A 52,479-nucleotide genomic window follows, 5' to 3' on the forward strand; every position below is an offset into this window, starting at 1 on the left:
AGATAGTATTCTTTTGTAGTACATACTGGTATAGGGGTTAATTTGTTGTATGCGCTTAAGATCTGTGCAAAGATTAACCCAAGTCATATTTGTATGAAATTTCTGAAATTATCATGTAATCTATAAAAGTACCCACATAAATGATCTTTTAGATTTTATCCATACTAGTGCCCCTCTATTAGTATGGTGTGCTGTCAAAGAACCCTTTCTCAACACATGGTGGAAGTTTTATAAGAAATTAGCTTGTTTTCTCGTATAATTGCGTGGGAGCAATTATTACTTCGTTAAGTTGCAACTGTATTTGCTACATAAGTATCCTGTTTATCTCTGGAAAGGCAACCCCATTTCTTATATAGTTGTAGGGGTGCTCCAATTTATATTGGATTGATCTAATTTCCATATATGCTTTACGGTGAATATCTATTTGTCTAACTCCATACATTTCCTTTTCTGCTAACTGATTGACCCCACCTATTGCAGCTACTTTATCTGTTCTAGAAGCTTCAGGAGCTGAAGCTCAAGTAAATGATATCAGGAAAGTATCACTAAAGTTAAGCAAAGTACTGAACCTGGAAGGTATTAGATCATTGGTGGAAAGATTGGCACAAAAGAGCAACATTGAACGGTCTGTATCTTCTCTGCTATTTCTTTCTGTCTTAAGGATTTTCTTGCACATTTTTTATGACAGATGCACACATTATTTTAACCTTGAATCTCTGGAGTTATATATTTTTCGTTATTGACAAAACAGGGGTGCCAAAAATATTGGATCAACAGCTAAGGAGTCAATGCAAGAGATGGTGAAAAGCAATAATGATACTGGGATTACTGAGAATGTGGATAACTCTGAGCTGCAAAAAAACGTCTCAACTAATGTCAGTATTTTCTCCTGTTTTGTTCCTGAAATGATCATATGGATATCTTCTGTCAAATTTTTAGGATGATCACTGTGTTTGATTAATGATAATTTGGTTATGTCTATTGCAAAATTAGAGCTAAAAATCTTAGTCATGAGTTCACTTGATCTTCTTTGAACTATCAATGGCTAACTGTAACTACAAGCATATAGCTGAACTTGCATTATACTATTACTACAGTTTATTCTTCAGGAAAAAAAACTATCTGAAATAAGTGTCATTTACAGTAGGCATGCTAATCTTGGTGTTGTGGTCTTGAACTATTGTTATTTGAGTTATGTCTATAATTAATCCAAGGGATATATTGTTCAGTACGATGGTTAAATACTTTGTTTGTGGGGGCAGTGCAATGTGATGCCACAGTAGTTTAGCAAGGAAACTACATTAGTTTTATTTGCTAATGCTATGCTGCTGAATTTCAGGAAAAGGAAATTCAGAAAGCACAGAAACAAATTGAAAAGGAGCTAAAACAGAAGGAGAAAGAAGATGCTCAAATGAGAAAACTACAAAAGAAACAGCTGAGAGAACAGAAGCGGCGTGAAAAGGAAGAAGCTGAAAGGAAGAAGCAGCATAAAAGGCAGGAAGATGAAGCACTGAAAGAACAGAAGCGGCGTGAAAAGGAGGAAGCTGAAAGTAGAAAGCAACAAAAGAAGTCGCAAGAGGAAGTTGAGAAAGAACAGAAGCGCCGTGAGAAGGAAGCTGTACAACTCAAGAAGCAACTGGCCATCCAGAAGCAAGCTTCTATGATGGAGCGTTTTTTCAAAAATAAGAAAGACACTGAAAAACTTGATAAATCTGGAGGAAAGGACTTAGCTGTTCAAACCATTGATCCATGCACCACCAATAAAGAGGTAGTATCATTGGTTACATCAAGAATTGATTCTTCCTTCTCTCAAAAAGAAAACTGGTCTTTGGAGGACCTTCGCAGGTTAGCTATGTTTCCTTCTAATGTCAATATGTTTCTTACATGTGCCATCTTGTTACCACATACATCAGGCCTTACCAGAAAAACATAGCATTCAAGAACTTTATTCATGTTTTGTTTTTTTTTCTTATTGTTAAGATGTGCCAATGCTGTAACATTCCATGGAAATATGTCACAGGCTGCAGATTGGTGGTTGGCAGAAGTTATCTAACCATAACAGGTCCTCCAGGTGGGGGATCAGAAACAAGCCTAAGAAAGAGGCATTTAAAGAGCTAAAACTTCAGAAATCCTCTGATGATATGCTTGAGGATGTTCTTTCTACTCCTAATGAAGATACCAGCCACAACTTAAGTCAGGAAAATGAATCAGATAAGCTTGCAAATGATGTTGATATGCTACCTGTGGCTGAGCTACATTGTCATGGCACCAATCATGCTAATCCTATGCCAATCAGATCAATAAAGAGAAAGCTTTTGCAATTTGACAAAAGCAACAGACCTGCATATTATGGGACTTGGAGGAAGAAAAGGTGAGCACTTAATTTAAATACCATGCTTCTTAATATTTTCCAATCTATATTGTTGCATGCATGTTTCTTAGTGCTTTTGGTTCTACAATATTTCCAGTGCTGTTGTTGGCCCAAGATGTCCACTTAAGATGGATCCTGATCTTGATTATGAGGTTGATAGTGATGATGAGTGGGAAGAGGTAATTTGTGATTTCGCTCCTTTATTCTCTTTCTTTCTAGCGAGGGTTACTCATGTTGTTTGATCCAGGAGGACCCTGGTGAGAGCCTTTCTGACTGTGAGAAGGACAACGATGAAGTTATGGAGGAGGATTCCAAAATCACAGATGAAGAGGAAGATAGCTTTGTTGTACCTGATGGTTACCTCTCAGATAACGAGGTAATTTATTCATAATTGATTTCTTTACAGGTTTAATATAGAATTGAACCTCTAATTGTTTTTGTGAAAGTATAAGTTCACATCCAAGAAATCACCTGCCAACTTGCATTAGTTAAAGGATATTATGTTGTGCAAGCTAATTCTATCATTCAGACATGTATATAATTCATCAATTATGACAGCTCCAAGCTCACTGTAGCCTCTAAGAGGCATTCATTCAGTTAATGTAACCTACAAGGCATTCTGTCATTAGTGGTATATGCAATTTGTTCAGTAGAACTCCCTTTACCTTTATGCTTCTTTGTACCTGCCAAAAGTTATACTTAGCACATACTTAAATAGGTGTTAAATTTGTAAGAACATAAATTATGGAATAAGAACTATATTCTTTAAGGTATAGTGATACACTTTTAGTTCTGTTCTAGACACATTGGAAACTGATAGCTGTGATTAAGGCCCTGTTATGAAATAATTTGATCAAATCAGGCGGAATAGGTTCAAGTCAATTGAACATTTGGAGTTTCTTTATTGCAGGGGATTCAAATTGAAAGCCTCTTGGATGACAAGGATGAAGAAGCCACTAGCTCACCACCTGACCAGTGTACAGAAGTTGAGGAATTTAGGGCTCTCTTACGCCAGCAAAAAGTGCTAAACACTTTGACCGAGCAGGCTCTCCGCAAGAGCCAACCTCTAGTGATATCAAACTTGAGTAATGAAAAAGATGAATTATTGACTGCCGGAGACCTCAAGGGAACAGCCAAGATTGAGCAGCTCTGCCTGCAAGTTCTTTCAATGCGGATCTGTCCGGGAGGTGCAACTATTGATGCACCGGTTATTGACAGTTCATCGGCAAGTGCTGAGGAAACCAATCAGTTGAATGTGAAGAGTAGTCCTGCTGCTGCTTCAGCTATACCAGACACTGATCTGACAGAAATTGTAAGTAATGATTGAGTTATTCTTTGCTAATCTGCTGACCGGAGATGTCATTTCTTACATATGTTCCTTTTTTATCCTTTGTTCAATTCCATTGCAGGTTAAGGTTATACGATCATGCCGTGATGGTATCAATAAGTTGGTTGATTCACTGCACCAGAAATTTCCAAGTGTTTCGAAGTCACAACTGAACAAGAAAGTGAGGGAGATTTCTGAATTTGTCGATAATCGCTGGCAGGTACGATGCAACATTCAGGAATGCCATACCTACTTATATATGCTTCGCTAGAGTTGTTTTTGCAGCTGAACACACTTGAACAGATGAAATAAACTCCAAATGTCATTTTCCTCTGCAGGTCAAGAAAGAGGTCCTTAGCAAGCTAGGCTTAAGTTCATCTCCTGGTACTGCACTTGGTATCCCATTTGTCAGTAGGGATCTTGCATTGTTGCCATCTCTTCAGCTAACAAAAAATTCTTTGTTTTTTCAGCGAATTCCAAGAAGCCCAAGAGCATAGCAACGTACTTCTCCAAGAGGTGTTTGCCTCCGGAGGAGGCCAGCAACGCCCTGGAGTCTTCACCCGAGCTTCGCCAGAAGTCCAAAACCATCCAAACCGTCAATGGCGGCACCGATGTTCCTCAGATCAATCTGCTCCCCTCGTCCCAGTAGGATTCTGAAGCATCTTCGGTTCACCTGGATTAGCAGATGCTTAGTCACTACAGTCTGCAGAAAGGCTACTGTCTGGAGCGCAACTCCATTTTGCAACCTTTCGCTGAAGAAGAGCAAGAAGATGGTCTTGCTGTCGATGTTGTAGACAGTAATGTGTTATAACTTGATGATGATGGATTCTTTTTTGATGCGTTCTTTGTCTGCATTTGATATGTATCTATCTATTGTTAACGCAAGCTGAAGCTGATTAAATGTGATTTATCTATGCAAAATCATTGACAACCTACTGAAAAAAATTGTCCTCTTTCATTGGGTTTGTGCAGATAGGCTTATTTTGAGATCAAATTTATGGTGGATATGCATTGCATAGCACTAACACTGAATCTGGTGGATGCAAATTTTGTCAGCCTACTGAAGCATCTGAGTTCTTTTGTTACAGCTGAATCCTAAGCAAGAATGTGCATGCCTTGATCCTAAGAACCCTTTTCAGATCAAGTTTATATTAACACCGAATCTGGTGGATGCATACATTGCATAGCATCATTGCAAATGCATTAAAGCAACATACATTTGCCTTGGCATCTTAGTACAAAAGAATCTGATAACTCATATAAAGCTACTAGTACAAAAGAATAGTGAGAGTAAATGAAACATCTTTGCAGCTGCTCTGCTCGCAGCAATGGTGGTGTGGAGTGGAGGAGGTGATGTTGCGTCAGACATGGTAGGAGGCCCAGTTCTTGTTGTCGGCGGCGTCGTCGTCGTCGTCCTCGAGGCGGAGCGAGAAGGCGAGGGCGAGCGCGGCCCACTCGAGGAGGAAGATGGCGGTGCCGAGGCCCCCGACCATCTTGAGGATGACGGCGCCGTCCTCGTCGCGGACGTAGGACTGGAGCTCGGAGAGGAAGTCGGAGGTGCGGGTGAAGGCGAGCAGCGCGACGGCGCCCTGGAAGATGGCGGTGAGGGCGGCGCCGGCCGTATGCGCGTTGTGCCACTGCGCCGGGGTGGCCGGCGCCGTGAAGGAGCCCGAGCAGCCCGCGGCGGAGAAGACGGCGGTGAGGGCGTGGAGGAAGAGGAGGAGGAGGCCGCACGGGGATGGGAGGAGGCGGAGCGAGAGCGTCAGGAAGATGCAGCTCGACGCCGCCCCGAGGAGCACGTAGTTGCACAGCAGGAACGCCTTGTGCGTGTGGCTCCCCCTTCCCGCCGCCATCGCGCCCTCGCCGCCGCGAGAGAGACCGAGTCCGCCGGAGAAGGTGCTGGAGAGAGTGAGAGTGCGAATGCGAGAGCGAGAGGAGATTGTGGCGCGGTTGGGTGGAGACGGCGGCGGCGGAGGGGGGGTGCTACTTATGCTGCGCGGCTGCGGCGGAGGCGGTGGCGCGGGGGGTTGTGGCCGTTGGGGGAGAAAGGCGAGGCAACGGCTAGTCCTAGTCGTCGTCGGTGGGGTCACTGGCGGGTGGGGCCAGGATGGCAGTGAGGGGAGAGCCGTTGCGTGACAAGGCTGGGGAAAGGTCACTGACCGGTGGGGCCGGGGTGGTAGGGAGGGAGGGAGAGCCGTTGCAAGTCCCGGGAATCCAATGGCCTTCTCGCCTTTCTGTAGTGCAATTCAGCGTAGCACGGAGTAAATCAAGCCGTTGCCGAAAAGACACTACTCGTGTGTAATTTGGGAACTGATGCACAATTTTCATTAGGTAAAGTAAGGGTTTGTTTGGATTGAAGACATTTTTTTCGGTGAGCAGTATTGGATTTTACGTGTTAGAACAATATTAGAGAGGATCCCATTTATAATTTTCCACGCTACCAAAGTTGTTGAAAACTTAATAGCACCATATGTATGGGTGTATTGTTACCAAATATTACCATAACAGTACAAATTGTGGGCTACTCCGTCTATTTTAAAAGTTATATGCACCCTATCTTTTTATTTTTGTTTATGATTATAAGCTAAAATTTAAATTTTAAACTCTAAATTTAGAGTTGATTTTAAAGTTTTTCCTTGAAATATTATTTTTCAACATTTGCTGCTCGAAGTACTCTTGTGCACCTACATCACTCGGTTCACGCACAACCCCACCCTAGCAAAACTAGGAAAGGGGGCAGGCAGTCGCCGTTCAAGAAATGTAGAGGTTGCTCGACCAAACCCTTTACTAGGAAAACTATGGTTTGTCAAACAAGGAAGTAGGAATCAAGCATAGGGCATGAAAACAACTCGACCGAAGGGGGAGGAAGTGTTGTAGCGAGCCAGAGAGCGCTAAAGGGGGCTAAGCATATCCAATAGCAGTCCAAGGACCTCACCTCTACTCTTCATCCCCTCCTACCAGTGAAACAAGAAATAGAGACGCGGAAGATCGATGATCTATCGATCGAAAAGGAATATGCCTCGGTTAGCAAGGATAAACCCAGATTAGGAATATGCCTCACTCTGACTAGGGTTTTCCAAAGTCGTCAGTAGGAATGATATGGACAAGGAGATTCAGATAAGTTGGGTGTCGGGTGCAGGCTAGTTGTATGCAGGACCTGATTTGGTAGTCGTAGCTTCCTGAAAGTGTTACATTTTATTGAAGGATGCAGGTCACCCACAGGTAAATGCTTTTTGATTTAGCTCATATCCCGTAACCAAAGCGATTTCCTCTGGATGGATAGGTCTGACGAGGGCCAATTTCAGTTCGAATCTGAAAAGTCGCATGTATACAATAATCGATACCAACAATCAAGACTGCTTTTGGGAAGTGAGACCAGGCGAGGCTACCAATGAGATCCCACTCACTGGCTTCGGTTAGTTATAGTCAATCCATCCCATCTTATCCTGATGTGGAGTCTAGTGCTGAAAATAAACAGAAAGGTACCATGGCGGGGCTGCTTCTCCCTTTCTTTGAACCTAGCTATCTGGTTTGGCCCAGCTGCTTCCTACCTGTTAGCTATTCCCCCTGCTCGAGGTCCGCTATCCGCATATCAGGTTCGGTGGACTGTTAGAGGGTAGCCTACCTACATGGAATTGGAAGAGAAAATAGGTTTGAACAAGTCCGAACGATTGTCAACTACCAGATCCGTTGGTCCGCTATATTCACCCAATCTCGGAATAGGTGGAAGTGAGGTAAACAAGCCAAGGAGCGGCTTCGTGGACAAGGGTTCGTGGGACTAGAAATAAGAGAAGAACCAATGCCATGCTCGGGTCTGCCCAGGCGCGGAACAATCTTCCTCTGGTACAAAGGCGCAATGGATTTGGATGGAGTCTCGCAGAAGAAGAGTATGTGTGCTAGCGCGCCCCAAGACGTCAGTCCTTTTTCTGCTTGTTGGCCAAGGTCAGTACGATCCAACCAATTGGGAGAGAATCAATAGACTCCTTTTCGGGAGCGATTCATCCTTCCCAAACGCAGCATACAACTCTCCGTTGTACTGCGCTCTTCAAGTGTGCTTCTTCCCCCTTCTCCCCCTTACCATGGCACCCCCTACACACCTTAGGAGCACCCCTTCCTGCATATCCATACCTTGCAGCTTACTTGCTATATCCCCGCGTCCTTGCACGGCTCGTTTTCTTTGAGCCCTGCTTCTCCCTTCCCCCTCTCCCCAGGAACCGACCGTTTGGAGTATAGCCAAGTGGCTCTGAAGTACTCGTCTTTTGCACAAGGTCTCGTGTCAAAAAACCTATACGGGTGACTGAGGTCCATCAAAACTGTAGGTGCATTCGTCGAGTCTCTCCTTGCAGCTCTGACCAATCCACAGAACTTACCCGACAAGGAATTTCGCTACCTTAGGACCGTTATAGTTACGATCGCCGTTCACCGGGGCTTCGGTCGCCGGCTTTCCTGTCATCAGTTCACCAACTTCCTTGACCTTTCGGCACTGGGCAGGTGTCAGCCCCCATACATGGTCTTACCGAAGTCACTCTGGCATAATTTTTTCGCAATTATTTTTTATTTGCAAATAAGTCATTTGACTTTTAAAAAATGAGGGCCAAGATGTTTTGTTTTTCTCTTAATTTGTCTATGAACCAATCTTATATATTCAAATTAATTAGTATCCACGTAAATCTAAGGAATGAAAAAAAATAATTTATGATTAAAACCTTTATATTTCTACTTTTACGTAATTTAAAGTCAATGTAAACAAACTACGACAAAATAATTAAAAAAAATCAACAGCAGGATCTACTTTGTAAGGCAAACGTGGGACCCATCATCTTTGTACTAACGTGTGTTTTGTTATTGTTGAATGCTGCTTATAAATTTACACTGCCGGAAGTCACCGCGGCGGCAAACGTCAATTAACTATAGGTGAACACATCAAATTTCCTTTTTTTTCACCGAATTAACTGGGTGCTTGGCTACTGGCTAACGACTTCACTCAGCTGCACAGATTGTGATCATCTCATCTGGATCTCACACCGGCCACAGACAGAAAAGCTCTCATGCTTCAGAGACCAAACCGTCCGCCGCCTTGGTGGACGGCGGCTCGTCGGCGTCAGGCGGCTGCGACTCATGCTTCGCCGCAGCCTGGAGAACCCGGTCCTGGACGGCCGTCGTCGAGGGAGACGTCGCGAGGCCAACGCTGTTCGTCTCCAGCTTCTTGGCCGCCCACGAGAACGCCTCTGCGCCTACTCTTACCGGGGAAAGCAACAGCCTGGGGCAAGCAAAAACACAGGGAGAGGCCAAACAAAACTTGTAAATTGCAATGTTTATTCTTTTTCGGTTATGGTTTTGGAAAATTGGCAGGTTTTGAACACCTCAGCTGCAAGCTTGTAAACTGTACAAAAGATGCGCAACCGCGAAAACAGATGATGCTAGGACTTACTTTAGATCTTGCTGCAAATCCTCTGAACCCTCGTATGTAGAGAACCGCAGATAGATAGTCTACAAGAGTAGAGGAATATCATGTCAACTGCGTTGTTGTCACTTGCCATGATAATTTTTAGTGAAAGAGTTATATAAACAGCACAAAGTTGCATTGCTTTTCTTTCCAGGCAACTGGACAAAGGAATATAAAACGGAAACACTAACCAGACCAAGGCCTAGAACACCAATGTACTGCAAAGTCGTCTCCCATTCTGCAGTTATGTAGAACAAAATCAATCATTCACATATACAAAATCTATACAAGTTTGATGTGGCTGGATTATACCTGTTTGTCCTTCTAGATTTTAAAAGTTAAATGGCACATACAAATGATGAGTGTCCAGTAAAAAAAGATCAATGATGCATGTTTAGTTAAAATGGCAAAAAAAAAAGGAAAAAGAAAAACCAGAACTGTCCTCTACTCCTATAATGCTACCCAAGGGTACGGAATATTCAAAATGGAGCTTAAAGCGAGCTGCAAACTCTCCACTAATCAATGCCTTCTCAAATCCCCTAAAATACCATACTTGTGAATGCATCATCGCTTTCTGTTGAAAAATGATGCTAAATCTGTCCTCTTTGTGTGTAACTGTAAATCCTAAAGGCATTACGAGCTCAAAGAGCAGGAAAAAGAAAAGAAAAGAAGACAATATGACAATGCCCTTATATGTGAAGATAAACATACATTTGTCAAAATGATAGTATGAGTATATGGCGTGCAATATGTAAGAATCACATTAATGTTTTGCTAGCCTTCTTACCTAGCAAAGCATATGCTGCTGCTGAGAGGCCCTGCCACAGAAGAACAAAATAAGAAAGGAAGGAATTTAGCACATAAGGCTTCAAATGCACAAAGGGAGAAATTCCATGTATACATTTAGTATAACTTCAGCACCAACTCTTTACAGAATATAGTGGGAAATTTGTCAAGTAAAATTAAGAAGCAACTACTGTGTGACAACAGAAGCAAAATAAAGTAAAATGAGAGTAATAGGATCATTAATGTACCAGAAGAGATCCAAGGACAAGTGTTGGAGTGGGCTTTATGTCTTCAAGGATTTCCTCAGCGTCCTGTACACATTCAAAACAATATTGTTAGTTATCGATATTACTACTACACAGTGATAACAAAAAGTGCTATATCTAAGTAGTATTCTGTTACATAGTGGTAATATGAGTATTCAGCATTTTGTGAGGAAATAACGTGTACACAATTAATTCACTTAAATGGTAAGATAGGGATCGATCAAATCAAGTCGTAGTTCAATTAAAGAACTAAATGCAATTTTGGAAGGAATAAAGAAACACTGAGATGGATGCCAAAACCTGGCACATCTTTTGATTCATAGATGAGTTTTTGGTCTAAACTTTTACCTCATTTATTACTGTTAATGCAGTCTCGGGTTTCAATTCTTTCACACGAAGGTTCTTTGCCCAAGATTGGAAACCACCTTTAACAAGGTAAGGTCGCTGCCAACAAAATGTTCAAATTTAGGCAGGATATGGATCAATGAAAATGAAACACTGTTGGGAACAAAAACTGCATTGATATTTACCTGCACACCAAGTTTCTTCAGTAACCTAGCAATGGCCTTTGATCGGCTTCCGTTAGCATCCATAATTATAACCTTTGAATCACCCTATAAAAGCAGATGGAAACAATAATTCACTTCTGCAAATAAATTTCAGAATGACCATGGCAATCCAAGTTACAGTTAAACATCATACTTTAACCAACTTCAAGTTGCGGATGACAACCGCAAGCAACGCGTCATCAACATCCCTTCCACCTTTAAGTTGCTTCTTTACTGAACCTTTAATCTAAAAAGATATGTGAACTTAATATCAGACAAAATTTATTTTGTACTCTCACCCATTTGAAATAGACAAGGCTGCCTGCTGCCATAGCTGGCCATTAGTGTAGTTTCCAGTTTTCTCTTTATAGAAAAAATATGAAAATAACTCCTAATATTATTCCAACAAAAATGATCTCATTACATATAAACTTCAATCCTTACGGATATGCATATAAATTTGGAACTGAGTTCAGGTTGATTAGACATATAAATTGTCCACCAATCAATGAGCAGTGGCACGCCAGATCTCTAGTTCAAACAATACACACCTCTGGTGAAGCAGCAGTTGCATATTTAGACCTAGCTGCACGGCGTAGATCTGGAATTCCATCTTTCACTCTCAAGTCCTACAAAAAACGAATTGATGATAAGCTGTTTTCCAAATGCTAATGATAAATCAAACACTTGAGGCTAAGGTACATGTAAGCTTCTACTCTAAAGCTCTAGAGAAAAAAACAACAAAGAGCTGTAGTGATACAGTACTAAAAATGTTTATATTAAAGGGCTTGTCTGGATTAAACCTTTCTACATTGGCAATGAGACGCAGGTGGCCAACAAATAATCCTATCTTTTCTACCGTTTGCAGAATATATCACGGACCGGATTCAGATGATGAAGAAAGACATTAAAGAAAGAAAAGGCCAGTGAGATTTACAATCTCTTGCCTCAGACCGAACATCAATAAGTACGGCTTTGTCATCATTTCTCAATAGCTCTAGTGTGGACTCGGGTGACAAGTCTCCAGAGTAACCGCCATATGCGAAGAGCCAATAAGATAACCTACAACATAGCCAGATTAAGATATGGAATGAACATGTAAGCTATATAAACGGCAAAGGAAAAAAAATCTCATTTACCCGATTGTCGTTGAACCTCCAAGAAGAACTGCCAATTGAACAATAGGATCACTTGGGTCCAAACCAACATTCTTTTCAATACCTTCAACGATTACATATACCTGAATCACACAGCAACAAATTGAGGTGTTTCAGGAAAATGTTACACCTTCGTATCAAGCAGAAAAGTCAGGTTCTTGCTACGCCTAAATTAGAAAGATGAAGTTATCTCGGGACGAAGAAAATACCGATTTACCTGTTGAAGGGCACCTCCAATCGGTTTCAACACTAGGCTAGCTTTCTCCTCGGAGGAGTTGAGCAAATCTTTCACATTCGGTGGCAATGCCGATTTCGCTGATCCATAGTAATATCCAACAGAAGTGGCAGCACTGCCCAGTGAATCCTCGGCGGCAACGATGGCCTTCCTAAGGACGTCAGCAGCCACGGCACCAGCTCCGGCCACCTTGTCCTGCAACGCACCGGAAGCGTCCGTCACCCCACCGGCGGCCTGCTTCTTGGTGGCGTCCACCGACGCCGTGAGGCCGCCAATCGCTCCGTCGACGGACTTCCTCCAGGCGCCGAGCGCCTCATACGCCGACAGCCGCAGCTTGTCGTACCCTTCGGTGAGCGCGTCCTCCGCCTGGAAGACCTTCTTCCCGACGGAGTCGACGAACCTCGCGACGGCGGCCTCGGCGTCGGACGCGTCGGCCGGGAACGTGGAGGGCACCGGCGCGTCCAGCAGGGCCCGCTCCGCGGCGTCGTTGACGGCCGCGTCCCCGGCGAGGTCGGAGACGGCCGTCAGCGGCGGCGGCTCGACCCCGCCGCCGCAGCAGAGCGCGTCGGCGGCGGCGGCGGCGGCATCCGCGCTGGGCGCCTCCCCGGCGGCGAGCCCCCGCGCGATGTCGTCGGGGGAGGCGGAGTAGGGGGAGAGGATGGACGAGTCGGCGAGCAGCGGGCGGTCGGGCACCCGGGCGGCGAGCGGGTCGGCGGCGTAGGACCTGAGCGCGGCCACCTCCACCCTCCCGCGCAGCGCCGGCGCGGCGGCGTGGGCCACCGACGCCGTCGCGACGGGGCAGAGCGGGGAGCAGGCGGGCGCCGCGGAGACGACGGGTGGCAGCATGGCGGGCTAGGGGGGCAGCAGGGCAGTAGGCGGCAGCATTCAGCTCGCCGCTGCTATCCGTTTGGTTTGGTGTGGGTTGGCGCGCGCTCGTCGTGGCGCGGCGCGGCGTGGCGCTGCGCGCGCGCGTGTGTGGAAGGAAGAGGCGGTTGATCTGGGACGTGTGGCGGGGGTGCGGATTTGGTGATCGCCGATGCGGGGGTCGCGCGGATTGGTGTTGGTGGATTCTGGCCCCGCGCGCGTCGCTGCCCGAGCGGCCACGCCACCACATGTTCGTGTCCGGTCGCTTTTCGCCGTTTCTTCTGTGCTGGTCGTTGCCTCGCCGATGCACGCAACTTTCGTACACCGGGGTAGGAAAGGTGTGAGCAGAAAAACACTAGACCGAAGAAGGCTTGATTGGAGAGTCTACCTACCAGCAGTCCCAACAATTTATCTAAATTTGATCATCCATATCTTTTGGATCATCATCTAAAACACTTTCATACTTTATTTTTTTTACTCCAGCTGATCATTCATATATGACATCCTTTATATCTCTTTTAAGTAGGGAGAGAGAACAAAATATGGATAACATAAAAAATAGAGGATAGGATGGATGTTCTAAAAATATATCGTTTTGCTTTTTATTTGTAAAATATTTTATATGCGTCCAATTCTAAACTAAAACAATGCACTATTATAGAAACAAATATTATGATAATGGAGGAGTGAATAGCTCTACTATACACGTATGGTAAAACAATACTGAACCATGCATCACACTAGCGATAGCGTGAAACCAAATCAAGGAATGCGCCGATTGGGAACAAACTTGAGGGCCCAGCCACTATAGATGAGCTTCAATGCCAAGCTCAAGAGCACAGCAACATGATGATGCCCAAGGGTAGCAGCAACGGTTGTGGTAAGCGGTATCAAAGGATGCAGCAACCACAGTTGAACTCAAGGGCATTGTGTAACATACGAGAACAAGGACACAACGGTAGCGAGTGATCTTGAGGATAGTAATGTTTAGAGTGAATGGCAAGACAAGGGTGGGGTGACATGATAGCTGGAGCATGGTAGCGGGCAGGCCGAGGAGCAATGGCACTGGCGGTATAAAATAATATCAGCGGGTATGAGTTTGTTGAGCTTTTATAAAAAAACCCATGGCTATACGCTTGGGTGGCCTGATATGGAGGAGGAAAGAAATGGGAGGATGATGGGAGGAGTAAGAAACAAAAGAAAAATGTATATGTATTTTGCGTCGTGACTTTTGAGAAGTAAAAGTAGAAAAATAGCATACGAGTATGTATGGATGAGAACTAGGGATGGCAATGGGGCTGCACCCGTCGAGTTTTATCACTCCGTCCCCGTCCCTATGGAAAAGAAATATGCCCGTCCCCATCCCCACAAACAGGGGAGGATTAATTTCTCCCCGTCCCTGTCCCCATCCCCATCTCCAGGAGGGAACGAGTTACCCAATGGGTGTCCATACCCGACCTAGGGCGACGACGGCGGCGCAGCAAGCGACTGCACCTGCCGACGGTTCCAGCGATGAAGAGAACCAGAGAGAGAATGAGAGAAAGCGGCACCGTGGCGCACAGACTCGGCTTGCCCGCTTGGGCCGGGTTACTGTGAGCTAGGGTTTCTATTTTCTATCAAGGCCTAATGGGCTATATTTAATGGGCTACATGTTAAGTTAGGTATATATTCACACTTTATATGGGTACCATGGGGACGGAGAGCCTAGGAACGTACCCGTCCCTGTCTTATCTGACGGGGGTACTTTTAAGCCAATATTAGCCCCATGAGTATCTCGTTTTCAATCCTAATAGAGTTTTTATCCGTCGAGGATCGGGATTTGGACCATTGCCATCCCTAATGAGAACGGAGGTGAGTTCAACTCTCTATCTCCCTCTCTCGCATGTTTGAGAGAAAAATACTAGCCAACAATCAAGAGCTCGCCTTAGAGCTTGAAGGGCAGAATGAGGAAATAGAACTAGAAAAATAGAATCTAGCCACGCAAATACGCGGGCACACTACTAGTTAGGTTAATTTTCAATTACAAGATATATAAAAAAAAAATCCCAATTCGGCGACTTTCTGGACTGTCAAAGTCATTAGCCCATCCAATTCTAGAATGGACTACGCTATTCTTCAGGCCCATCTACTGCAGCCTGCAGGAGGTCCATTCCCTTTCCGTAAACTTAAATGGGCCATAAGCCCATAACCGAGGCATCATCTATCAGGCCCACCAACTGGGAGGCCCATCCAGGCGCGGGAGAACAACCCCTCGAGCCGATCTCGACCGTCCGATCCACCCCTCCACCGCATCCGTCCGTCCGATGCGCGCGCGAGTCTAGGGTTTCTCGGAGAGATGAATAAAAGGGCTCGAGGGCCGCCGCCGATATAAACCCTACCCTTCCCCTTCTCCCACCTCTCCCTCTCCTCGCTCCTCCACCCGCCGCCGCCGCCGCCGCCGCCGCCGCCGCGGAGCATCCACCGCAGGGGAGCGACATGGTAAGACCCTCGAGCCTCTCTACCCTCCTGACGGCGACCACCCCCGCGCGCGAATCGGTTGCTTGCTGCGTCGCAGTTTTGGTTCGTCAGGTTCTAAGGTGGCGGTGGCGCTGGTGGTAGCTAGGTGGGTGGTTCGGCGCGGGCTGCGAAGTTGTTTGGTTTGTGGCGTAGGATTTGATTCTGGTTTCGTGGGATTCATTCGGTTCGGTAGCGGTAGAGATCTATGGCACTCTGCAGTGAAGATGGCATTCCGTGCCATTTCGGTTGTCTTCCTTCCCGTTTGGTTTGTGATTGCTGTTTAGCATCTCGTATCGGTAGCATTTTAAGGTAGTTCATTCCATCTTTGATTGTTTTGTCCGGTAGATCCACTCCGTGTGTTCTCAGTAGTGAACTAGATGGTCGATAGCGTTTAGCTGCTAAAACCAACAAAAAATTCTTACGCATGGGATCTAGAAGTTTTAGGATGATGAACGCTAGGGTGATCAATCGTCTCGTGATTGCAATACGGCAGCTACCTGCTTGATGATCTTGCAAATGTTCTTTTTTTAGTTTAGAATTTCCGGAGCGATGCATAACTCGTCGGCTTCACATGTTTGCTGAAAAATATTATGCTTAATTCACCCCTTAAATGTTTCTCCAGGGAGGGTTTGTCAAGACCCAGAAGACCCATGCCTACTTCAAGCGTTTCCAAGTCAAGTTCAAGAGACGGAGGCGTATGTTTAGTTTAATCCTTATATGTTAAAAGATGCAAGATTTTGATTGCTTAAACTGATTTTTCGATTGTTTGCAGAGGGAAAGACTGATTACAGGGCCAGGATTAGGCTCACCAATCAGGATAAAAACAAGTACAATACTCCCAAGTACCGGTTTGTTGTGAGATTTGTATCCTTTGAATTCCCTTTATGTTATTTATTGTTTCAATTCTCATTACCACACTATCATATTTTATTATTGTATATATACTGTGAGCCTTAATTGTACATTAGACAAACAAAGATATCACAGCTCAGATCGTTTATGCTACCATTGCCGGTGACATTGTGATGGCAGCAGCGTATTCCCATGAGCTGCCTCGATATGGTCTTGAGGCTGGTCTCACGAACTATGCGGCAGGTAGATTTCCTCCACTGAATCAATGTGAATAATGCTTGTTTGTCTTGTTGTATGCATGCAACTTAATTCCTTTGCTTTAATGCATTGTGCAGCCTACTGCACTGGCTTGCTCTTGGCTCGCCGTGTGCTCAAGATCCGTGGTTTGGACCAAGAGTATGAGGGCAATGTTGAGGTACAAATATAACTATTACCGAGATCTTTTCATCTTTGTAAGCTCATCCTATTCCTGATGTGTAATGATGATTATTCCTTTGTTCAGGCTACTGGGGAGGACTACTATGTTGAACCAGCTGATGAAAGGAGGCCTTTCCGTGCTCTCTTGGACGTTGGTCTCATTAGGACCACTACTGGAAACCGTGTCTTTGGTGCCCTGAAGGTTTGATTTGCTTCAGTAATGCTGTCTGCTTGTTATTCTATAGCTGGCTAGAAACGAACCTACCGCATGATTTGTTCTCCTTTGTTCTATATTTTTTTAGAAAAGTGTCCATTTCTCTCTGTATTTCTTATCAGTTTATCATTTGACACTGTTATTACTGTGGTCTAGTAATTATTGATCTGTGGGAGCTCATCTGGATATAATTATACTTTCTGCTGCAGGGTGCTTTGGATGGTGGTCTTGACATTCCTCACAGTGACAAGAGGTTTGCTGGTTTCAAGAAGGATGAGAAGAACCTTGATGCTGATATTCACCGCAAGTACATCTTTGGTGGCCATGTGGCTGACTACATGAGGGTGAACTACTATTAGCTCTGCTCTGTAGTTCTATTTTAATGTTGGCCATGTTAATTTAGGGGAATTTTGAAGCAAACTTTATTTTTATGAAGTTGAATAGAGCAATAAAACCAAGTAGGCTGAAATACTGCAATATCATTTTTGGACTTCTAACATTGACCGCAAATGTCTTACACTTTGAAGAGGGGTTAGAATATTTTTTTGGCGAAACCTAAAAATCTGTAGTTGATCAAAACTCAAAATAGACAGTTAAAATACTGCCTGAACGGTATTTGTTACTGCTTGCTCTGAATCAGCTTTATTTTGGTTCTCACCATTATTAAATTCATCATGTACCTGTTTCAGTCTATGGCGGAGGAAGAACCGGAGAAATACCAAGCCCACTTCAGTGAGTACCTGAAGAGAGGAATTGACGCTGATGGCATGGAGGCACTCTACAAGAAGGTTCATGCTGCCATTCGCGCTGATCCTACCATGGCCAAATCGACCAAGAAGCCACCAACCACCCACAAGAGGTACAACCTTGCTTTCTGATGATTCTAGTCTAACATTGTATATTATGCTCAGCTATGATTGTAATTAACACGCTTCTTTGTTGCAGGTACAACCTTAAGAAGCTGACCTACGAGCAGAGGAAGGCTAGGCTCGTCGAAAGGTTGAATGCTCTCAACTCCTCTGCTGGTGCTGATGATGATGAGGAAGAGGATGACGAGTGAAGAGTGTAGCCCATCACCGTAGTTCTATCCTTATGCTGCCAAGCAAACTCCATATGGCATTTAAGTTTACCTGTAGTCTTGCAAGTTGCAACAGGCATTTTTGTTTATGTTCTGCACTCTGCGCATTGAACCTATTTCCTTCAGTTTTTGGTTGTCAACCTGGAGCTGTCGATTATCTTAATTATGTGAGGCGTGACTGTTTGGATATTTACTAAAATGTGTTTGTCTGGCTCTCTTTGGTGATTTTGTTTTCTTTATTTTTGTTTTAATCTTGCATGGGATAACCCAATCAGCTGTTCTCGCCAGCTTCCTGCATGAATCATTTGCATTGTCTGCTCTGCATTTCTGCAATCGTAGGATGTGAGTGCCCGAATTTCGTTTACTTGGGTCCGTTCAGTTGAACCATTTCCAGAACACTCTGTTTGACGTACCTTTTTTTTTTTCCCCAGAACTAGCTTTAACCATTTAGAGCTTATTTTTTTCCAGAACATTCTTCAACCATTTGAAGCTTCCAATGGGTTCAGCCTTGCAAATACGAATGAACGACTGATCGTAGTCATGATTTTACGCTTCAATTTTGATTTACGGGCAACTTAGCTACATCCATTTCGCTGCAACCGTTGGAATCCGATTTTAGTTAAAGCTTAATGCGTTAATATCGAAGCTACCACCCTAATCTTTTCTTCTCTTTATGCTCTACATTTAAATTTGGAGTTGATTTTAAGGGTTTTCATGCTAGTTTATTTTAAATACATATAAATATTTTTTCATAATTTTTTTCCCAAAAAAGATAAACAATAACCCCTGGGTAAAAGTCCAAACAAACGGCGTTAAAAGAAAGAGTTTTAATCGTGCACTGTGAACACGCGACCGCGATCGTATATCCATCCATCGCAAGTCTTCATCGTTCACGGGCTCTCGTCGTCGCGATGGCGGCACCGGGCACCGGCGCCATGTCACGTTGAAGCAGGCACGACCGCACGAGCACGACGAAGCACGGGGACTGGGGCTGCCACGCCGGGGGGCTCGCTCTCGCCGGACCTCGTCAACGGCGGCGTGGCATTGGTAGCGCCAGCTAGCGGTGGCGCCGGTGCGATGTGATTTCCAGGTAGACGTGATGTGATGCCCGCACCGCAGGGGACGTGGCTCTACCTCGCCGGATCCGGTATCTTGCCGGGGCTCCTCGACGGCGGCGGCGGCGGCGGATTGGATTCGATGCCATGTCAGGGAAGACCTGATGGAGAAAGGCTGGGCTTGCCCTCCGGCGAGAGGCCCAATTGTACGGAGACAGAAGAATCGCTTGTCTTCCTCCTTCCGTTCTCGCAGTTGCAAGTGGGTGCTCCTTACGGTAGGATATCTTCCTCCGATTTTGATCAATTGTGGATGGATGCCAAGCACATGGATTATATACCACCTCCGTTTTATAATTTACAATGCAATAATTTTTAATTTTATTTAAATTTATATATGTACTAATAAAAATCTTATATATAAACAATATATCTAACTGAAACGTCTTACATTGTAAAAAAAAATTATTTGTTACCTAAGACTCAAAATGTATTGAGCCAATCTGATCTAGAATAATAACCTTCAGATCTCTCTCGTGCTTTAATAAAAACCATCCATATTTCATACACATTAACAACTTATTAATGTAATAGTTAATCCGACACTAATACTATTAATTTTAAATAGGGATAATTGCAAGGATGCTATTATAATTTTGTAAAATTAAAGATATGTCATCCTGACTCATGTGGGTCCTACATGTCAATGAGACATAAATGGTATATCTATAATTTTACAAAATTATAATAACACCTTTGCAAATTTCCCTAAATAGGGATAATCATTCCATTCATCCAATTTAATTTTATATGCATATATAAATATAGAAGCATATAAAAGTTTACACTCGATAATAGTTATATCTGATAAACAATTAATTTACTTATTTGCTTATGTCATATCCATATATTTCCGCGGCATGCCGGGTATCATCAAGTTTTTATTTATTAAGCAAACCATAACTTGTAGATGCTCTATAACTGTGGATACCAATATATGCTCTATAATTATAGATGGTACAGAAACGAGAAAATAGGTGTGAAATTCCAGGATAGGCTTATCAATAAATGAAGATATAGAGCGATGAAGCTAAATTTTGCAAGAGCGCAAATTCAGTTGGCAACATATAGAGCTGTGCCAGGTGCTAAGTTAGTCATATTAGTATCCAGCTTTGGCCAATTGCCAAATAAAATTCACAATGGAAAACCTTCTGCGGGGCTATCGTTGCATGTAGTAGCAAGGAGTAAGACAGAGCAATGGCCGCATTCGTTGCTCTCTCTCTAGGTTAACCTTTTTTTTTTTTGCAAAAATTTACTATAAAAAAGTTGCTTTAAAAAAATCATATTAATTTATTTTATATTTTTTAATAATTAATAATTAATTAATCATGTACTAATATATTACTACGTTTTCTATGCCGGAATAAGTTAACTTACACCCTCTTAAACGAACACGGCTTACATAAGCTCAAATGTTTTCATTTGGGCGAACGCAAAGATTTTGATTTGTGCTTCGTTTGACTCCTTTCCAGGTGATATTCAACTTCATCTTATCTCTTTTGCTCACGTTTATAAGCTAAAATTTAAATTTCTAACTTTTTAAGGTAAATTTTATAGATTTTTCATAATAGTTTATTTTTAATCTTGACTTTTACATCGCTAAAAACACATATAAAATTTTTATTTATAAATTATTTTTTATTTATAAATATTTCGTTTGGCCAATTTTTTATGAAAAAGTCAAACAATGACCCCTTCACGTGCTTTTTTAATGCTGCACTCATTTGTTCCCTTCATGTGCCTTTTTTTAATGGTGTACTCTTTTGTTCGTACTCCCCGTTTTATAATTTAAGATATTTGATTTTTTTATAATATCTGACTATTTATCTTATTCAAAATTATGAAAATATCATTTATTTTGTTATGACTTACTTTATTATCAAAAGAACTTTAAGCACAATTTGTTATTTTTAATATTTGTACTAAATTTTTTAAAGTAAGACGAATGATCGTTAAAAAAAGTCAAATATTTTACATTATAAAACAGAGCTAGTACTATATAAATGTGATTAGAGTACACCACCTAGTTTCTCAACTTTGCATTACGTGGTTCCTATAGTTTCCAAGTAATTACAATTATTTTAAGCTAAGGGAGAATGCTCACATCAATTTTCAACTACAGTGTTTTTGAGAGAATTACTCGCCACCAGTTCCGGGGTTCTCTTTTGGCTAGCATTTGTATTTTCACTTCTGCATATTAGACAAAATTTAATTTGATAATCTAAACAACTAATGGATCATTGCAGGTGTCTGGCGCGGCGCAACACTTCTGTAAAAGCTAAACATGCAAATAATATATTGCAACCTTCTTGTCCATAATAATACATATATGCCATGGCATAGAAAAACATACCCATTTTACATTCAAAATGTGTTCAAGTTGCCTAGATGGCAAACACATTTCCTTGTTGGATCACAAAGTAGACAGCAACACGTTCAGAATCAAATGACACAACAGAACAGGGACTTTGTCAATCACACGGCATACTTAGAACTGAGACTTGTCGAGGCTGTCAAAGTAGGGATGCTCCATTGCAGACTTTGCTGAGATCCGATTTGCCGGATCATACTGGAGCATTTTCTGCAAGAAGTTATTCACAATATTACCACCTCATATATTGTTGAAAGCTATTAAACTTAACACAATTTAAAAATCAAGAGAAGAAGGCATAATTTAACGCCAGCCAAAATTATGCATAAAAGATCCGTTTGAAAGCTATTAAATTGAAGAGAATTTCAAATTATCAAACAGCCCAAATAATTTTCAACACCGAGAAAATGGAAAACCAGCATTAATTACCGATAATAGGTCCACTCCTTCAGGTTCTAGTGATGGAACAGAACGTTCCAAACTCTGTGGCTTCCACTGGGGAAACTCATGCCAGTCCCTCAAATCAGTTACTCCGGGCCACTGCTCCTCATTAGGAGTTCCGAGCAACCTATTAAGAAGCCGGTTTTAGTAAATGGCGTAATGCACAACACTTACTATATAAATTACCGTAACATATACAGACTAGGCAAGCTATCAAATGCTGCAGAAAGTTGTTTATGAAATTCTAGCATGGCAAAATTTCATCACGCACCGCTATATGTTCAGAATATATCAAACATGGACTTACGAAATTTAAAATCGTCTACAGCAACAACTATAGGATTATTCCATAAAAAAATAACTATAGGATTATCAAATCACTATTGCACTGTCCTAGCAGTTAGGCAATGAACTCATATTATGGTAACCGCACTTCTTGCTAATCATGAAAAGCAGAAGAAATACCTGAAAATGTGAAGCAACTGTTGCAACTCAGAGTCACCTGGAAAAAGTGCTTGTCTTCTGACCATTTCAGCTGTATCGAACAGTACAAGAATCAAAATGAGGCATTATGTTTAAACAAGGGAAAAAATTTAAGCAAAATAAGGATATATTGCTATTTAGTCAGTGAGAAATTCGGAGATCATGATAGCAAATTGGAGGTCAACAATGCACGGTTATTTAAAACTAAAGAAATCCTTGATAAACTGGAGCTTAAATATTCATATTTATTCCAATGAAAGAATACTTCATAAGGCGCAAATGGAAGACTTTAGAACTGCCGGTGCACATCTACCTTCTCATTTCAAGTTTCAAGGAGTAGTACATGCACACATTGATATAAACAGGTCACCATGCATCTGCTAGTGCATTCATTTAAAAGTTGAATCCAGGTTGTAGTTTTGGTTCTCAAATGCAAGAGTAAAGTGTCCCATAAGCCATAACGAAGATCAAAAGGAGCATACCGAAGATGCATCCAACGGACCAGATGTCAACACCGGTTGAGTAATGTGTTGATCCAAGCAAAACTTCAGGAGCTCTATACCAAAGAGTCACAATCTGCAACACAACATACATGAACATCACTAGAGCATGTTCACTTGTTCAGAATTTAGCCCAGACAACATGTGTAAACATTACCTCATGTGTGTAGCTTTTCATAGGAACAGTGAACGCCCTCCCTAGCCCAAGATCTGCAATTTTCAGTATCCCCTTTTCCTTGTCAACCAACAGGTTTTGTGGCTTTAAATCGCTACAAATTGAGAAGGAATAAGCATAAAACATGGCAGCAGCAACTACAAATGGGGTTGGTAAGACCAACAATAAAAATCACAGTAAGAGAATAGAGTCCAACCGGTGAAGGACACCATGGCTGTGGCAATGTGCAACTCCTTTGCATAACTGATACAAGAAGTTCTACATGGAATTGGAAAAAAAGTTAGTCTTTTTTTTTTGTCACTGCCATACAAAAGTAGCAGAGAACTAACGCGGCTCAAGTGCACTGTTATTGTGAAATAGAAATAAGCATATATATACGACTGTGAATTCTGTGCAGTTAGAGAACTGAGACTGCATACTGCAAAAACAACTACATATGGTTCAGCTTTACAGAAACTCTAACCATGGAAAGATTAACCGGTTAGCGCTCTGTTAAAAGAGTTCTTACCTTAATCAAAGGGAAAACCTGTCAACAATCAGAAATAAGAAAAAATAGCTATTTGGATTGTTCAAAAGCTTTTCTATCATGCATTTTTAATCCACACTTCCACAGTTACATTGCTCAGTATTTGGTGAAAGAAAACTGAAAAGATGTATAATTTGAAAAAAGTCACAGTGATTAATTTCTAGTACAGTACTAAACATGAGTAAACGGGATATTCACTGAGGGGCAAGACAACATATTTGGGCTGGAACGAGGTGAATGAACCGAGCGGTAATTAAGACGAAGAACCACATGAAGCATTTTAATAAATAAAAAAATGATTAACCTTGATGACGTTGGTGGGGAGCGGGCGTGGGTTGGGCCCCTTGCGGAAGGCGTCGACGAACTTCTTGAGGTCGGTGTCGAGGAACTCGAAGACGAGGTAGAGCACGGGCTTGCCGTTCTTGGTGGCCTGCTCGACGGAGAGGAGGCGGACGACGTAGACGGACTGGGAGAGGAGGCGGAGGAGGGAGATCTCCCGCAGCGCGGTGGGCGGGATCCCCTCCTCGTCCATCTCCAGCCGCGTCTTCTTCAGCGCCACCAGCTGCCCCGTCGCCCTGTCCTGCGCCTTGTACACCTTCCCGTACGTCCCTTCCCCGACCTTCTCCAGCTTCTCGTACTTCTCCATGGCCCCTCCAAGCTTCCTACCTTCGTCGCGTGAAACCCTAGGCGCGGCGGCGAGGGGCGTGCGAGTGCGAGTGGGGTGGGATTTGAAATGGAGGAGGAGGAGCGGGGTTGGGAAGGAGACGCGAGGATCTGGAGCAACGGTCGGGGTGCGCGGCGCGTTCACTTCTCAGTTCAGTCAGTCGGGCGCGCGAGGGGGCGCGGCGCGTCGGCGCGTCCGGCCTTGAGGCACTGACGCGTGGGTCCCACGGAATACGGGCCCACGTGTCGGTGATGGAGTGTTGGATGTGGGGTTGGTTAGAGAGGTTTTTCGAGTGGCGGAGCGGGCGCGTGGTGTGCTTGTGGGCCGGGCCAACTCCACGGCCCAGCCTGCCCGAGCACAGAAAAAGGCAGAGTTGGTAGAGGGGAAAGCTAGCTAGGGTTACCTATACCTATAGCAGTTTGGGGAAGGATGGTACTTGCATAAACCCTCACTTGTTTCTTTGATAGAATCATAGAATTGCCTATTTATGGTCTTATTTATGTTTAAAGCTTAATTATTTCACACGGACTAGTTTTGTTTGTAGGTGTGTTTGGTGCAGTGTTAGGAACTTATGGCTTTTAGCGTATCGATACATGTCCGACTCTAATACACTTATGTCGCGTGAGATTAAAATTTCACGTCTTTACTATAATAGGAAATGAAAAATACATTATTTCTTGATTTCTCGCGTTTATTACACTAGAAATTTAAAAACATGGTGATTAATAATGACACAATTTTTCCTGATTTCACGCCTTTACTTTAGTAGAAAATAGAAAATACAATATTTCTTGGTTTTCCGTGTTTATTACACTAGGAATTTAAAATAGTGGCCATTACTTATGTCTCACGAAAAAAATACACGCTTTCTTGACTTTCCATATTTATTATTGTCAAAGCTTAAAATAAATTCTACAAATCCCTCTATTTCCTGTCTTTACTACTGTAGAAATTAAAATTAACCACTACTTATACCTTATTTTCCATGTTTACCATCTGAAAATAATATTATTCGTTCAAAACAAGCATCAAACATAACTAACAACCCAACTCATCGCTTAGACCAATCTTAATGGAAGTTTCATGGACAATAAATAGAGTGTCATGTAGATATTTTTGATGATGTGACAAAATATTAATGAAAAGAGAGATAAAATGAGTTTCATAGAGATAAAACCTTCTGTGCACTGTTACCTAGACAACTTGCGTCTTGCATGTAGCCTGGAAAAAAACAACAATAGATGAGAGAGTTGTGTTTTATCCTACTTTCAAACTTTTTAGATGACATGTCACTCTAGGTAATCGTGTCCATGAAACTTAGATTAAGAATGACCTTATACAATAGGAGTTATAAAACATCTTCATTCAAACATCAAGCATGCCTAATTATCATAACTTAAAATGCATGTTTAATCTGATAAACTTTAGACATGGCTTGTATATCGTAACCATATGACTACTAGCTACCGCTTAGCACGTACTATGTTTTCTTATATATAAAATGAAAACTACTCTCTTCTTGAAATAAACATTAACTGAGTAGTGACCACGACTTTTATTACGTTGCAATACAAATAGAAGTGTGGAAGAGTAGTGATTCAATTCCTGATATTACTTTGATATGACTTAAAATTCTCTTTGCAGAGGTTATTTGAAAACTTTTCTTTAAGACCTGAAACATTGGCTTAGCTAGTAATTTATTCTTTGCCATTGGCTTCTAAGTAGAAGTTTCTTCAAAAACTTTTTAACTTTACACAGTTATATATATTTTTGTAACCTTAGAGAACTATTACAAAATCAAATTCTCCCTTGGTAAAAATATATTTATCCTTTAAGACAAAATTTTATCAAATTTCTAAAATTCTGGTGATCAATTTTGTGTTATAATAAATTTATAAAACCTAATACATTTATGATATTAAAATTTGAGGATAATTTATATGTATCATTTGTCTTGTATTTAAACTAACCATTTAAAAAATTATTGTCACTCAAAAGTTTTAAAGTTTGATCAAATTTTATCCTAAATAATAAATATTTTGACATGGAGTAACATATAGCCTATTCATTTTCTGGAAAACAAGGGATAAGATAAGAGGCTGTCCTTCCTAGTTACTCGTATGTTCCATCAGTTAAAATGCAAACACGCATGAAAAAAGGCGCAGAATTTTTCCAGAGCAAGAAAAAGAAAGAAAAAAATATAAAAAAAATCCGTCTCTTCTTCCCAATCCTAGGCGCCTCCCGGTGCTCTGCTCCGCCTCCGCCTCCGCAGAAGCCGCCGCCGCTCGCCGCTCGGCGCTCGCCGCTCGCCGCACCGACCCAGCGCTGCCACCTCTCTTCCTCATCGTCGTCGTTGTCTTGCCCGCGTGGGAATCCTCCGTGTCTAGCTGGTAAGCGTCGTACTCCTACCCTGCTAGCTGAACGGGAGTAGGTCACGAATTTGGTCGCCATCGTGGAGTCCTCTTGGAGCTCGAGGTTGTGACCTCCCTTCGCTTGCTCGATCCGCGCCGCGGCTGAGCTCGGCCGCCGCCCTAGCTTTTTCCGTCTGAAATCTGCCCTACTCTAGCCTCTTGCCACCGCCGCCGTTGCCAGCTTCCTCTTCACGCCGCATCCTGCCGCCGCCCTCTCGTCCCAGCCCTTAAGCCCACAGCCTCGCCGTCCTCGGCAGGGCTGCCCACTCTCCTGTCACCCCTCGGCGCCTCCTTCCTTCTGGCTGCTGATCCTCTCTGACCTGGTGAGTCTGGAGTTTTTCGTGAGAGACGCTAATCTGCTGCGGTGGAGAGGTCATGTTGTTTCAGTTGCAACTTGCTATGCTTAGGTTTCTACTTTCTAGCCTGGAACTTCTGCAATTGTATTTCAGTTTAGGATTTCTAGTCACAGTTTCATAATGGCAGTTCAGCAGATAAATTGACATTTTAACATATAAATTAGTGTTAGAATTCAAATTTATGTTGAATTGTACCTACAATCTACATTGTAGTGTTATCTATGTGCATTACTTCAATGAGGAATGGTAAATATGAAACATTGTTATTGCAACTGTCATTTTCAGGAGATAAAATTTCCCTTTGAAGATGGTTCAACTCTTTTTTCAAGGGTCCAAAGATGGTGCTAGTGTTAATACAGATGCTGTAAAAGCAAGGCGATTTCTTCTTGACAAGGTTGAGTCTTTAATCAGGTCGGTTATAAAGTCTGGTGGCGGGTATGAGGCTCGGCTGTGGCTATGCAGTACTGTCTCATCCATTCATTTGCTTGACCTATATGATCAGCGGGACCTGTTTCTCAATCTATTGGGGATGAAGAACTCCAAACGGGATGTTGCTGCCCGCTTGCTCCGAATGATTTTTGAGAAAAAGCCCCAAAAGGCAGGTTCTATTCTGGCAAAGAAATGCCAGATGCTAGAGGAGTTTTTCCAAGGCAAGAAAATTCCACTAAGAACTCGATATTCTGATTTTTTTTTCCTACTGCTGCTCATGTATACTCTTTCAATCTTCGGAATTTTTTTTCTGTGGAATCATATGTCATATTCATCCCCAAAAATTGTTTTTTTCCTGGGACAGAGGATGTATCTATTTTTCATTTTTTTTTCTTTCTGCAATTCACAGTTCAGTAATGCAACATATTTTAGCTGAGATGTATCTGTTTAGGGATTTTCCAATAAATATGCCATTTGTTCATCTGTTACAGTTACATAAAAAAACAAGCCTGTTCAGCTTGTTGACAATACAAGATATGGAATTAGGCATAATTGCATACACTCTGTTTGATTTTTTTTTCTGCACATAATTGATAGTAAATTAGTAATTAGTGGTCGTCAGTCACTCATGACGTTTACTGTGTATCTCATGCAAGTAGGGTGACATATTATTAGGGTAGCACAGTGCCATTCACTAGAGGAAAATGAAATGGTGTTTCCATTACAGTAGTATCATTCTTTCATCCCTTCCTTTTTCTTTTTGTGTTTTATTTTTTGGGTGTGGTCTAGATTTGAAGTTTACAAGGTATAATCTTGTTATGGCTTACAGGACCTGGGTATTGTATATATGCTCTTATTTAGTGTAAGTTGTCAGAAATGTAGCAGGGTCTTTGTGCACTGAAAACAGTTAGCTAAATACCCATGTACCTTTTTGTGCTTTGCTGCTCTAGTAACCCCTGAATCAAATCTTCAAGCCATATTGACTTTTTCTGTCATTGTTGCAACACAGCAAGATTGGTTCGATACCGGTAGGGATGTAGGGTGGTAGGAGCATGAACATCTATTCTTTCTGACATTCCATTTATTATGTTCTGCAGGGAACCCAAAGCGGATAATGCAGTGGTTTGGCCACTTTGCTGTTACTGGGGAATCAACACATAAGAAAGGAGCCAGGGCACTTTCTCAATTTGCATTTGTGAATCGTGATATTTGTTGGGAAGAGCTTGAGTGGAAAGGCAAGCATGGGCAGTCTCCTGCTGTTGTTGCTACCAAGCCCCATTATTTTTGTGACCTCGATGTTCTGCGGACTGTGGAAAATTTCCTGGAGTATGTTCCAGACTTTTGGTCTTCTAAAGAGCTATCTGATTCCGTCAAAGACGGGGAAATACTGCAGATTGACACAGAATATTTTGTAGATCAATATGTGTATTTGATGTATGAGGAGAATTCTAGAGATGTATGGCAGTTAGTTGAAGAATTTTTTATGGATGAGCCGTTTTCTTCCCTTTCTCAACATCTTCTTATTCATCTAGATGAACAAAGGCTTCTTAAATTCTTGAGAGCTTTGGGGAAACTAGTCAATCCAAATTCACAGTGCAAGGAGATGGCGTTCCCATGCTGTTGGCTTGAGGTTCTTTTGTCAGTATATGGTGATCACATATCTCTTGATGAACTTGTACTATTGAACTGTGCCATTGCCAAGGGCAGACAGCTTTGGCGCCTCATGAGTGATGAAGAGCAAGAGGAAGAACAAGGACAGTTGAAAGAGCTTCTGAAGGGCACTAATCAATTGACTGATGCTGATCATTTTGCTCTCATGAAGGGACTTGTCGATTCAAAACTTCCTGACACACTTAAGTGGATAGGCATACAATCCTGGGTAGTTTTCTGTGAATTGTCAAATGAGTGCAAATCAGCTGATTCCTGTGAGCATCTGTTCACTTGTAACAAAATAGAATATCGCAAAGCTGATGATTACTCATTGGTCCAAAATGATGGGAACTCAATTGCACCAGACAGTGATGATGAGGATCTCATAAGAGGTAGCCATAAAAGGAGAAAGAGAGACCGAAAGAGAAAGCGGCGGAGATATGATTCTGATGGGGACGATCTTGATCAGCTGCTTGAACTTGGTACCTCCAATAGGAGAAGTATTGAATCGCACCATGGAAGTTGGTATCTTTCAACTGATGGCTTTTCTGCTTCATGGGACATGGTATGCCATCTTTCTCATCAACACTGTTTCGTTCAGTAAAGTCAATAAGTTAACACCATCTATTTTATTTGGTATACTCATGGTTGTCATGCTACTACTGCAGGCAGACATACCAGATCACCTTTCTTCTCATTATCTAAGAACATGGTTGAAGTTTGCTTGCTTTAGATGATCCTCAGAAGTCAGAACATGTGTTTGATAATCTTGCTAGCTTTCTGGCGAATTCTTGGGGGGGCTAAGAGATATATGTACAATCCTCATTCCGTTTTCCATCGTCAGACTCAGATGTGCAATCTTGAGGTCCTGAATTCTGAGAGTAAGTAGTCACTTCCTGTACTTCCCACATGTTAATTCTTCACATTTGTTTCTTCTGTGAAGTTCCCAAGTTTGATAAGCACATGTAAAATATAGACTCCGCTTGGTGTTTTTTTGCCCCAACACTGACAGCCTTTCCACATTCATCTTTGTCGTGTCATAACCGTGAATCAAAATACTTTCCACATTGTTTTGGCTTTTCTTTGAAATTTTGATGACACTTGCCATGTTTTGTAGATTCATTCATTATTTTCGGACGTGTCAACCGCCACTGCATCTATGACCATTTGACCAAAATACCGTGTTGGTTGCTTCCATTGAGAAACTACAGCTGCATGAATGCTGAATTTGGCAGGTTTCACTGGGAAGTGAATATACATTTGAATGTTGCTATAAGACTTTGACTAAAAGCTGTTAAAAGTTGTATACCCCAATACGCGGGTCTTATTCTGTGCTGCGCAGCTGGTGACTTGCTTAAGATTTTTTTGATCGAGCCTTTTCTACCTGGAAATTGGTTTATGTGTCATGATCGCTTTATTTGTACTATGTCTCACCCTAAGAGACCCTTTGTATTCTAACGGATGATGTTGTTGATTTTTTTTAGTATATGTTTAATCTTTTGTCATATTTAAAAAGATTACATAATTATCATTTATTTGTTATGATTGGATTTATTACCAGGTATATTTTCATTATATAACTTACATATTTACATAAATTTTTTAAATAAGACGAATAATCGAACATGTGTAAAAAATGTCAATGAGGTTAACTATTAAAATACGGAAATACGGAGTAGTACTACGTCCGGTTGCTGTTGGTCTGTATTTGCTGCAATTCCCGGGTGTGCAAAGCATGCATTTTCACCGGTACAGGGCAACCTATGTAAGTGATGATGATAAAATCCATTAGGTTTATCACTTGAAAATGCCTCACATGATCTTTAACGACATCCAAGTCGTTAAAGATCATGTGATAGATACAATATTCATCACTGAAAAGTCTAGAACGCCTTCAGTCAAAAATATTTGTTATTTAGAATAAAATTAGGTCAAACCTTTAAAATTCTGATAAACAATTCTGTAATATAATAAATTTATGAAATCTAACGAGTTTATGATATTATGATAACATTTTTTGAGTAGAATCTATGTATATCATTTGTATTGAATTTAAATTAAGCATTTAAGAAATTATCGATGGTTGGAACTTTAGAATTTTGACCAAATTTTATCGTAAACGATAAATATTTTTGATCCGATGTAGCGAACTGCATTTGTAGATGACCCACACGAGTCAGGGAATGCGTATACTATATACATATACATGGACGAACTATTGTACAACCTTCCAGAGTACATAAAGCAAGCAATGATTTTTTTAGATACAATCAAATTCTCCGTTTCAGGCGTGTAATGTTTACAATGATAATTGAGTAATGTAGAGATACATTTCCATGGATCTCAGTGCTGGCCCCAGGAGCTATGCGAGTATATTATCGTCTTAATCAGCTAGAGCACCAAACTACGGAACAGCCTCACCATGGCCATTCGATCCATCGTCCTAATTGTATGTTAGGATGTGTAAAGATATCCGTAGACCTCACTTTCGACTTGTGCTATGATCTCCCGAGTAGAATTAGAAAGCACTACAATCATATTGAGACAGAAGGATTAGCACGCGCGCCCGGAGTCGAACAATGACACATAATAAGAAGTTCAAAGAAGAATAAAAAGTTTCATTCCAGATACTGAACTTACCTAGGGGATCATATGTTGGCAGAGTGATGTATCGAGGGCAATGCTTTGTCTTCGATAAGTTACCATTTGTAGAGGTAGTAGTAAGGCAATCACGGGGCTGGGAATACACAGAGTTTAGCGAGACTGTCAGGTTATGTTCCAAAAGGCAAGATTGTACAGCATGTGCAACATGTGAGACATTGACAAAATAACCTGTGCAGGACTGCAGCTATTTTTAATTTTGGGGAAATATCACATGGGCTAACTAGTTTGGAAATACTAATGAAATTTAAGCGATACATGTTCACAAATTCTAACACAATCGATAAAGCATGTATGAATAATACAGGCACGAAGAAACACAAGAAGAAAATGATACACATAATCACATTGAATTCCAGATACTATATTGGTGTTCCCATAGTGATTTTTTTTAATGTTTTGGCATACAAATAGAAAGGTGTTGCATGACCGACGTTGGTAAATGCTTGAGTTTTAGCAAATGTAACTGCCAATCCTGTAGTAAATGTGTGCGCTGTTGGTAGTTCCATCTAAAATCTTTAGATGGTATAATTTTTCATGATACGAACTGTAGTATGTAGGATGCAGCTTGAAAGACCAAAAGGAGAGCTAACCTTCAAATCTTTGTCAAAGCACAACCTCAGTTCTTCAACTGAGCCCTTCTTACAAACAATTTGAGGTGAGGCCCCAAAAGCACATTTGATGGCATCGATGACATCAGTCAGTGCATATTGTTCACCATTTGAAATATGGATACCACCGCTTGCCAACATTTCCTGAAATGCGGTGCAGCAGTTTAATCAGAGCATGTGGCTCAATTTTGGTATTCCCTGACTTATTTGGACTGAAAACTGCTGCTGTTGTAATTTGTGACACAGTGACTTGTCCAAGACCAGATGCTTACTGTGACGTTATATTTGAAGTAGAGGTCAAGAGCAGTGGAGAAGTACTCCAATTCGTCATTAACTACAGGGGATGAGCATGTTCCATGTTTCTCTGAAAAAAAATAGAAACCTGAATCTGAGTAATGACGAATCGGTGCCTAGTAAATATAAATATGCGATATCTGAAGTGGAATTAATATCTGAACTAATTGTCATGGCTGTTAATTTTATAACAAAAGGCCAAATGATTTGAGGAACATTACCCCACTAAAGATATGCAGCGGATGACCGAGCCGCATATGCCAAACAACACACAAGAAAACAACACAAGGTTAGTTGCAATTCCAAGTGAAGTATACTTGTACAATCCAATCCATCAGTTACTGACTTCTGAAACCAAATATACCTCATGAGCCCAGAAGGGCCCCTTGCCACTGAAGCAAGTGGAGGATGATGAGCAGTACAGGGAAGGCCAGTACTGGTCAAGCGTCGGCTTCAGGGGCAATATCTACACCGGAAAATCGAAACCACGCATCAATAAAGTTAGCACCAACGCATAATCAATCACCTCGACATGTTTGCTTATCCACGACGCAATTAAACGTGATAGGATTGAGCTGGAGCTAGTAGAGTACCTTGTCCATGTCGAAGTTTGTGTGGCGGCAGCACGCCGGCCAGGTCCCGTCGTCGTAGTCCGGCCACAGCCCGTCTGCTCCATCCATCCACAGTTGCAGCATGCAAAACACACACACATCGATCAGGAATTAGTTCGCATGAGCAGCAAACCCGCAACCAAAATCAAAGGCGAGAACGGATTGAACCGATCGAGCAGCCGCCGCCGCCGCGCACTTACGGATCGTGAACGTCTGGAGAGGCTCCGAGCTGCAAGCGGAAACGAACGGCATGAGAAAACAGAAAACCCCGAATAACTCGCGACGACCGAGCCAGCCGGCCGGCCGCCCGACGAGCACGCGCGTCCGGCGACGGGGAGGGTGAGGAGGAGGGGGGCTCTACCGGCAGCATCCGTTGACGGCGCAGCAGTGGCGGGTGGAGGCGCAGATGGTGCCCGGCCACTGCAGCGCCAGCGCGAAGTAGTCGAACTCCCGCTGCTTCCTCCCCACGGCCGCCGCCACGCGCGCCCCCCTCGACCGGGCGGCCGCCGCGCCGAGCAGCAGCAGCGCGCAGATCGCCAGCATGTGCCGCCGCGCGGCAGCCATCGCCATCGCCGTCGCCGTCGCCGTCGATTCCGCCTTCCTCTTCTGGCTTGGTGGTTAGCGGCTTCGCTTGGTCAGTTTGGTCGGCGTGGCGGCCAGGTGGATTTATCGGGTGCGGTTACCGCGAGGGGCCGTGTCGCTGGCAGGTGGGCCCCGCGCCGCCGAATCAGAAAAAGGCCGCTCCATTCATTTTTACTCGTGAGAGTGGTATTTATTTATTTTTTTAAGAGAACACAGTACAACGCACATATACTCTCCCATAATCCCATAAGAACGTACGCACGTAAATCCTATAGATGCTACTAAGGCCCTGGTAACCATTAGGCTACAGGCACTTTCGCGCAAGGGTGGTATTTAATTAGAAGTATATATTTTAGTTGGTTGGTTAGTTAGCGTGATTAAAGTACGAGCAATTTGGTGGTTACCAGATGATCCGAAGCTAAATCATTTGCAGATTTGAACTGATTTATACGAAATTGTTCAAAACTTCACTGTGATATCGCAAGTTTATTTAGGAGGTGATTGTGAAAAAACAATCAAATGATATATTTGTAAACGAAAAATAATTTGTGAATAATCATGTTATATATGTGTTGTTAAAGATCTACAATTAAAGGCTGAAAAATAAACTACAATTAAAAACTCCAAAATCAACTTCAAATTTAATATTCAAAATTTAAATTTTAAGAAAGGGAAAAATGAGTGTGTTAAAGGTTTGAATCCTGCAAGGTGAAGAAGCCGGGGAGGCTCATGACCCATCTTAGCAAGCGATGCCATGTGGATTTGGTACTTTGGAATATTCCATGTGGTTAATTAAGGCCAAAAAGTGACATCAGCCTATGATCAATGATCAGACCCCGATCGTTAAACGCAAATGATCCAAAGCCAACCGGAAGCAAGTGCGTGAAGTGAACGGAACAGAGAGCACGAAACTCCCAGACTCATCACAGCAAAATTTTAACCCCAAAAAAACAACATGAGAAATGGCAATGATAAACAGTGCGATTGAATTTAGGAAGTGAAATCAGGTGCTGTGAATTTGCAGACAATTCAGAGTTACAGATTTGCAGATATTATATACTGAGATGCAGCAAGTTAATGGCGCTGCTCAGTGACTTATCGAGTGCTCGATGACGTAAAGAATTGCAGATGCAGACGCTACTGTATAGCCATCAGAGCCGTGTAGAATAATGCTCTCTGTGAGATCTACTCAAATGATTGGTGCTCAACATTGACTTGGTTGCTGATTCCTTCAGTAGAATCGCTAATTGCTGTATGTTAAATCAGAGTGTCAAAAAAAAGGGGGAAATACATAGGAGGAACAAGGGCATTTTTCATTGAGAAGAAAGCCACAAAAATTCCAGCAGAAGATGACTGAAAAAAAAAGGCATGTATTTATCCAGATAACATTGTCAAAACTGAGAGAACTATTTCAGCAAACTTATCTTTAAAATCACAAGAGAAGCTCGGAAAGCATAGCACTTCATGTACCCTTCTATTCATTTCTGTGATTGATAATGGCATAGATAGCTCACCGTGTGGTTTATATGATGGTAAAGTGACGTAGCGAGGGCAATGACTTCTTCTGTTAACCGAGTTTTCACCCTCGACTACGCAATCCCGAAGCTGCAAAAATACGTTATTTAGTTCGATTAGGAATTCGGAACATGCTATGAGGAATCTTCAGTGAACCATAAATGTTTATCATGAAAGATAAAATTTACAGTTAAATTTGAGTTTTTTCCATAGTAGTTTATTGTCTAGCCTTTGCTTTTAATGATCTAAAAGTAAGTATATAATTTTTTTCACAAAAAAATATTTTTAATCGCAATTATACTTAATTTCAGCGAAAGCTGAAAGTCACATGGTAAAAATGTAAATTAAAGGATGCTTAGAGCGATGGGAGCCTGGGATATCCATTCTAGTGTAATATTTTATATTAAAATGGATGAATTTTTAAATATATCTTATCAACGTTTCAAATAATTTTTTTAATATACTTATAAAACTATATGGTTAGATTTAAATTTTACTACACTACTACAATTCCTACTAGGTACCGTACCCCATTTCATAAAAGTATGTCCAGTTATTGCATAATATAGGCCTAACTGTTATTCAACTTAAATCAGGTCCTTCTAATACAACTGTAACAGCAGAAATTCCTGCTTCAACTGATTTAGCTAATTCTGAATATGTAAGTGCATGTGCATGATGACGTTATAACGTGCTTCACTCACAAATATGATGAACATAATTACCTGATAATCCTTGTGGAAGCAGAGTCTCAGTTCTTGAACTGAACCGTTTTTACACACAATGGATGGCATTGCCCCAAAAGAAAACTCAATTGCAGAGACAATATGACTGACTAAGTATTTCCTGCCACCTCTCGGATAAATGTGTGCTTTTCTCAGAGCTTTCTGCAAAGAGTGAAGACCATATGAATGTTCCGCCAAAATGCAACAATCTCAAATACCTTGCAAAAGTAATATTGAATTGTGATGGGAGGTGATTAATTATAGCCTCACAACATCATATTATTAGGCCAAATACTCATACTAACCGTCACATTATATTTGCTGTACAGGTAAAGTGCTGTAGAGAAGTAGTCATATTCATCCTGTATTTCAGGGTAACCACATGTTCCATGAGTTTCTGCCCAAAATTGTAGAGTATTAGCTACAGATTAAATGGAGCTGCATGATCTGGCACACTTACAAAAGAACAGAAAAGTTAGTTGGAATGTTCCTGACAATTAGTAGATACCAACCTTTTCATGCAGCATCAGAACTGACTGTAGCCAAGGAAATCATATGTAAAGGAAAAAAAATCTATAATGAATGCTCTAAATTGTTATGTTTCAACAAACTCATGTCCATGGATTGTAGGCAGTCTCCTTCTAGTGACCCGACGACCGAAATTATCCATGGTGCACGAGGATACGAGGGTTCTTTTTCAAACATTAGCAACATGTATTTTGAAACAAACATAAAAATTTATAATTGTCTTATCTAGAAATAATAATAGTCTTTATAGTATTAATAACTAACTGATTAAAAGTAAATCGTTATGAAGCAGAACTGTAATTGCGTCAACAAGTTCAGAAACCACATACCCCACTGACGAACGTCCAGTAAAACATCAGCACATGAACATGAGAGTCAGGAGAAAGAAAAAAGAGGTAAGCTATGAGTAAATTCTCATCATCAAATCACAAATTTTAAGATACCAAATGGCTACCTCATGCACCCAAAATGGCCTTTTCCCACCAAAGCAGGTCGAGAAAGAGCCGCAGTACAAGGATGGCCAGTACTCCTCGAGTATCGTCTTCAACCTCGAGATCTGTCACAAAGAAAAACCAGATAAATATACACCAAGTTGATTAATTCAATGGCAATCTTGCAGCAGCAGCTACCAGTTCGTCCAAAAAAAATGGGGCCAAATGAGCTCATCTTATCCTGAAGATAAGATGGGAGGCTGCCACCTTATTGTCGTCGAATGTGGTTGGCCTGCAGCAGGACGGCCATCCCCCATAGCTGTACTGCGGCCAGAGCCCATCTGCTCCAACAAACACGGGGCGAGATCACGAACCGATGCAGGCAATCGATTATTGGCAATTTAGCATCTGAATCTGCAAGAACTCTTCACACACTTACGGATCGTGAAGAACTTGAGCGGATGTGAGCTGCAGAGCGGAAAGGTGGGAGAAGAACAAACAGGTGAGCAAGCAAATCCGACAATGGCGGAGCCGGCAGAGAAAGGGAGGGAGAGAGAGAGGGGTCACCGGCAGCAGCCATTGGAGCTGCAGCACTGGCTGGTCTGGCGGCACACGGTGCCCGGCCACTGCAGCGCCAGCACGTAGTAGTCGAACCCGGCCCACCGCCGCTTCCTCCCGACCCCTCCCGCCGCCGCCGCCCGCAGCGGCGGCGGCGGCAGCGCCCCGGACAGCACCGCGGCGAGGCAGAGCGCCGCCAGCGGGATCACCAGCCGCCTCTTCTCCATCCTCCTCCTCCCGCCGCACGGCCGCATTTTCTTGGCGTGCGTGCCCGGATCTTTGTACTACTCCGACCAGTAATAGCACCACCACTGCATCAATCGCAAAAAAGCTCGCAACTTGTAGAAGAAATGGAGTAGCTTGGAGAGCATGACAAGGTATGATTTTGACTTGGATTACTAGCTTAACATCGCATCGGGTTAACGTCGGTGGTGATCTGACCAAAGCATGGCTTGCTTTGGCCGTGAAGCTTGCAGTAAGCTCAAAGCTAACCCTGTCATCTCATGCCTGGGTAGGTTTCGTTTGCTTCCATGGAGGGTGGTGCTGCTGAGAAATCTGTCTGCCATTGCTGATGAAAAGCGGCAAGACAGTCTTAATTACTTTTTGTAAACTTGAATTTATGAATGAACCAAATATAAAATTAATCCAAATAAGAAAAAAAAAGCCAAATTCCGATGGAACCAAAGCCCACGGGCCACTACTACAGACCAGTAAAGGGAAGCCATGGAGGCCGTAGTAAACTAGGTCTTGGCCTAATTAGGCCCAGTATTAAAATGGGCTTAAAAAGCCCACTAAAGGCTACGAAGCTCACACGACGCCTTCGTCTGCGCCTCGTTTCGCAACCGATCTCTCCTTCCCACGCCGCCGCCGCCGCCGCCTCCGCCTCTCGTCCCCGGCCACCAGTCCACGGCGGCGGCTCGACATGGCGGCGGCTCCGCCGGCCTTCACCGGAAACCTCAAGGTTAGTTACCTCCTCTCCGGCCGATGGCATCGAGGTCTTCCGGAAGCGAGACCCGCCATCTTCCTTCATCGCACATTTCGCTCCCGGCGCTGAGACCTAAAGTGACGGCGGTGGCGTCGGCGCGGTGCCCCCCATGGGAAACAGGAGCTTGCGCGCGTGTACTCTCCGCAAATCTTTCGGGGACGGGGGTGCCGTTGCTCATCGGCTCTCCTCGTGGGCGTCAGCTTTTCGTTCACAGGTGGTGTTGATCAGTTGGTGTAGCCGTGTAGCCGCAGTAGGAGTCAGTGTTCTCCTAGACAGGGGTCCGGTAGGAGGTTTGCTAGTTGAGAGTTTGTGTAGAATCATAGTGCAGCCGGCTGAATCCATCAGACACGAGAGCGAGATGCGTTTTGCTTACTTGCTTTGCCTTCAGCGGTGGAGAAGTTGGACGCGGTCAGTGGATCAGCTGTTGGCTTCTCGCAAACATGTGTAGCAGTACATACCTCCGCGGTAGAGCCAGTTAGGTTCAGTATAGAGAGATTCACACTAAGTCCTTGATGTGGACTAGCTTTGTGAATTGTGAAATTCCAGAGTTGTAGTAAACAATAGTTTGCTGATGAATTAAGATGGTGTATTGATGAGCGAATACAGGTATAAAATAGTTGCCTTTGCTATTAATTGTGATTGTTGTTACTGTATATTCGTCATGGCAATGGTTTCTTATAATAGCCCAAGAATTATAGGGCATACAGAATCTGCTGTAGCATACTGATGGAATGGTGCAAAATTGAGTCTTTTCTGATTGTTTTGTTATTGCAGCAAGCTTTACATATAATTATGAGTATATTATTGGACAACATCATGTTATCTGTGGTCATATTGCATCGAAAAAATGAATTCTGTATATCTTTGTTTCCCCTTAAAAGTAATGAATTCTACAATTGAAATATCTAATTAGCTAGCCAATATGAATCCTGTTCTTGCATCTAGCCTATATTTTCGGCCTCCTTTTAGTTTGGACTTACTCACTTACATTAATGCAATTTTTAAAATGAACCTAGTTGTAAAAGTATGTACTGGTAGTCTTACTTTTTGAACTGTGCAGAAAGCTCTTGCAGGCTTGAGGAGAATTAATTTAGATGGATTGAGATGGCGTGTATTTGATGCAAAGGGCCAGGTTAGCATTATTCTGGTGATTCCAATTGTTAATGCTTATTTTCATGGGAAATGGTTGCGTATTAAGATATTTTGCTCATGTGCTTATGTGATAGGTGCTTGGACGGTTGGCATCCCAAATATCTGTTGTGCTTCAGGGCAAGGACAAGCCAACTTATGCGCCACATGTGGAAAATGGAGACATGTGCATTGTGCTTAATGCCAAAGATATCGGTGTTACCGGAAGAAAAATGACTGATAAGATTTACTACTGGCACACAGGGTCTGTATTTACTATTAGTATATTCTAAGCAAATGCCTGTTGCGTGTTGTTTTAACAATAACAATTGTCTGTTGTGTGTTGTTTCAAACAGGTATATTGGTCATTTGAAGGAAAGAAGACTCAAGGATCAGATGGAAAAAGATCCAACTGAAGTAATTCGCAAAGCTGTCATGCGCATGCTTCCTCGCAATAGATTGCGTGATGTAAGTGAAAATTCCTTTTTTTTTGTTTCTGCTTGGAGACTTGATGCTAGATTTATTTGGTGTTATCGATACAACTGTGATGATTGCTGAATGCTGATGCACATTCTCACTGATGCTTTCATGTCTTAGCTTTAGCAAAACCGGTTATGTCTTCACACTATATACTGTTGTCTTGTGTTGTTACTTATAATATTATTCATTTTACATGAGATACCAAGCCATTATGTTAGCAAAAACTCTTACAATTTCATAAACTATAAGGATAGCTCTGAGGATTTTTGCTTCATATTAGGTATGTACCTCTGTAAACTTTTGGAATATGGTTTCTGCAACACTATGCTGAATCTTACAGGTTTGCTTCTTGTAAGGATTTTCAAGATAGAACTGTGTATACTGAATAACATATTCAACATACCATAAAATCCAGCCATAATTTCTTGGTTCTTATATATATATATATATATATATATATATAAGAACTGTGTTTTGCCTGAGAAATCAAGTCCTTTCCTCTCTGGTATAATCAAGAAATATAGTCAAGAATATATACTTTTATCGTTATTGTTATGATTCCTATCTTCAAATTGTTAAAAGGGCTTCATATTATCCTGTTATTCCTATTGAGTATTACTGTTCTGATCAACCAGGATAGGGATCGCAAACTGAGGATATTTTCTGGAAATGAGCACCCATTCCATGATCGGCCTCTTGAGCCTTTTGTGATGCCACCACGCCAAGTTCGTGAGATGCGCCCCAGGGCAAGACGTGCACTGTTGAGGGCGCAGAAGAAGGAGCAGGACAGAGCAGCAGTGGCATCAGCCAAAGACGAAGAAAATGCGAAGAATGCGAAATCTGAAACCACCGCATAGAGGCACATTCAGATGTGTGTGGCTGGAGATTGCTACTGCCTTGTCAATCTACCTGCTGCTATTTTTTTTCTTCTAAAGAAAATCATCAATGTATCTTTTATTTATTTGACAAGTAGACTGCTGATTCAATAGTAGGCAGTAAAGTCATATAACCTGGAAACGATCAGCTCAATCTGAATGTCTTTTGTATCTTCGGCAATCAGTCAGTATGTAACTCAAACCTCGTCGCTAGGAATAATATCTGTGCTGCTTTGTTGCAGCAGTCCATCACCATTCGTTTCACTAAAAATACTAAAACCCTCGTCTTGGATTCGGCTTGAACTTATCTCCAATGCTTCACCAATTTGATGACATCAATTTGTGCTCCCTCCATTTTAAGTTATAAGGAGATGTTTTGTTTTTCCTTAGATTTATCTATAAACCAATGTGCATATTATACATTATATTTATGTATTTATTAGTATATTTACGAATTTAAGAAAATCAAAATCTTGTAACCAGAAACAGACGTAATATAATTTAGTTTTAGGGAAAAAGGAAATGTTTCATGGCCCAAAATAATATCAGGCCCAGTCCAATAGGCCATCAAGGCCTTAAACCCTAGAAATCAAGCCAGAAACCTTTCCTCCGCCGCTGGCTACTCCGCCTCCACACGATACAGCTACCACCACACCTCGCCGCCGCCGCCGAGGAGATGTGGCGGCGTTCGGGAGCTCGTGCTCTCCCCCTCCTCCGCTCCTCCATCCACAGGTCACCGCCGCCGCCGCCGCCGCCGCCATCTCCGCTTCGAGCCTTAACCCGAGCCCCGCCTCCGCGCGCTTTCTCCCGCTTCCTCTCCTCCTCCCCGGAGCCCCTGCCGGATTCCTCCTCCGCCGCCGCGGGTCCCGCGTCCTCTGATCCCGCCGAAGCCGGGGAGGATGGGCTGTCCTCTGATCCCGCCGAGGCCGGGGAGGATAACCTCGCCTCGCTCTGGGAGGAGGACGTCGCCGGCGACGGCGACGGCATTTTCGCCGCCGATGCCTCCTCCGACCCCGCCGATGCCGTGGTCGATGAGGTGATGGTCGAGCGCGTCCGCGCCGTCGTGGAGTCCACCACCGAGGATCAGATCCCCTCCGCCCTCGCCGGCATGGTCGTGGACTTCACGGAGCCACTCCTCTCCGCCATTCTCGTGTCCGCTTCCGAGAGCTGCTCCGGTAAAAAGCTGCTACTCTTGTTCAAATCTGCCGGGAAGAACAACCCTGCGGCTAAGAGCCTCGGCAATCTCGAGATAGTCGTGGACAAGATTGCTGATTCCGATGAGATTGACAAGATGAATGTGTATTCGCTCTGGGATTTGGTTAAGGAAATGGGCACTGTGCCTGGATCAGTGAATACACGGGTGCTGAATAAACTGCTAGAAATGTTCTGGAAGCTCGGGAAGTCAAAGGCTGCACTGGAGGTGTTTGGCATGTTCAATGAGTTAGGATGTGCGCGGGATGGTGACAGCTATTATCTTGTGATTCAAGCAGCTGGGAAGAAGTCCATGGTTGATGCTGCATGGAGAGTTTGCGAGGAGATGATTGGCTCTGGCTGTTTCCCTGGTGATGAGAAGGTCGGTGACATCGTGACATTATTTTGCAAGAAGAAGAAGGTGAAGGAGGCACATTCAGTGTACGTAGCTGCAAAGGAGAAGAAGGTGCAGACTCCGACATCGGCCTTAAGTTTCCTTGTTAGTGCTTTGGCAAGGAATGACGAGACCATCAATACAGCTCTAGAGCTGCTGGAAGAGTACCAAGGGGAATCTCTTAAGGATGCTGGCCAGTCCTATGCTGCAGTTATACATGGTTTGTGTAAGACAAACAATGTGGAGGATGCAAAGAAAGTGTTGATGAGGATGGTGAATGTTGGCCCAGCTCCTGGTAGTGCAGTGTTCAACTTTGCCATCACGGCGTTGTCTAAAAATGGAGAAATGGAGGAGGCAAAGGGTTTGATGAGAGTGATGGAAAACCAAGGGATCCGCCCTGACATTTATACATACAGTGTGATTATGAGTGGCTACACCAAAGGAGGCATGATGGATGAAGCCCATGCTCTACTTCGTGATGCTAAGAAGATTCATTCAAGACTAAGCAGGGTTACATATCACACACTTATTCGGGGTTACTGCAAGATGGAGCAATTTGAGAAGGCCTTGGAGTGCCTAAAGGAGATGAAAGAAGATGGGATGGAGCCAAATATGGATGAGTACAACAAACTTATCCAGTCACTTTGTCTGAAGGCTTTGGACTGGAGAACTGCTGAGAATCTCCTGAAGGAAATGGAGGATGGTGGATTATGCCTTAAAGGCACTACTCGAAGCCTCGTAGCAGCAGTTAAGGAATTGGAAATGGAGGAGCTGTCAAATGCCAGCCAAGAAGCATAGTTTCTTTCGGACGCGCTTGCAGTGACACAGTCGCTAATCAATTTTGGGGCAATGCTTTCTTTTGCTCTCTGCTTCTCTGGTGAGCTTGTGAGAAACATCAACTTTTGTACTTGTGTCTGTTTGTTGTTAGATGCTATAATAATGCATTTACATTGTAACTGCTAGACTGACAGGGAAGAGACTTAATTTTGGTCTAGAATTCCTACTTCTTTAGAGCTGAGAGAATTTCTATATTATTTTTTCCATATGATCTCATGCCTTGCAAGGGTAGAATACAAAGCTAAAGATCAGAACAAAATGTCTGTTGCAGTAGGTACCTCTAGAACCTGATATCAAAGAGCACGTAGACAATTAGTATGTAAAAATACCAAAATTTCAGTGACTAGCAGTAAACTGTGATTGTATATTTATTCAGGCATCAGTACTGATTAAGGAAGATATTTTCATTGATCTGATAATAGAACATGCATGGATAATTTGGTGTGCAAGTGGATAGTTGTTAATTTGATAAATGTAGTTTAGTTCCTTTATTCTATGAGGTCCCCACCATTCAGATAATTCTCATTTACTCATTATATGTGCTCACGTGGACTTGTTTGTTGAAATAGCCTATTACCAGCTCTCCTGCATGATAGCTTTAGTGCATTCAGTTAGTGCTATCAGTAGTAGTAGTCATGCACTTTTTACATAGTTGGTGATGGATCACTGTCTTATAGTGACTGGTGGGTCAATAGTATGGGAGCAAATATACATCATATTTATGGTGTTTGTTTTATTATTTTTTCTGTTTGGTTGATTTGATACTAGTAAACTGTTTCAAATTGGAGCTTGTTAAACTGATTTCCAAAAGAAATAAAAGGTAGAGCCATGTAAATTTCCTAGAATGCAGACATTTATATTTATAGAAGTTTAGTACAGAAAATTATGCTAAAAAGCGTTGGTTTGCCCTCCTACCTTGAATAGTCCAACTCTACTTGAAGTTTTTATCAGACCTATCGTTACTATTGATGAGTGACAAGTGGCCTAGCAAGAGTATCGTAATATATTAACTGTAAAATTTTATGGTTTAATCCCTAATATCTAGTACAATCCATTTCAGCGGATTAGCCTCTGTTGGGTGATCAGCTGTGAGAAATTTCACACACCTGTCGTAATTGAATTTGATAGAGAATTGCACCATGACATTTTAGAGTTTTGTCTAGCCTTCTAGTACTTTCAGGCTTTGTCGGCACCCCCTGAAAAGACATTGACGGTTCTCTTGCTTCGTCAGGAGCTGTGTCTAGCTGATGCTGTTGTGTGTACCGATTGGTACTACCTGTGAGCGGGCTGTTGGGTGGAAGCAATCACAAGATCCACAACCACAACAATACTTGTTTGATTTGATAATGTATTTAATTGCTATGCAGACAAAAAGGAATCATGCATTGGTTGGCCATGATCAAGCTCTTCTTTAGATAAGCTAAAATGGAGTTATTGCACACTAATGAAGCAACCAGTGACCATCCATGGTGATGTCAGAATCAGATCCGAGTTCATGATATTACTATATTTTGGTTTGATGCAAAGTTGCAGACTGCATTTTTTTCATGGGATTCGACACAAAGCAAAAGGATTATGTGCAATGACATGGTTTGCTTTGTTCCTCCGCTGGAGATGAGCTGAATCAGCTGCTATATTGCATGAGTTGTTGCTGTAGTGGAATCTCTGCCGGCATCCTCTCACAGTTTGTTTATGTGCAATGCCCATTTTATTATTCGTAATATTGCCCTCCTTGTTGCTTTTTCTTAATAACAACTTGATCTGAATTCTGATGCAAATTTGCAATCCAGTTAACTTCACATCTTGTTAAGCATGGAGACATGACCTGTCGCTGTATGGAATGATGCAAGCTGTTGCTTCTGTATTCTAACGGCGTGTTGCACATTGGATTCAAATATTGTTCAGTTTGTTTTGACCTCAAAATATAGCACGAGATACAAATGTGATGGTCTTACTCTTATTCCCCTTGTGAAACAGTTTAGCAGATATAATTATGTTTTGTTGGAATAAACAAGCACTTAATCAAAGACCAAAAAAAATTTAATACGTACGTCGAGTATTCCTAATTAGCAAGACTTCAGGTCACTTCTACCTCTTAGTTCTCCGTGTAAACTAAAGCTAATCTAAAAACAAGCACTATCAGCTATGTCACAGGCTATAAATCACTGAGTATATATACGAGAGACTGATCATACTTGATGATATAATATACGTATTGATCATCCACCGAGCGTCAAGATTATGGACCTACCAGTTGCTCACCGGTTGACTATTTACCTTGCTCTGAGCAACTAAGGCCTTGTTTAGTTTTTAAAATCTTTTTTCAAAAACATCACATCAAATTTTTAGACATCTAAATGAAGCATTAAATATACATAAACATTAAAACTAATTATATAGTTACAGGATAAATCGTGAGACGAATTTTTTGAGCCTAATTAAGATATAATTAGCTATAAGTGTTACAGTAACCAACATATGCTAATGTCGGATTAATTAGACTTAAAAGTTTCGTCTCGCGGTTTCCAGGCGGAATCTGAAATTTATTTTTCCATTCATATCCGAAAACCACTTCCGACATCCGGGTAAACGTTCGATGTGACCCGTTTAATAAAAATTTTTACCAACTAAACAACCCCAAAAAAGCAACTAAAAAAAAAAGTAAAAATGAGATAACACATGGCGGACCGTAGAGTGGTGAACCCGCAAACCAAGATCCGGATCCCGGCCTCCTATCCCGATGACATGTGGGCCCTCCCTCTCCAAGGGGCGACAGCTCTGGGCTGTGGGCCCCGCCGGCGTACCCACCCCTCACGTGGGCTCGTATTCTGGCCGGAGCGCCTATTTCTTCTCGCTGCACGCGGCGGAACACCACCCCCACTCCACGACGCCAAGCAATCCACCTGCCTTGCCGGAGCCACGCACGCCGCCGCCGCCCGCCGACCGCCGGGGAATGGGGAGCACGGGGCGGGACGCGGAGGAGGTGGCCCGCGCCGACTTCCCCGATGGATTCGTCTTCGGCGTCGCCACCTCCGCCTACCAGGTACTACTAGTACTGCAGTGCGCTAGTCCTGCTTGGTTGGTCGGTTCCCTCCCGTCCCGCTTGCCGGGTCGCGTCGGCGTCGCATCTGCTCGGCTGTCGGGTGGTCTATTTTGCTCGGATGCAGTTGCCGGAGGTTTGTGTCGGTGGACTGGTAGTTCGCTGCGATCGCTGTGGACGTTTTCAACCTTCGGTTTCCAATTGCTGATCAGGCTAGAGCTCGCTCTGGATCGGTTTACCAGGCAGTTCACTGCGATCGCAGGACAGACAGACAGACTGACTTTATTGACATTCTGATTGTAGAAACCTTCGGTCCAAGTAGCTACTGCTGGATGGGCGATTTAGTCTCATGATTTGCCTTACTTTTGTGTATATACTCAATCAGCTTCAGGCGTCACTTTTGTTGAATGTTTTTCATGAGCGGATGTTAGGAAGAGATGTATGAGGGGAAAAAAAATTAAGTTATCAGACAAACTAAAATCGGTGTGCAACCTTTGGATGAAAATGGAAAATACAGGCTATAGCATGGGCATTCAACCCAATAATTTTATTTTACTTTCTCTTCGCTAAATATAAGTGAAGTAATATTGAATAAAGAAGTTTGTTTCACTGTTTTTTTTTCATTTTTTCACAGTTTTTTTTCATTTCATAGGAAAAGGAAAGCAGTCGTGCTAAGTATCCTTTCTCTCCTAATCCGGAATTCGTATTCATATGTATGAATCTTTGCTGTATAGATTGAGGGAGCGAGACGGGAGGGGGGCAAAGGAGATAACATATGGGATGTTTTCACCGAAAACAAAGGTTTGTTTGTGGGTTCATTCATGTTCTGGCACCTATTGATTTAGTTAAGTAATGTTCAAGTGCCTCTGCTTTCAGAACATATCTTAGATGGGAGCAGTGGAGAAGTTGCAGTTGATCATTACCATCGATACAAGGTACCAATTGCCTTCTGTATCTTTTTTTTTTCAAGAAAAAAGGAAACAACACTAGCTTCTTTTTAGTTTTATTGCAAACAGTCCCACAAAACATATTCTAAACAAACATTAATGTTTCTCTCATTTGAGAATTCCTAGACACCACTTTAATATTGTATGATGCAATTTTTCATAGAGCAGTAATTTTCTTGTTTATGATGGGTTTTTCAGGAAGACATTGAGCTCATGGCCAGTTTGGGTTTCCGTGCTTATAGATTTTCTATATCTTGGCCACGCATATTTCCTGGTATATTAAGCTAATCACATGAGAACTTCACATACAAAAATTGCACATCTCCATGCATCTCCAGATATATATAAGTGTATATTGTTCTCTTTTTTCATCAGTAATGCTTCAAATCATATTTCTATATTTGAGACTTAAGTTTACCATGCCTGCAGATGGCCTGGGGAAAAATGTCAATGAGCAAGGAGTTGCCTTTTATAATGACCTTATCAATTTCATGATTGAGAAAGGTGGCATATGCTTTACTTAATACCTTACAAGGTTGCCGTATTTTTAGTTATTAAACACTAATATGTCTTGCTATAGGTATTGAGCCATACGCAACTTTGTATCATTGGGATCTTCCGCATAATCTTCAGCAGACTGTGGGTGGTTGGCTTTCTGATAAAATTGTGTAAGTCACTTACATCTTTACTCTGCAAAGTCATTTAAACAACAACATGACTAATTTATAGGGCAGATTCTTTCTTATATGAGTGATTTTGTTTAAAGTGCTTGTAACTTGATTTCGTGTAATTCCTATTTTATGTGAATTTTTTACTGTCAAAATATACCAGGGAGTACTTTGCACTGTATGCAGAAGCTTGCTTTGCAAATTTTGGAGACAGAGTAAAGCATTGGATAACAATCAATGAGCCTCTTCAAACTGCAGTTAATGGTTATGGAATTGGACATTTTGCACCTGGAGGATGTGAAGGGGATACTTCTAGATGCTACTTGGCAGCCCACAACCAAATCTTGGCTCATGCTGCCGCTGTTGATGTTTACAGAAGGAAATTCAAGGTCTGTCTCAATGATACACCAACATATCAGGACATTGGTCGTGTTCTATTAATCTTATGGTGGTGCTGACAATTCCTGTTTCCATTAGTAGATCTGGTAGCCTTAATTTGGCACTCTGATCATTATTCCATTAATTCCTTTTGGTTGAAGAAGATTTTATTTTCCTGACAGTTTTACATTATACAAAAATAGGATGTGCAAGGTGGTGACGTAGGCTTGGTTGTTGATTGTGAGTGGGCAGAACCATTTTCGGAGAAAACAGAAGATCATGTAGCTGCGGAACGAAGGATTGACTTTCAACTAGGATGGTACAATTGTTGCTCATATTACATATGTCGCACTTGCTTGGTTTCCCACATTTGCACCTTTGACACACTGTTATGCTGCAATATTCCTCTGAAACACGGGAAAGCTTCTGCAATAATTTGTTTTTTCATGTTACAATGTTATCTTTCACACAATAGCATACTGGATTTTTTTTTTTTGAAGCATGGGCAAAATGCTGAATTTTTCCAACAAGGCATAAATGCTTTTTTTGATAGGATGAGAGAAATTTTAGCGTGATTTTTTCATCATGCAATGATTCTATGTTGTTTGGCTCAGGGAGGCTACTGTCTTAATCCTATTCTTACATTGGTGCCACTTTTCCTTAAAAGGTACCTGGACCCAATATATTTTGGTGATTACCCAGCAAGTATGCGTCATCGGCTGGGCAACGATCTTCCAACCTTCTCGGAGAAAGATAAAGAATTCATCAAGAACAAAATTGACTTTGTTGGAATAAATCATTATACTTCAAGATTCATTGCTCACCATCAGGATCCAGAAGATATTTATTTTTACCGAGTACAACAAGTGGAGAGAATAGGTATATTTCTTCTTCTGCAGTAGAATCTCTCTCTTAAACAAATGTTGCAATGTAAGCCCTAAAACAAAATTATATTTCAAACAAAAGAATGTAATGCATACTTACATAGGCATTGAAAGCAGTGGAACCGCTTATAATAGGCATAAGAAGCTTCATTTGCAAAGTCAAACTTTCAAAGTATGTGTAAGAGCCGACCATTGCCTACCTAGATTCTAGAAGAACGATTTGTCAATTTGATCCTGTGTACTACCCTTTCTGCTAACTGCATTTCCATTGGCTATCCCTTACACCAAACTTGAAATCTACATAACTCCTCTGGTTTGTTTTTCCAGTCTGTCACCTTGGAGTAACACTGCAAATTAATGTGGTCCGTGTGGCAAAACTACCATTAATTCAGTTTGGCTTGTCTTAGTTGTTACTGTGATTTTCTTTATATTATTCAAAATGAAATGATGCATTCCAGTTTTGCAAACCTTATGACCGCAGCTATTTCTCACTTTTTTTTTGCAGAAAAATGGAATACTGGTGAAAAAATTGGTGAAAGGGTCAGAACTGAACTTATTCCTCGCATGTGTAAATTATGTGGATTATGTCCTAACGTACCAATGTCAACATTTTGACATTTTTGCAGGCTGCATCTGAGTGGCTTTTCATTGTTCCCTGGGGCCTTCGGAAATTACTTAATTATGTAGCAAAGAGATATGGAAACCCTGTGATATATGTAACTGAGAATGGTAAGGCTTCCATACCTCCTAAAATGAACGTGATGTGACATAGAATTTTTCTAACAGTGGCATAATTAAGTCGTACATAGCCTGTGACTCTATTTGAGCAGTGAATTCATCAAAATTCTGAGGGTTTGCATTGTTTTCTTCTTTCTTAATATAATGGGTTCAGACTTCATTTTGAAGAGAATGTGAGCAGTGAACCCATCAGCATTCTGGGGGTTTGCTTTTTTTTTTCCCCTTCTTTCTTAGCATAATGGGTTCAGGTCTACTTAGTTTTTGAGAGAAATAAAAGGGTTTGCATAATTTCACTCTTCACTTCTGGAATGAGATAGTACAGGAGACGCATGAAAAACCAACGCAGGGCACCTATAAATACGCTCTGGCAGCAAATTTCTTGATACAGTGTTTGGCCATTCTTTATTTTAACTTTTGAAGTTGTGAAATATTGTCACAATATGTAAACTGGTAAACATTATTATAAATCTGGAGTGTTAAAATTTTCAAGCCTGTATGTGAAATGTCCTGGTATGATGTCCGTTATGCTAGTACTGTACCTGATGATAAAAGGTTTGCCATCACCCTTCAAATTGTTTGTCGCATGTGATATTTGCTTCCTTAACATAGTTTATTATCTGATGTAGGCATGGATGAGGAGGACGATCAATCAGCAACACTCGACCAGGTTTTAAATGATACAACAAGAGTTGGTTACTTCAAAGGATACCTTGCGTCAGTTGCACAAGCAATCAAGTTAGTTCATTTTGCTGTTTAACGCACAACTATTAGTGTGTTCTGCTAAAAGTAACCTAATGCAACTAATTTCTTGATGCAGGGATGGTGCTGATGTTCGTGGATACTTTGCATGGTCGTTCTTGGACAACTTCGAGTGGGCTATGGGATACACCAAGAGGTTTGGTATTGTTTATGTTGATTACAAGAATGGGCTTTCCCGACATCCTAAAGCATCGGCCCGGTGGTTCTCACATTTCTTGAAGGGCGAGGAAGCTGAAAATAAAGCTGACATGAACTAGTTCATCCTGAAGAAAGTAAAGGAACATTGCACAGTAATTGTTTCTACTGTTGTTGTATCTTATTGATATATGTAGTGTGTCACTATATCTATTCATCATCATAATTATTATATATCTCAGACGTGCTGTTTAGTTTGTCATTGATCAAATTCCAAGGTTTGCCCATACCAATAAAATCCGAACTTTAGATAACCTTCACACTTATAATAATCTGCAATCCTGCATGCTTCTTTCCTGCTGCTGTAGACTAGTATCAGTCCTGCAATTCTGTATGGCTGTCTTACAGTAGAACCCAGTAAGTAATTACCAATGTAGTAAAACTGTAAAAGTGTATGTTTAACATTCTTTCTCAAGATCCCTTTATCTTTAATTGGTGGTGGGCCAAGGTCTTCTCTGTTAGGTCACTGATGATAGACTGATGGTTGGTGAAGGACAAAGTGACATGCCATTATTGCCCCCCATGGAACCTGTATAGAAGCTATTGGCCCCTCACTTTCTTTTCTGCTCCAGGGGCCTATCTGTTGTAGGATTTGCATGATTGATGCCTCTTTATTCTGTCAACAAGAATCGCAGCTGCTCATCAAGAGTACGGTCCCTTTTGCAAAAATTGCAATGGTTCTTTCATCACTTTATGGAGCTTCATGCCGTTGCACAATTGCACTGCATCCCGTGCTTTGGGTTGGGTTTGATGATGGTAGCTTCAGGAGGAGGAATCAGGCCGTTGCATGGAGAAGTTTTGGTTGGTCTGGGTATTTCAGATGTATTCTGATGCTGGCCTTGTTTGTTTGTTTGTTTGTTTTTTTGAGTGATTGCAGCTCTTTTAGTGTTGTTTTTACAACGTTTACAGTAATCATTTTTTAGTAGTAGAAATGATCTAGGCTGGTTATATCTTATTTGTATTGTTAACCCATTAGTGGTAGTAAAACCAAGGTAACTTTTTTTTCTTCAGCTCTCCTTTCATTTGCTCTAATCCTTCGGTTGTTCACTGCTTCTGGTGAAGCAAACCTTCCTATCATCCAATGGCCTTTGATTTCTGCTTGTGATTGCGAATTATGCATTTATTATTTGATGTTAACGAATGATCTGGTCCAGCACGGCCTGCAACAACTAATTCAGGGCCTTTTGTCAACAGCTTAGGTCCATTGATCACGTCGATTTGCAGGCCCAGATCTCCCCTTTTTCATTACTCAAATCTTGCATCTTGGTTTGCCTTCTTTTTTCCTTTGC

At 42.0% G+C, this 52,479-nt stretch overlaps 11 protein-coding genes across 12 annotated transcripts in view; 6 read left to right on the top strand and 5 right to left on the bottom strand.

Annotated features, from left to right (window-relative positions):
• LOC102707167 (chromatin assembly factor 1 subunit FSM) overlaps window positions 1-4,720 on the top strand; it is a 6,317-nt gene extending 1,597 nt beyond the window's left edge. The window contains exons 4-13 of the mRNA XM_006645098.3: window positions 481-625; window positions 752-875; window positions 1,340-1,845; window positions 2,021-2,371; window positions 2,469-2,550; window positions 2,619-2,747; window positions 3,282-3,683; window positions 3,781-3,918; window positions 4,037-4,082; window positions 4,169-4,720. Of these exons, the coding sequence (XP_006645161.2) occupies window positions 481-625; window positions 752-875; window positions 1,340-1,845; window positions 2,021-2,371; window positions 2,469-2,550; window positions 2,619-2,747; window positions 3,282-3,683; window positions 3,781-3,918; window positions 4,037-4,082; window positions 4,169-4,347 (2,102 nt within the window). The 3' untranslated portion in view covers window positions 4,348-4,720. The remainder of the gene's footprint in view (window positions 1-480; window positions 626-751; window positions 876-1,339; window positions 1,846-2,020; window positions 2,372-2,468; window positions 2,551-2,618; window positions 2,748-3,281; window positions 3,684-3,780; window positions 3,919-4,036; window positions 4,083-4,168) is intronic.
• LOC102707632 lies at window positions 4,657-5,627 on the bottom strand. Its single transcript, XM_006645100.3, has one exon. The coding sequence runs from the start codon at window positions 5,549-5,551 to the stop codon at window positions 5,060-5,062; it is 492 nt and encodes a 163-aa protein (XP_006645163.1). The 5' UTR covers window positions 5,552-5,627; the 3' UTR covers window positions 4,657-5,059.
• A 2,892-nt stretch (window positions 5,628-8,519) lies between these two features.
• On the bottom strand, window positions 8,520-13,109 carry LOC102717766. Its single transcript, XM_006646498.3, has 12 exons — window positions 12,119-13,109; window positions 11,884-11,984; window positions 11,692-11,806; window positions 11,296-11,373; window positions 10,899-10,991; window positions 10,727-10,810; window positions 10,545-10,640; window positions 10,179-10,241; window positions 9,932-9,962; window positions 9,336-9,382; window positions 9,130-9,188; window positions 8,520-8,958 (listed from the first exon to the last, which is right to left on the bottom strand). The coding sequence occupies exons 1-12, from the start codon at window positions 12,980-12,982 to the stop codon at window positions 8,745-8,747; spliced, it is 1,845 nt and encodes a 614-aa protein (XP_006646561.2). The 5' UTR covers window positions 12,983-13,109; the 3' UTR covers window positions 8,520-8,744.
• Window positions 13,110-15,385: 2,276 nt separating this feature from the next.
• On the top strand, window positions 15,386-18,248 carry LOC102707916 (60S ribosomal protein L5-2). Its single transcript, XM_006645102.3, has 9 exons — window positions 15,386-15,478; window positions 16,119-16,191; window positions 16,269-16,360; window positions 16,465-16,591; window positions 16,684-16,763; window positions 16,851-16,967; window positions 17,189-17,323; window positions 17,669-17,838; window positions 17,925-18,248. Exons 1-9 carry the CDS (start codon window positions 15,476-15,478, stop codon window positions 18,037-18,039), a joined length of 912 nt encoding a protein of 303 aa, XP_006645165.1. The 5' UTR covers window positions 15,386-15,475; the 3' UTR covers window positions 18,040-18,248.
• Window positions 18,249-21,439: 3,191 nt separating this feature from the next.
• On the bottom strand, window positions 21,440-24,378 carry LOC102708388 (cyclin-dependent kinase B1-1). Its single transcript, XM_006645103.2, has 7 exons — window positions 23,970-24,378; window positions 23,336-23,397; window positions 23,122-23,233; window positions 22,947-23,040; window positions 22,447-22,516; window positions 21,970-22,108; window positions 21,440-21,750 (listed from the first exon to the last, which is right to left on the bottom strand). The coding sequence occupies exons 1-7, from the start codon at window positions 24,309-24,311 to the stop codon at window positions 21,658-21,660; spliced, it is 912 nt and encodes a 303-aa protein (XP_006645166.1). The 5' UTR covers window positions 24,312-24,378; the 3' UTR covers window positions 21,440-21,657.
• A 2,122-nt stretch (window positions 24,379-26,500) lies between these two features.
• On the top strand, window positions 26,501-30,347 carry LOC102708665. The gene is made up of 5 exons (XM_006645104.3): window positions 26,501-26,719; window positions 27,382-27,746; window positions 28,623-29,740; window positions 29,844-30,056; window positions 30,293-30,347. Exons 2-4 carry the CDS (start codon window positions 27,404-27,406, stop codon window positions 29,910-29,912), a joined length of 1,530 nt encoding a protein of 509 aa, XP_006645167.1. The 5' UTR covers window positions 26,501-26,719; window positions 27,382-27,403; the 3' UTR covers window positions 29,913-30,056; window positions 30,293-30,347.
• Window positions 30,348-31,313: 966 nt separating this feature from the next.
• On the bottom strand, window positions 31,314-33,987 carry LOC102708943 (ribonuclease 2-like). Its single transcript, XM_040520548.1, has 9 exons — window positions 33,714-33,987; window positions 33,553-33,581; window positions 33,335-33,408; window positions 33,106-33,207; window positions 32,963-32,966; window positions 32,720-32,811; window positions 32,430-32,591; window positions 31,816-31,912; window positions 31,314-31,703 (listed from the first exon to the last, which is right to left on the bottom strand). The coding sequence occupies exons 1-9, from the start codon at window positions 33,920-33,922 to the stop codon at window positions 31,630-31,632; spliced, it is 843 nt and encodes a 280-aa protein (XP_040376482.1). The 5' UTR covers window positions 33,923-33,987; the 3' UTR covers window positions 31,314-31,629.
• Window positions 33,988-34,888: 901 nt separating this feature from the next.
• On the bottom strand, window positions 34,889-38,243 carry LOC102718050 (ribonuclease 2-like). 2 transcript variants are annotated; one of them, XM_040520561.1, is made up of 10 exons: window positions 38,091-38,243; window positions 37,701-38,002; window positions 37,573-37,601; window positions 37,401-37,474; window positions 37,157-37,258; window positions 37,032-37,035; window positions 36,480-36,571; window positions 36,175-36,336; window positions 35,449-35,539; window positions 34,889-35,184 (listed from the first exon to the last, which is right to left on the bottom strand). In XM_040520561.1, exons 2-10 carry the CDS (start codon window positions 37,943-37,945, stop codon window positions 35,120-35,122), a joined length of 864 nt encoding a protein of 287 aa, XP_040376495.1. In that variant the 5' UTR covers window positions 37,946-38,002; window positions 38,091-38,243; the 3' UTR covers window positions 34,889-35,119. The 2 variants fall into 2 exon arrangements, with proteins under 2 accessions (XP_040376495.1, XP_015690657.2); XM_015835171.2 differs by having other exon boundaries at window positions 37,701-38,243.
• A 277-nt stretch (window positions 38,244-38,520) lies between these two features.
• Window positions 38,521-41,313, top strand: LOC102709225 (50S ribosomal protein L13). Its single transcript, XM_006645106.3, has 5 exons — window positions 38,521-38,652; window positions 39,737-39,808; window positions 39,903-40,069; window positions 40,161-40,272; window positions 40,920-41,313. The coding sequence occupies exons 1-5, from the start codon at window positions 38,614-38,616 to the stop codon at window positions 41,139-41,141; spliced, it is 612 nt and encodes a 203-aa protein (XP_006645169.1). The 5' UTR covers window positions 38,521-38,613; the 3' UTR covers window positions 41,142-41,313.
• Window positions 41,314-41,773: 460 nt separating this feature from the next.
• Window positions 41,774-43,986, top strand: LOC102718329 (pentatricopeptide repeat-containing protein At3g02650, mitochondrial). The gene has a single exon (XM_006646500.3). It carries the CDS (start codon window positions 41,836-41,838, stop codon window positions 43,540-43,542), a length of 1,707 nt encoding a protein of 568 aa, XP_006646563.2. The 5' UTR covers window positions 41,774-41,835; the 3' UTR covers window positions 43,543-43,986.
• A 2,465-nt stretch (window positions 43,987-46,451) lies between these two features.
• On the top strand, window positions 46,452-51,392 carry LOC102709511 (beta-glucosidase 4). Its single transcript, XM_006645107.3, has 13 exons — window positions 46,452-46,624; window positions 47,356-47,422; window positions 47,498-47,556; window positions 47,767-47,842; window positions 47,998-48,072; window positions 48,149-48,236; window positions 48,400-48,625; window positions 48,818-48,933; window positions 49,282-49,493; window positions 50,004-50,038; window positions 50,125-50,227; window positions 50,863-50,971; window positions 51,054-51,392. Exons 1-13 carry the CDS (start codon window positions 46,535-46,537, stop codon window positions 51,250-51,252), a joined length of 1,455 nt encoding a protein of 484 aa, XP_006645170.1. The 5' UTR covers window positions 46,452-46,534; the 3' UTR covers window positions 51,253-51,392.
• The last annotated feature ends 1,087 nt before the right edge of the window (window positions 51,393-52,479 follow it).

The sequence above is a fragment of the Oryza brachyantha genome, chromosome 1 (genome assembly GCF_000231095.2).
Source record: "Oryza brachyantha chromosome 1, ObraRS2, whole genome shotgun sequence".
Lineage (NCBI taxonomy): Eukaryota > Viridiplantae > Streptophyta > Magnoliopsida > Poales > Poaceae > Oryza > Oryza brachyantha.

Excerpts from the sequence above, each read along its gene's own strand:
- LOC102707632 (XM_006645100.3), bottom strand. The coding sequence starts at position 5,551 with ATGGCGGCGGGAAGGGGGAGCCACACGCACAAGGCGTTCCTGCTGTGC.
- LOC102717766 (XM_006646498.3), bottom strand. The coding sequence starts at position 12,982 with ATGCTGCCACCCGTCGTCTCCGCGGCGCCCGCCTGCTCCCCGCTCTGC. Across the intron at positions 11,807-11,883 it reads GGAGGTTCAACGACAATCGG|GTTATCTTATTGGCTCTTCG; the intron begins GTAAATGAGATT and ends GCTATGTTGTAG. Across the intron at positions 8,959-9,129 it reads GATTTGCAGCAAGATCTAAA|GCTGTTGCTTTCCCCGGTAA; the intron begins GTAAGTCCTAGC and ends TGCTTGCCCCAG.
- LOC102707916 (XM_006645102.3), top strand. Across the intron at positions 16,968-17,188 it reads GTGTCTTTGGTGCCCTGAAG|GGTGCTTTGGATGGTGGTCT; the intron begins GTTTGATTTGCT and ends TTTCTGCTGCAG. Across the intron at positions 17,324-17,668 it reads ATGTGGCTGACTACATGAGG|TCTATGGCGGAGGAAGAACC; the intron begins GTGAACTACTAT and ends TACCTGTTTCAG.
- LOC102708388 (XM_006645103.2), bottom strand. The coding sequence starts at position 24,311 with ATGGAGAAGTACGAGAAGCTGGAGAAGGTCGGGGAAGGGACGTACGGG. Across the intron at positions 23,041-23,121 it reads TGAAAAGCTACACACATGAG|ATTGTGACTCTTTGGTATAG; the intron begins GTAATGTTTACA and ends GTTGTGTTGCAG. Across the intron at positions 22,109-22,446 it reads CAGTTGCTTCACATTTTCAG|GTTGCTCGGAACTCCTAATG; the intron begins GTATTTCTTCTG and ends GCTTCTTAATAG.
- LOC102708665 (XM_006645104.3), top strand. The coding sequence starts at position 27,404 with ATGGTTCAACTCTTTTTTCAAGGGTCCAAAGATGGTGCTAGTGTTAAT. Across the intron at positions 27,747-28,622 it reads GCTAGAGGAGTTTTTCCAAG|GGAACCCAAAGCGGATAATG; the intron begins GCAAGAAAATTC and ends TATGTTCTGCAG. Across the intron at positions 29,741-29,843 it reads TTTCTGCTTCATGGGACATG|GCAGACATACCAGATCACCT; the intron begins GTATGCCATCTT and ends CTACTACTGCAG.
- LOC102708943 (XM_040520548.1), bottom strand. The coding sequence starts at position 33,922 with ATGGCGATGGCTGCCGCGCGGCGGCACATGCTGGCGATCTGCGCGCTG. Across the intron at positions 33,208-33,334 it reads CAAACTTCGACATGGACAAG|ATATTGCCCCTGAAGCCGAC; the intron begins GTACTCTACTAG and ends TTTCCGGTGTAG. Across the intron at positions 31,913-32,429 it reads GCTTTGACAAAGATTTGAAG|CCCCGTGATTGCCTTACTAC; the intron begins GTTAGCTCTCCT and ends GTGTATTCCCAG.
- LOC102718050 (XM_040520561.1), bottom strand. The coding sequence starts at position 37,945 with ATGCGGCCGTGCGGCGGGAGGAGGAGGATGGAGAAGAGGCGGCTGGTG. Across the intron at positions 36,337-36,479 it reads ACAGCAAATATAATGTGACG|AAAGCTCTGAGAAAAGCACA; the intron begins GTTAGTATGAGT and ends CACTCTTTGCAG. Across the intron at positions 35,540-36,174 it reads GCTTCCACAAGGATTATCAG|CTTCGGGATTGCGTAGTCGA; the intron begins GTAATTATGTTC and ends GTATTTTTGCAG.
- LOC102709225 (XM_006645106.3), top strand. The coding sequence starts at position 38,614 with ATGGCGGCGGCTCCGCCGGCCTTCACCGGAAACCTCAAG. Across the intron at positions 38,653-39,736 it reads CCTTCACCGGAAACCTCAAG|AAAGCTCTTGCAGGCTTGAG; the intron begins GTTAGTTACCTC and ends TGAACTGTGCAG. Across the intron at positions 40,273-40,919 it reads CTCGCAATAGATTGCGTGAT|GATAGGGATCGCAAACTGAG; the intron begins GTAAGTGAAAAT and ends CTGATCAACCAG.
- LOC102718329 (XM_006646500.3), top strand. The coding sequence starts at position 41,836 with ATGTGGCGGCGTTCGGGAGCTCGTGCTCTCCCCCTCCTCCGCTCCTCC.
- LOC102709511 (XM_006645107.3), top strand. The coding sequence starts at position 46,535 with ATGGGGAGCACGGGGCGGGACGCGGAGGAGGTGGCCCGCGCCGACTTC. Across the intron at positions 47,423-47,497 it reads TGTTTTCACCGAAAACAAAG|AACATATCTTAGATGGGAGC; the intron begins GTTTGTTTGTGG and ends CTCTGCTTTCAG. Across the intron at positions 47,557-47,766 it reads ATCATTACCATCGATACAAG|GAAGACATTGAGCTCATGGC; the intron begins GTACCAATTGCC and ends TGGGTTTTTCAG.